At 38.3% G+C, this 72,089-nt stretch overlaps 1 pseudogene; it reads left to right on the top strand.

Moving 5' to 3' along the window:
* Positions 1-37,757: 37,757 nt before the first annotated feature.
* Positions 37,758-51,165, top strand: LOC113618588 (transcription factor IIIA-like; annotated as a pseudogene).
* Positions 51,166-72,089: the final 20,924 nt, after the last annotated feature.

Here is a 72,089-nt window from a genome sequence, read left to right as displayed (position 1 = left end):
GAAAAGGAAAAGGGTGTAGAAAATATGCTTGTCTCTGCTTTAAATAGTTGCACGATCTTCATTACCTTGCAGTAGACCTGCCTTAGCAAGTGTAACACAGGATTTCAATCTGGAACTCCCTCTTGTTTCTCTGAATCTCCAGTTCATATCTAATATCCTCTAACTTCTAACTGATTTGTTTTTTTAATGTTTTTTCCCAATCTGTGATACTTTCTGTATTTCTGGGCTTAGTCTCTGAAAGTGGATTTTGTACACTCTTAATAATAGTCCTCACTTTTTCTCCACCTACCACAGGTTTATTATTTTACCAAACTTTCACCGGTCTTTTCACTGTCAACTGTACTTTCCAGTCTTTTCACTGTCAACTGTACTTTAAAATTGTCCGTCTTACGTGTTTCTGCTGCATCCTCTCTGGATGAATTTATTGTCTTTACTAATCTCTCCAGTTATTGTGTCCTATGACTTTGTGAGGAGTTGAAGTAGGTCTGGTTTATATACAGAGCACAATAAATGCTCCCCACAGAAAACAATGGCATTTGTGTAAAGGGTGGTACTTTCAGTAAAGTACAGCTGGAAAAAGCATTTGTGATACCAAATTACATATGGGTTATTCATATCCAGCAAAGTCAATGGTGCACTTGTCCTTAATGGATCACTCTGAAACTGGCTTCTAATTCACAGTACAGCCCAGGCTTCTCAAATTAACATTTGGAGATCTGCTATACATCATTGCCCAAAGTCTTCATATCGTGACCTGGAAGAAAAACCTGAAGTGACCTTTGGTTATCGGTATGTCATGGACTTACCCAGGACATGCTGCTTTACTAGTGAAATCATTGTTGCTGCTAGAATATTTATTTTATTTTATTCATTCATTCATTCATTCAATTACTTGCTTACTTAGCTACTTATAGTAGACATAGAAGTGCATCAAGATCCCTCTTCAAGCAAGGACTCGTTGTCTAGCCGCAAGGACTTTGGAGAGCCTTCTAGCTTTAACTCCGTCAGGCCCACCTCAGCTTTTGAACTGAAGACATGCTTTCTACAGGAAGGCCCCAGCCAATGACTGAGCAAGACTGTGACGTCAGGACATAGTCATTTCTGCTCAGAACTTTTCCAGTTCATTTCATGTTTTGCAGACTCTTTGAGCTACACCATGGTTTGATGACTACCCCGTTCCAATCCTGCTCCTTCCACTTTCCTTTCTCAGGTGTGTCTTCCCAATATAACTGTTGTACATCTAACAACATTTTGGTATCTGACTCTTAGCGGACTCGATGCCAGAACTGGAGTTTTAGAACTGGATCACTTCCTGCCCAGCTGGAAATGATAACCATATGTCAGGAGGACTGTGGGGCATGGATAGTCCCCAGCTCAAGCTGGTAGCTGGTTACTAAAATTTCACCATGTCACTGGTGCAAATACAGAGAAAATAATGCATACAAGGTCAGTTGAATCCGTTGATTGAAATTAAATTTCATTGATACCCTAACTGAAAGATGTTGAAAGGTTAAAAGCTTTTAACAAATAATTGAAAACTAAGTGTGAGAGCCAGAGGGCTTTATCTCCTGCAGAGGGAGAGAAGAGAAAATAAACTAAGGATTTAATAGAGTTTTTAAGTTTCAGTGACATTTTAATATTCAGCTGAGCAGGTCTATTGTGCCAAGGTCATGACCCTGGTTGGGAGAACCTGGGACCCTGATGCATGGAATCTTGGTGAACCTCAGAGTCTGCATACGTGGCCAGTTCTCCCTTTTAAGAGCTTGCGATCTCCCTGTGATGGAAGGCACTGCAGAAACCTCTCCCAACCAAAACAACAGGGGTTAACTTGAGGACCTAGCCTTACCTCCTCTCCTGTCTTCAAGCCACTAACAAGGAACAAGTAGCAGCATATCTTAGGAATAGGTCACATATCTTAAGGGAGAAAAAGGGCTATATGTCAAAAGAGCTGTAATGGTTAGCTGCCAAGTATTGTCAGGAACTGGGAGAGTACAAGTAGGACTCAATTTTGAGGGTGCTTGATCAAGACGGTCATATAAGACTGGATAAGAGTGCCTTTATTGCCTTGGGACCTCTTTTGAGATATAGGATTTAACACCACAGGAAGAACTCTAAAATTTACTGCTGAGATGGTACTAGAAACCTCCAGAAAGTGATGGCTTTGCTGCACCAAGTTGAAATGCCAGAAATGCTTTGGCAGACAGTTGATACATGAATTAAAAAGCTCAGGGCAGTGGGCATGAATGAGTATTCTGGATAAAGCATGCTGATCTACCAAAGATTCCATTTCTGGGAAGACCTGAAAGACACCACTGTGAAAGGGATCGTATTTTATCCACATTCATATCATCCTTCTAAGTGTTCCCTCACAAAGGCAAGGGCACTCAAATTCTGGATAAGGGCTCCCCAGATGTGTATGGATAAGTGGACTCATGTGGCACACGGGGAGGACAGTGGCAGATTTGGAGATGGGCCACTCAGCTCTTCTTCAAGAAAGGACTCATTGAGCAGTCGCAAGGACTGTGGTTGTGCCATCAGCCTCAGGTGCTAACTCCTTCAGGCCAGCCTCCACTTCTGAGCTAAGATCACACTCTTCTGGTGGTGGCCCCAGTCACTGACTGCAAAACACTGTGGTACAGAGGCCCAGTCATTTCCATCCAAAGCAGGACTTCTCTGAGGGCTATTCCCTCCTCCGTATTGAGCTGTCAGAATTCATCATTTCTGCATTAGGGCCTGATGGCTCCCCATTCCCAATCCTGCTTCTACCTCTTTCCTTTCACTAGTATAACTCGCCAACAAATCTGTTGTACTCCTAACTCTCCTAACTCAGCATCTCCTTCTCAGAGGACCCAATGCACATAGTTTTTTGGGTTTTTTTTACAAAGGAACCAAAATGTCAGAGAAGGAAAATCAAAATTTGGTGTCCTCCTGAGTTTAGGTTGGTTCCACAGCCAACACCTAGAAAAAGTTTCTACTGAGACTTCAAAAATAATTACATTTGGAATTTTTACTTAAAACTTTATGTATTCAGAGAAATTTCCACTTCTGGACTATGATGTAGTAACTAGTAGCAGACTAGCCCTTTTGCACTAAACAACTGAAACCTTGGACCAAATATACTAAAAGAAAAAACTTTTCAATATTGTACAATAGGCAGAACAGGGATATTTAATAGAGGGGAAACAGATATATTATGCCCATAATCACCTGGGTTTCTGCTTGGGAGCACTTCTGGACCATGGAGCATTAAGTGTGTACTGGTTTGAATAGCATCTCCCCCAAAGAACTGTATGCAGAAAACTTTAAGACACTGATGAAAGAAATTAAAGACGATACAAGAAGATGGAGAGATATACTACGTTCTTGGATTGGAAGAATCAACATTGTGAAAATGAATATACTACCCAAAGCAATCTACAGATTCAATGCAATACCTATCAGACTACCAATGGCATTTTTCACAGAACTAGAACAAAAAATTCCACAATTTATACGGAAACACAAAAGACCCTGAATAGCCAAAACGATCTTGAGAAAGAAAAACGGAGCTGGAGGAATCCGGCTCCCAGACTTCAGAGTATACTACAAAGCTACAGTAATCAAGACAGTCTGGTACTGGCACAAAAACAGAAATATAGACCAATGGAACAAGATAGTAAGCCCAGAGATAAACCCATGCACATATGGTCATCTAAGCTATGACAAAGGAGGCAAGAACTTACAATGTAGAAAAGACAGCCTCTTCAGTAAGTGATGCTGAGAAAACTGGGCAGCTACATGTAAAAGAATGAAATTAGAACACTGCCTAACACCATACACAAAAATAAACTCAAAATGGATTAAAAACCTAAATGTAAGGCCAGACACTATAAAACTCTTAGAGGAAAACATAGGCAGAATACTCTGTGGCATAAATCACAGCAAGATCCTTTTGGACCCACCTCCTAGAGAAATGGAAATAAAAACAAAAATAAACAAATGGGAGCTAATGAAACTTAAAAGCTTTTGCACAGCAAAGGAAACCATAAAAAATACAAAAAGACAACCTTCAGAATAGGAGACAATATTTGCAAATGAATCAACTGACAAAGGATTAATCTCCAAAATATACAAGCAGCTCATGCAGCTCCATATCAAAAAAAACAGACAACCCAATCCAAAAATGGGCAGAAGACCTAAACAGACATTTCTTCGAAGAAGATATACAGATTGCCAACAAACACATGAAAAGATTCTCAACATCACTAAACTTTAGAGAAATACAAATCAAAAGTACAATGAGGGGCTTCCCTGGTGGCGCAGTGGTTGAGAGTCCGCCTGCCGATGCAGGGGAGGAGGGTTCGTGCCCCGGTCCGGGAGGATCCCACATGCCGCGGAGCGGCTGGGCCCGTGAGCCATGGCCGCTGAGCCTGCGCGTCCGGAGCCTGTGCTCCGCAGCAGGAGAGGCCACAACAGTGAGAGGCCTGCGTACCGCAAAAAAAAAAAAAAAAGTACAATGAGGTATCACCTCACTCTGGTCAGAACGGCCACCATCAAAAAAATCTATAAATGATAAATGCTGGAGAGTGTGGAGAAAAGGGAGCCCTCTTGCACTGTTGGTGGGAATGTAAATTGATACAGCCACTATGGAGAACAGTATGGAGGTTCCTTAAAAATCTAAAAATAGAACTACCATACGACCCATCAATCCCACTACTGGGCATATACCCTGAGAAAACCATAATTCAAAAAGAGTCATGTACCACAGTGTTCATTGCAGCTCTATTTACAATAGCCAGGACATGGAAGCAACCTAAGTGTCCATCAACAGATGAATGGATACAGAAGACGTGGCACATATATACAATGGAATATTACTCAGCCATAAAAAGAAACAAAATTGAGTTATCTGTGGTGAGGTGGCTGGACCTAGAGACTGTCATACAGAGTGAAGTAAGTCAGAAAAAGGAAAACAAATACTGTATGCTAACACATATATATGGAATCCAAAAAGAAAAAGAAAAAGATTCTAAAGAGCCTAGGGGCAGGACGTAGAGAATGGACTTGAGGACACGGGGTGGGGGGGAAGGGTAAGCAGGGGTGAACTGCGAGAGTGGCATAGACGTATATACACTACCAAATGTAAAGTATATAGCCAGTGGGAAGCACCCACATAGGACAGGGAGATCAGATCAGTGCTTTGTGATGACCTAGTTGGGTGGGATAGGGAGGGGGGAAGGAGACACAAAGGAAGGAAATACGAGGATATATGTATATGTATAGCTGATTCAATTTATTATACAGCAGAAAGTAACACACCATAGTAAAGCAATTATGTTCCAATAAAGATATTAAAGAAAAAATCTCCAAAATATTACCCAGGAGAATAGAAATATGAGTACAGATTTTCCAAGAACACATATATTGGGAGTGAAGTTAAGTTAGAGCTAAAAGTAATGCCATTTCCTTGCAGTTAGTTAACCTGATTTACCATCCATTGGATAGAAGGCACACGCTGTTTCCTTCCTGTTGGCTGTCCCTCTGCTTCTGTGCTTCTCACAATCGGATTACCTCTTGATTTCCTCAGATATATCCTTTGCTCTCTACTCCATCCTGTGGACTGTTGTTTAGTTGGTTTGTCTTTCCAATCAATTTTAGATGACATCCAGTGCTGTATTTCTAAAACTGCTTGCAGTAACACTTGACCTCAGTTCTGTCCTTTGAACAATGAGTGGTCAGTAAAGACTGATGTAGTTAAAGAAAAAAAGAAACTTTTAAAGTAATTTAAAAACAATCAGTGATTTTTTTTAAAAGGCAGTGAGAATAATTTTACTGAGTCATTAACTATAGATAGATTGAGAATGAGTTTTTTAAATTTCCTCATTTTTCAAATGTCCTATAATATTCTAATTTTGCACTTATTTTTTATCAGTTTTTCCTTAGCAAGTTGAATTGTCTCTAATGTGCTTAGAATTTAATACTTAAATTTAACATTCCATCATACAAAGGAAGAAAAATGATAGAGCATCTTCTTTATGGGATATTTATTTTTTATACAATTTTTAAAGGTTATTTTCCATTTACAGTTATTATAAAACATTGGCTATATTCCCTGTGTTGTACAACACATCCTTGAGCCTGTCTTACACCAAGTAGTTTGTACCTCCCAGTCCCCAATTCCTCTGTTGCCCCACCACCACCACTGGTAACCACTAGTTTGTTCTCTGTATCTGTAACTCTGCTTCATTTTTGCTATATTCACTAGTTTGCTGTATTTTTTTTAGATTCCACATGGAAGTGATATCACAGAGTGTTTTTTTCCTCTGTCTGACTTATTTCACTTAGTGTAATGCCCTCCAAGTCCATCTATGTTGCTGCACATAGCAATGTTTCATCTTTTTATGACTGAGTAGTATTCCATTGTATGTATGTGTATACACACACACACCATCTTCTTTATCCATTCATCTGTTGTTGGACACTTAGGTTGTTTCCGTATCTTGGCAATTGTAAATAATTCTGCTATGAACATTGGGGGGCATATATCTTTTCAAATTCTTGTTTTTGTTTTTTTCAGATATATACCCAGGAGTGGAATTGATGGGTCATATGGTAGTTCTGTTTTTAGTTTTTTGAAAAACCTCCATACGTTTTCCCCAGTGGCTGCACCAATTTACATTTCCATCAACAGTGCACAAGGGTTCCCTTTTCTCCACATCCTTGCCAACATTTGTTATTTGTGTTTTTGTTGTTGTTGTTGATAGCCATTCTGACAAGTGTGAGGTAATACCTCATTATGGTTTTGATTTACATGTCTCTGATGACTGACTATGTTGAGCATCTTTTCATGTGTCTGCATATGAAATTTTTTCTTTGGAAAATGTCTGCTCAGTTCTTCTGCCCATTTTTAAATCAGGTTGTTTGTTTGTTTTGATGTTGAGTTGTATGAGTTGTTTGTATATGTTGGATATTAATCCCTTATTAGTCATATCATTTGAAAATATTTTCTCCCATTTGGTAGGTTGTCTTTTCATTTTGTTGATGGTTTCCTTTGTTGTGCAAAACCTTTTTAAGTTTAAGTAAGTCCCATTTGTTTATTTTTGCTTTATTTTCTTTACCTTAGGAGGTGGATCCAAAAAATATCGCTGAGATTTATGTCAAACAGTGTTCTGCTTATGTTTTCCTCAAGGTGTTTTATAGTATCTAGTCTTTCATTTAGGACTTTAACCCATTTTGACTTTATTTTTGTATATGGTGTCAGAGAATGTTCTAATTTCATTATTTTACATGTAGCTGTCCAGTTTCCTCAGCACCACATATTGAAGTGATTGTCTTTTCTCCATGGAATATTCTTGCTTCCTTTGTCATAGATTAATTGATCACAGTGCATGGTTTTATTTCTGGGCTGTATTCTGTTCTGTTGATCTATGTGTCTGTTTTTGTGCCAGCACCATACTGTTTTGATTACTGTAGCTTTGTAGTATAGTCTGAAGTCAGTGAATATGATTCCCCCAGCTCTATTCTTCTTTCTCAAGATTGTTTTGGCTATTTGGGGTCTTTTGTGTTTCCATAAAAAGTTTAAGATTTTTTTGTTGCAGTTCTGTGGAAAATGCCATTGGTATTTTGGTAGGGATTGCATTGAATCTGTAGATTGCCTTGGGTAGTGTGGTCATTTTAACAATATTGATTCTTCCAATCCAAGAACATGGTATTTCTTTCCATGTGTATGTGTCATCTTCAATTTCTTTCATCATTTTCATATAGTTTTCAGAGTACAGGTCTTTTTCTTCCCTATGTAGGTTTATTCCTATGTTTTTTATTCTTTTTGATACAGTGGTAAATGGGATTATTTCCTTAATTTCTCTTTCTGATAGTTCTTTTTTAGTGTATAGTTTGGAATTTAATAGTTAAAATTAACATTCAGTCATACATAGGAAGAAAAATGATAGAGCAGTCTTTTGAGTGCTAGCTGGATAAATGGCAGTTTTATCATTTATTGGTTAAATTCTTTTAAAGAAAGAGAAACCTCAGTGACTTAGAAGGTAGAATTTCAGAAACTGATGAGAAAGTTTTGAAGACATCAGAAATGTATGAGATGAAGATTGAAAAAAGTTGATATAAAGGAAAGAAGGATGGGAGTAAAAAATTACATGATTTAGTCTTGATTCTCTTAAAAATTGGGAAGGAAAAAGGTTTATCGTAATTTTTGCATATATTTATCAATTTTACCTATCAGTTCTAGAATACTCCAATGTAATCTCATTTTATATCTTCAAACTATCCTTGTGTCAGACTCAGTCCTCCTTTTAGTTTTCTTTTGTTCTCTATTCTTCCTAATAGTGCTCTCACATTTTGCCTTTTAACCACATATTTTACATTCTCATCTCCATTTATTCTAGTCACTATGGATTTTCCTCTAAGGCTTAATTTAGTTTCCCTCATCAGCACATGCAAAAGCAGTCCACTACATTACAAAGAATTACTGAAATATGTGGATATGTAAATCTTTCTTAACTTTCAACTGTGGATATTCTGTTTTTCTCTTAGCTTGTATTATTGAACATCATATAATACTCTGTAAGATCTAAATTCTTTTGTCATTATGCATTTGTTTATTGATATGATTCCTTGGCTATATCATTCATAAGTGCAAATAATCAAGGGATAGACTCTTTCCCTGTTATGTAGACAGTAACTCTCTGGTACTCACTAGGATTTTTAATTATGAGGATGGCACATACATACTCTAATTTAACTCTCTCAGTGATACTTACATTCCAATATCATTTAGGACCGTGTAATGACTGAAATGGGAATGGACAGTAAACAGGACATTTCCAAACTCACTGCTGAATAATTCATTTCAAAATTCATTGCTTTGGTAATATGCCATTTATTTAAAAGATGTGATAGAAACTAAAAAAAGTGGAATACATTTTTTTAAACAGCGTTTAGAGAGACCTTTGAAAGTACCTTGAAATTCCATCTCTTCTTTGTTGTCCTAGAGCTGTTTGGCAGTGAGAGATTTAATATAGATTTCAAAACTGTTTATAAAAATTCTGAGGCCTACTCATGAAAAAATGCATAAAGATAAAAGTAATTATCTCCTAGTGAGCATTGAAAATGAAAGTGAGGAACTATTTTGTAATTTAACAGTTGAACTTTCAGGAAATTGAGATTATTCACATATCATTTATGATTAATTTCTTATTTTAAGTAGATGGTTGTATGACTACTCCATTTAAAACTTTAAAGCACACAAAAACCTTGAGTTTAGCTGTCCAAAGAGACGTATCAATTTCCTGAGCATATAGTTTTTAGAATTATCACATTTAAATTTTTGCAAGCTTTTATGTATTTTAATGCACAGTATGAACATTGACTTAGTTATTATATCAGTATTTAATTCTTCCAAATATGTTGATACTGGAAGCAAATTTAATAATAATATGAGTATGATATTTTTCCTCTTCCATGTTTTTCTGTTTCATTTCACCAAATCAGCCACTTTTGCTAACAATTACCCAGTTATCTCTCTCCTCCATGGTCTCCCCCTCAGTCACTCTTTTCCTTCTCCCTTCTTTTTTACTATTTTTTCCCAGCCTCTACTGGCACTTAGATTCCCTGCTCATTTAAGAATGATACAGAATTTTTAGATCAGCAGTCACATTCTGCTGGTTAATTATCACAGTGTTTTCGTTTGTTTGTCTTCACGTCTTCTATTATCAGTGAAAGGTGAAAGTTCTCCTGGAGGTTCAACCCTTGAACTCTTAACATGGGACCTCAAGCACATTGAGAGTTAGGGGGGGAAAAAAAAAAAAACTCTTGCAATCCTAGGCATTTAATACAGTAGTTCCACATCAAAAATACCTACAGGGCCAGTTGTTAACCTTTGCCATCACGTCACTGAGTGGGCTCACATTACCCTCCAGCTGTAGCTGTATATCTTCCAAATGTTGCCTCACATGTGCCCTAAATCCATTGATCCATCCTTGAGATCCATCATTCATCTACTCTCTCTACCCCACAAACTGTTCAAAATGGGACAGGGGAGGAATAGGGACAAAGTGGGTTTCTCCTCAATGCCAGCAGAAATTGAACTTCAGTTAAACTAGATATAGGTTTTAGTTTAGTCTATTTCCCATTGGACTACAAACTCCTGTAAGAGAGCAAACTAGGAAACCTGATATATCACAATGAATAGCAGAGCTCTGTGCCCCTGTTATTCTTTTAAAATGGTTTTGGATATTACTGACAAAAAATTAAATCAACAAGTACATATAAAGAAGTCTTTAGAAAAGTAAATCCAGGTTTTCCATCTGGAGATGAAAGTTTTGGTTGTTATACACACTTCCAAAGAATAATTCAAACATATAGTTAATTTTTAGGAAATGCTTTCACCTGTATATAAGTTATATCAATCAATAGATTGTTTTCATCCAACAAAGGAGAAAGAGCAGAATGATTTACATAAAAGATGAGAGAGAAAAGAAAACAAATACAGATGATTTGGTAAAAGTAATTTTTTTTTAGATTGGCTAGTAGCAGCTAGCATCAAAGAGGACGTTCAGAGTGTTCCGCCCTTGGACGGCTTGATGAGTCTTGAAAGAAAACCATTTTAATTGTTTACGGGTTCTCCTGACAATCTCTGGGACGTATCTAACAGGCTGTCTCTGTAAAATATCTGAGTCCTTTCTTAACCCCTCCTTCTCAGGACTACAAGTGCTTCTCTTATCAGAATTTCCCAAACTGGAGCTGAGAATCACATGACACGGCTATACTTGTTAATGAACACTGTACCATCTTTAGAAATGACATAACTCCCATTTACTTATTCTTGAACTGTATTTTATAAAATCAGGATGAGAGTTCCATGTCCATCAGTATACAGATATGGTGTCACTCTGAAGGAATAGGTATTCCAAACTCCTGATTTCAAACCCAAACTTCTAAATGAAACATTCCCTGCTAACAATAATCTTCTCCTTTCTCAGTCTTTTCCATGCAGTTTATTTTTTTTTTTAATTGTCTGAGTAAAGAAAATTAAGAATTGTTAAATTTCTGAGCCTAATGGCATGTTTACTGAACAGCCAGGAGGTCAGGGTGGCTGGGCCTTACCTTAGCAGAAGAGCAGCAGACAAAGCATCAGATGAAGTCCCATGGCCTGTAGAGGCCCTGCTCTTGGAGGGTTTGTAGACCATTGCAAAAACTCTTGCTTTTACTTGGGTGGATTTGATGTGGTTTACATTTTAACAGGATCCCTCTAATGGGTATTGAGAATAGAATGCAGGCTTGAAAGGACAGAGTAGATGGACTCTATTAATGTGATTCATTGTAATAACCCAGGCAGGAGTTGATTATAGTACTAAAGCGTAGCTACAGAGGTGATGAGAAGAGTTTGGATGCTGGATAAAGGATCTGTTGATGGAAAGGATGTGGGGTGTGAGAGAAAGAGGGAAATTAAGATGGACTCTAATCTTGTCATTTTATGTGCCTTGAACACGCTATTGAAGCAGCTTTAATAGGATTGTGTGTTTGAACCTGTTATAAAAATAGCCTAAATATTAGATCAGCTGCATTCATTCAGATTATTTCAGCCGTCTAGATATGGGATATCTAGTCATCTAGATGTGTTCTAAACAATGGAAAGGATGCTTAGTCCCACTCACATTTAAATAAATGCAGTTAAAACAACAAAGAGATGTTTTTATCCTATTACTTTGGCAAAAGCACATTTTGATAGTACACAGATAAGGGTGTGGGAAGGCAGGAATTTTCATACACCGTACGAATGTGGGAGAGCAGCTTGGTAGGACCGTAGAGGGGTGATATGGCAATAGCCATAAAAATTAGAAATTCATATCTAACTTTTAACTAGAAAATTTAGTGTTCAAAATTTAGGCCACCGATAGATTTTCAGATATGTTTCATGCAAATATATTGGGGCTTTTTTTTTTTTCAATAACAAAACACCAAAAGTGACTTAACTTCCCATAGGTCATTGGTTGAATAAAGCATTCATCCATTTAATAAATTACTGTGCAATAACGTTTAAAAGGTATACAGTTTATCTCTAAGATATATTCTTAAGTAAAAGGTAGAGAAATGTTTATACTGTACTTTTTAGTGTAAAAAGGTCTATATATGTATTAATATACAATTACTATGTATGTATGCTTTTATACGCATTGAAAATTTTTTAAAGAATACACAGATGTTTAACAGGCATAGCCATTGTGAGGAGAATTTATTACCTCAGGAGAGATCCTTATGTTTGAACTTTTTTGCAGTGCTGGATTTTTTTTCAGGTGCATGTATTATACATTTAGTTAATTTAGTTAAAAATACAAACATTTGACCATCATATAGAGGTGGTATGACGTAATATAGAGCACAATAATCTATAAATGTCCTTCTGTTAACTTTTGAATTGTTTTAATTATAATTTATTCTGAAATATCTGCAATGTCTAAGGTGTGTGGTCAAAATTACCTGAGTAATTATTTTTATTAAATATATCAAGTTCTATTTTGTGCTCAAAATGAGCATTGAGTTCCTCTTGTGTAGCTAGTAGAGACTGGAGCATTGGAACACCAATCACTTCTTATTTATTAAACTTGTTTGCTTTTCAAACTTGATTTGATCTCCTTCAAGCATTGCATTGCATTGGCCACCACCTACTGGTAGTTACTGTGTTCTATCTTGACTTCAAGATGACCACTCTCTCTTGATTTTCTTTTTCCCCTCCCAACTCCTTTTCTTAAGTTCTTTAACTGGCAGCTGCTTCTTCTATGTGTCCCCCTTAAGGATCAGTTCTCCCCAGGGTTCTGTCAGTCCAAGTCAGGTATTCTTAACTTGAAGTTCACAGACCTAAAAGCCATTCTTACAATTCACGGGGACCTATGGATTTGGATAAGATTTAAAAGCATTGCAAGGCTTCCCTCGTGGCGCAGTATTTAAGAATCCACTTGCCAGTGCAGGGGACACGGGTTCGAGCCCTAGTCCAGGAAGATCCCACACGCTGCAGGGCAACTAAGCCCATGCACCACAACTACTGAGCCTGCGCTCTAGAGCCCGCAAGCCACAACTACTGAAGCCCATGAGCCTAGAGCCCATGCTCCGCAACAAGAGAAGCCACCGCAATGAGAAGCGCAGGCTCAGCAACGAAGACCCAATGCAGCCAAAAATAATAAATAAATAAAGTTATAAAAAAAGAAAAACATTACAACTGTATTCATTAACCTTTAGTTTAAAATTTGAAGGTAGGCAAAAACCACAGTAGTGGTAACAGTACCTGTATCTTTGTGACTAATAGAAATTGAATATTTTTATATCACATGACAGTTACTGTAGATACCCAATATATCATTTATACCCACCACTAGTTTGAAATTACAGTAGCTATTAGGTTTTCCACAGGAGTTTGTTACTGATTTGTTAGTAAAGAGGCAGATCTGTGATCATAACTCAAATGTGTTTTGTAAATATTTTGATAATTGTATTTTAATAAGTGGTTTTCTTTGTGACCCTATTTATTTAATTCTATACATTTCAATGATTTACTTAAGGCTTTCATAGACTTTACCAATCTGTCAAAGGAGTGAATAACACTGAAAAGGTAAAGAAAATTAAGTCTTTCTATGGGTGAGCACATCACTTCCAAGACTTCAGTAATCATCAAGGTTCTAGTGATCTTGAATCTGTATCTTTAATAAAGACTTCTTTCCTGAATTAGACCATCTAGAAGTCTCACGGGAATGTTAAATTCAACTTGTCCCAGTCTGAACTCACTGTCTGTCTACCACTCCTCCCTCTCCTTATCTCAGCCTTCAGATCTGAATAGTCCTGTATCCCCTTGATTTAGTCATATTGCCCACATTCATCTAGTTTCACAAACCAGATCATGTAGTCATTCTTTATTTGAATGGCTTAACAAAAATTAAAAAAAATATGATTCCATCTGGCAGTTTTTGTGCCAGGAGCTATTTGGGATTTGCATCTCAATTTCATTGTATCTTCACACAGTCCTACACAAAAAAGAAGGTTATTGGCCCCTTGGTAGACTGAGAAACACTAGCTTAGAGAAACTAGGTATTATTCAATGAGAAAATCAAGATTCAAGTCCAGGTTTGTCTGATTCAAAACCCATGTTTTGTCTCGATCACATAGGAAGTCAGTAGAGTACATTACGGCTCTTTTCATCCTAGTAGGAATGCAAGAAAGCAAGAGCCATGCTTCTCCCATTCATTCTTCAAACATTTATTGAGCCCCTGCCGTGCTTTAGAGGGTCTCACCTCTCCGTTAGGAGAAAAGATAAAGTTGAATGAGGCATGATACCCACTCTTAAGTACCTTATAGTTTAATCTTTTTTGCAATTTAAACCTCTTCAAGCAGAGTGAATTACAAAAATTGGAAAAACATTGTTTTAGCAATTGGATAGGGTAATGATAATAATACCAATTTTTTAATGCCAACTGAAATAATGAAAAAAAAGTATAGCTTCAAAGCAGCAGTTACAGGATTTCTTCTGCTGTCTTGAATTTGTTACTCAATCATGTTCTTATTTGTGAACATATTTCAAAGTTTCCAGCACTGTCTCAGGTAATAAATTTGCATACAAATATATAGACTACCATGACAGAGACCATATATTATTGTCAGTGATAAAATCTGAGTTTCTACATTATTCTTACTGTGATTAAAACAAACAAAACTACCACACATTAGTAGGTCCTTGAGAATTCCCACTATAACAGTTATGCCTATATTTAAATATTTGAATAATGTTTTCAAAATGGATTTATTATTTTCTAAAAATAATGCATGTTTGCTATTTTTAAAAATGCATCAAATCCAAATGAAAAAAGTAAAAGATTATCTGGTATTTATATGCAAGTAAATACTGTTAAAAATTAGATTAGGGCTTCCCTGGTGGCGCAGTGGTTGAGAGTCCACCTGCCGATGCAGGGGACACGGGTTCGTGCCTCGGGTCGGGAGGGTCCCACATGCCGCGAAGCGGCTGGGTCCGTGAGCCATGGCCGCTGAGCCTGCGCGTCCGGAGCCTGTGCTCCGCAACGGGAGAGGCCACGGCAGTGAGAGGCCCGCGTACCACTAAAAAAAAAAAAAAAAAAAAAATTAGATTAACACAATTCCATGCATTTCTCTCATATGTGCTAAGAGAAGAACACATGGATAGATAGCTAGAAATACATAGATGGAAAATTTTTAATAAAAATTGGGTTATACATGCCATTTTAATACAAAGTATAAATAATTAAGTAAAAAATTTATTTTTCCTCTCAAAGAAGTTTAATTTCTTAGTGTTTTTCAAACAAAAGGAGAAAAAACCTAGTTCAGTCCAAGAATGTGTTTAGTTTCCCAGTTGAGTGAAGAAAATCTGTTATAATTGCTTCTTTGACGGCATCAAATATTGTTTACAAGCCATCCAGTAACACTAATTAAAGAAGAAATAATTAGCTCAGTAATTGGGAGGAAGGAAAATCTTGTCCTTGGAAAAAACCCTAAGAGCTGATGCATTTCAATAGCTATCCTCATGCTCTCCACAGAATCGCTTTTGCCATGAGCCTGACCTTGTTGGTGGGTCATTCTGATTCTGTCTACTACTATGTTTACCCTTGGACAACAGGGGCATCATCATCATTCCTGCATCTATTTTCTCTTTGTGAAGCCAGACGCTACCATTTGACAAGCATTTATCACCTCCCTTAACTTCCTCCTCCATTTACAGCCATAATTACCTTTTGGTTAAGAGTGTCTATCTTTCCAGAGACTGATAACTCACACATGAAGGAATTAATAATGCATCTTTGTACCCATGTAAGTTGCTTTCACAAACTGTATGTCCACACTGTACCAAAAAGAAGTCGTTGCTGAGCATACTTAGTTTTACAAATATTTAAGGTGCTTTGTAAAGCCCTTTGTCTCATCAGAGTGTACTAGTCTCACAAAAGTCTTCAGAAAGAAATAAGGTATATTGCTCCCTTTTAAAAGATGGAGAAATTTAAAGGGTAGTAATTTCATAATTTACTGCAATTCATAGAATATATTATAACACAAGCAGAATCAGGAACCAAATGTCCTTGTTTCTAAAGCAGGACGTTCTCCAGTACATCCAAGACTAATCCTTGGATCGCTACTACTAGTGAGGATGCAAGTAGTAGGAAATTCATAGGAAAGTACAGGGAGAATACTGCTTATTGCATTTCAGTATATATGAACTATTCATGCTATCACAACTTTATTAAGACTCCAACAGATTAGCGTTAATTTCATTCAGGAAAGGCATTTCACTTGATTTCTTTTGTTTTTGCTTTTGTTTTGCGGTACGCGGGCCTCTCACTGTGTGGCCTCTCCCACTGTGGAGCACAGGTTCCGGACGCGCAGGCTCAGCGGCCATGGCTCACGGGCCCAGCTGCTCCGCGGCATGTGGGATCTTCCCGGACCGGGGCACCAACCCGTGTCCCCTGCATCGGCAGGCGGACTCTCAACCACTGCACCATCAGGGAAGCCCTACTTGATTTCTTTTAATGCACTGCAGTCATCTCCTTTGAGAAAGCTCATTAACTGAACCAAAAATAGAAGAATCAGTTATTCCATGCCATATAGAACATTTGTAACTAGGTGCAAAAATTTTTTTCACAGTTGATTCTTAATGGAACCAAATATTATTATGCCTGCTAGGAAAAGAATTTGGGGATAGGTAAAATTAAGTATATTAAGTTTGATTAATGACTTTTTAATATAAGGTTATATTTTTCTTCCTGAGATAAGACACTTAATTTCAGAACCTTATAATTTGGTCAAACACTGAACATTTTAAGTGTCCATAACCTGGCAAATCAGAGATCCTTAGTCCTAACGCAGAATGATGAATGATTTGTCTTTCCAGAATATAAAAGTAGGCTTAGAAAAATTGTTAATGTAGGGAAATCATTTTAATGGAACCCCGGTCTTTCTTTTCCTGGTTCCTTTGCCCAGCTCTCCACACAGTCCAGGACTTGTATATTTGTAGTCTGGCTGTCCTTCAGAATCCATTCAGGCCCAGTCATTATCCTCAACTATGATGATGACTTATCTGAAAGTAGGGTCTATTGATTGAAGGACTTCATTTTCTTCTTGAGCTGTGTTCATTGTGATTGCTCTGTTGAACCTATATATGAGGTGAGAGCTGTTCCTCAGGGCTGCCTAACCTTTGACACCTCCATACCTGCTTGAAACAGACTGCCAGCTGAAATCTAGACTTGGGTTTCATGGCTTAATAGGCTCCAAAGGATTATCTTTGCACCATGGTTTTGTTTTAAGTTTATAATCCTTACAAGACTATAGACCATTCACTATAGCAGCTGTGGGACAAACCACCAAGTTTTATGTATTGAATCCTAGAATGTCAAAGTGTGTGACCTTGGCAATAATTGTTTTCCTTTTTTTAAAAAAAATAATGGAATGAGGATGCTTCAGTAGATCTAGCCCTGAATTATCTGGGAAGTTTTTTTTCACTATACAGAAGGTCGGATCTCACCTCCAGAGTTTCTGACTTGACTTGTCTAGGTTGGGCCTCAGTCACTGGTAAATGTTAAAGGATCCTTAGGTGACTGTCATTTCCAGCCAAGGTTAACGCCCACTGATATAGTCTCAGTGATGATAGATACTCATCAGCTGAGTAGGAGACAAGACGTCAAGAAATGGTCTAAGCTAGGACCTACTTGCTTTCTCTTTCAAACAAGATCCCAGAAAAGTACACACAAGATATCAATCTCATAACCATACAAATATTAGAAAAATAACTGGCACAAGTTATTTGACTTGGAATTACTTCTCTTTTGTTATGTTTAAACTCCAAATACAATAGGTGTTCACTTTATTTATATAACTGGGATTTGGCTGGTTTTTCTGTAGATAAGTAGTAGGTTGGGTTTAGTGGCTTTGGTCTCTTAGTATTCCACTATGCCAAGAATAGGAATAGGAATATAAATATAATGATTTCAACTATCCTTGTCCTCATTTGCTTTAAGGATAGTGTTGCTACCAAGTATTGTGAGCGTGAGTACTTTGGGCACGAGAAACTTAGTTTGGTTTTATATATATGTATGTGTGTGTGTGTGTGTGTGTGTATATATATATATATATATATTACATAAGAACAAAAAGGATGACTTCCACATAGGTTATTTTTTTAAAAGGACCTATACTTATGTTGGAATTCTAGAGAATGAGCTCACAACTGAGCAAACAAATCTGAGGTTTTGAGATTTAAAGAATATTAGAAACTGGAAGAATGGAAAAAGACACCAAAGAAAGGCTAGGAAAGCAATTGCAAAGCCAGTGTGTGGTAAAATATCTCAGTTCCCATTTGGGATGTGCATGTGTGTGGGCTGGAAAGGGGGAGGAGGCCGTGGATAAAAAAAGCTTTCCCAGAAAAGGAAAATATTTTGTTAAAAAGGTAATATATTTTTTGAAAGGATTGGGTGAAATGTAATAATTTAGAGGGCAACATATGAGTTGTATTAGCCCTATTTAATACAGTGAGGTTGTAAAATGTATGATTTTGTTTGGTTAAATACAATGATCAAGTAACTATCATTCATGTATCCTTAGAACAAAGTGTTGCAATCTTTTCAAACTGAGATTATTTTTAGAGAATCCACTAATGCTAAATCTCTCCTCCCTCCATCTCCGTTCCCTAATTGCATGATACTTCATGCCAAGGAGACACGAAGTTTCCTTTCGGTACTCGAAAGGAGTAATACCTACATAAAGATGCGTTTTAAAAAAAAAAAACGCTCATGATCATTTACGATATCTGTCCTATCTTGAAATATAATTTGGGGGAAATTTGACCAGTAGTTTTTATGCATGAACTAGAAAGCTTCATATATATTACATAAATATGTATATATATTTCTGCATGATTCTTTCTTGGTGCCCTGCCCCACCCACCAGGAACAAGAGTATGTTCACTGGTGAAGGGTATGGTTTATACCAGATTTGGTACTGCTGTCAGCTAGCATCTGGGGGGAAGGGTGTGAAAACTAGAGGAAAGCTGTGAAGTGGCTGCTGTTATTCAGTAATGATGACATCACACAAGTCATGACTTGTAAATCAATAGGAGATGAAAGTCAAGCAAATCCTAGGAGATGCCACTGCTGAGTATGCACTTGAGTGTCTCGGGGTGAAGAGCCTCGTAGGGGACTGTCTTTGCCCACCTCCATGTTATTTAAATCTCCAATGATGGCTAAGCAAGCTTTTCAAGAGGTTTTAGAATCAGACTGAAATGAAATAAATACATAATGTGAAAAAGCGTAGTTTGTTATTGAAAACCTTAAGTGAATACAGATATGTATGTGAATGTATACATGTTTACACATCCATTTTCTGTTACTATAATTTAGGCATGATTGGTCCTAATTGGAAACTTGACTTGGTTTAAATCATATTTCTTATAACACAAAGTACTTTACTGAAAAGAAGAAATTGTCCTTGATTCACCTTCTGTTTATCATGGAAATAAATGCTAGCTCGGGGCTTCATGGATTAATCATAGGGATGATACTCAGAAATCCTTTCCCTACAATGTAAAATCAGATACTGTGCAAAAGGGAAGAGAGATGATTAGCTGCTTTTCTCCTAGTGTAGACAGTCCCATAGTCTAATCAATGCCTAAAAGAAAATTATTTTTTTCTAGAGGACAGCTGTGGATGGGCATCTGGCTTAGAATTAGAAGACCAGGTGGTGTTTCTGTCACAGCTATGTGATATCTTAGGCCCATGATTTATCTTCTCTGACTCTCTAAACTCTCACTGATAAAGTGAAACTGGTAATTTTACCTCATAGAGAAATTTTAAGGATTAAATTTATATCCTTTTTCAACTGTAATGAACTATGCAAATAATTGTTTTCTACTATGGTTATTAGAATTTATTAAGGGCGTATGAGGTATCAAATATGTAGCACTTCACATAATTTTGTGCATCAGGAATTTGGAAAGTCTCGGCTGGGAAGTGTGTCTCTGACCCTCTTGGTATCAGATGGAGCAGCTGGAACCAGAGGATCCATTTCCAGGGTGGCTTCTTCACTCACAGGTGTGGTGTCTAGGTGCCCCTTGGCTTCCCTCTCTCTACCTGGCATTGCATCTGTTAGGGCCTCTCCATGTGGCTCTGACATCTCACAACATGGTGATCTCAGGGTAGTCACTCTTTTTATGTAGTGGCTGGCTTCCAAGAGAGAGCAGCTGGGCTTCCCTGGTGGCGCAGTGGTTGAGAGTCCGCCTGCTGATGCAGGGGACGTGGGTTCGTGCCCCGGTCCGGGAAGATCGCACATGCCGCGGAGCGGCTGGGCCCGTGAGCCATGGCCGCTGAGCCTGCGCGTCCGGAGCCTGTGCTCTGCAACGGGAGAGGACACAACAGTGAGAGGCCCGCGTACCGCCAAAAAAAAAAAAAAAAAGAGAGCAGCTGTCAACACCAGTTCAAGGCTGCACCCAGAACTGGCACAGCATCCTCTCCACTGTATGCTCCTGGTCAAAGCCATCTTCAGGACTGCACAGGTGCAGTGGGGAGAAGGAACAGATGCTGTCTCTTGATAGGGTGGTGGCCAGGCCAGCTGGGCTTTGAATCAGATCTGACCCATTATCTTCTACTGCTTACATTTGTTTTTTCTGATATGCATTTAATAAAAGAACACTTATAGCTTCTTACATAATACACAAAATGTGCATGCACACAAAACAGTATACGCAGAGGCAGCTGTTGCCTGCTATTTTATCTTCTGGCAACATCCAGTCCCTTCACATTTGCACGTGCCTTTGTTACCATGACAGTTGATAGTTGTATGATGTTGAAAGTGTGTGGAATGTCAAGGTCGAATATCTGTACTTTATTTTGGCTAGGCTAGTCTAAGTCTAAGGAATAATAGAAGTTTGATGCTTAAGACAGCTTGGTGATGGAAATATTTTAAGATGTGGATACTATGGAGGCAGCTACATCCTCTGCATAAGACTAGTCATCCTTTTCATAAATTTGTGGAAATACATTTGTGGTGTATATGGTATATCAACCTGGGTGATAGGGCCACTTTATTCCTTAGGGTAGGTGACTATCCAGAACACCAAATTCCTTCATTATGTCAGAAAGGAGAGGATTTATTTTTCTAAAACTGTCTTTTTAGTGCTCAAAGCCATAATAGCATGAGCTCTACAATGAGCTTAGTAACCATGACAAAATCTTACTGTGGCCCTCCTTCAGTAATCTCAAGTAGGCATTGAGGGACCATTTGCTGTGTGTGTGTGTGTGTGTGTGTGTGTGTGTGTCTGTGTGTGTGTGTGTCTGTGTGTGTTACTTCATCCTTTCCATTCATTCTGGGGAAATTTCAATACCAGTCTTCCTCTGCTATTCTTTGCCTTGCCTTCTTGATGTCCGTTTTCTTTTGCTTTCTCTTCTCATCTTCTGCTACCTCCCTTCCTGATAGGATCTGAAGGAAGATTCACATCATTGGAAAGTGGCAAGACCTTGAACCCTGTGACAGGGCCCTCTTTTGCCCTGTGTCTACATTCCCATTCTCTTCTATGCTGTGAAATCTGATTTCACTACCTGTAAGTGTCTCACAGGAAACAGATGAATAAGAAGAATCATGCAGGCTGGATACAAATAAAACAGGGTCTTCAGGATTACCTATTTTCTCCCTGTTTGGTTCAGACATGAGTAAATGGAAATATTTTTCTACTAGAAAAAAATTCTCAGTGACAATTGACACTCAGACTAATTGTAGAAGAGACAGTGGGGAGTGGTGGAGAGTGTGGCAGATGGAAGGGCAAAAGCCCTTCAGGAGAGGCACAGGCATTACTCAGCTCCAGGTCCCTAGAATCTTGTGAGAATGCAGAGCTATTATTACCAGATCCCATTTTTTGTGAATTCTCCCAATTTTTAAATGTTGATGACTATTTTAAAACAAAATAAAATTCTATATAAATCAATAAAATATATCTTTAGAGCAAATTTTGCCCATGGACCCCAGTCTATAAAGTTGACTTGACTCTTGACTGTTTTCTTCCTCTTGAGCTTTAGATTAATGTCCAGCCTCTCCTACGACATCTTCATCAAATATCTAAAATTCATCATGCTTAACACGTCCAAATCAGAGCTCTTACTATTTCCCCCTAAGTTTTCTTATCTCTGGAAATGGCACCATGATCAGTTTAGGAATCTACCTTCATCATCTTTCTACTCCTCCCCATAACCCAGTTTATCAACAAGTTATACCATTTCTAATCTCCAAAATTTAGCTAGAACACGTCTACTTCTCCCCATCTTCACCACCACTCTTAATATTTGCTCCATTTCACTTTCCTGGACCAATGCAATAGCCTTTAGGTTGGTCTCTCTGCTTCCATTCTTTTCCCTTTTCATCCATACTATATCAGCGCTGGAGAAATATTAGACGACTGCAACAAAAACAAGAGCATTATCCTTCCACTGGAATCTTTCAATGACTTCCCATTCCCATTGGAATAAAAGCCGTAATCTTTTCCACGGCCTGCTTTTTATAATACCACTCTCTCGCTCACTATTTCTGAGCCACGTTAGTCTTCCCTGTGTCATCGAAGAGGACAAGCTCTTGTCCATCTCAGGATCATAGTGGTTGCTTTTCTCCTGGAGCTTTGAATAGTTGGCTTCCTCTCATATCATGTCTCAGCCCAAGTGTCTCCTCAAAGAGGAGTTTCCTGACCATCTTATCTAAAGTAGCCCCTTCTACTCAGTTTTTCTCTATCACATCATGATTTATTTTCTCCATTAATAAACTACTGTTAATTTGATTTTTATGAATTTTTTACCTGTTATAACTTCCCCCCCTTGAATGTAAACTCTGTTAAAGGAGAAATCTCATCTGTCTTGTTTGCTCAGAATTCCTGGAAATTCTCAAATCATAAACTATTCTATGTCTTCTTTCAAAAAATTGAAATATAAATTGATATATAACGTTGTATTAGTTTTAGGTGTACCATATATTAAAAAGAATTTTTTTAATTTTTAAAAGTTTATTTCAAAGTATAGTTGATTTACAGTGTTGTGTTAGTTAGTATGTTTTTTTTACAACACTTTATTCTCACATTTTAAAAATAATGTGAGTACATAGTAAACAGTGATTCATTTTTCCGTGATAGGGTCTAGTGTGGATCCAGCCATAGGATCTAGCCTGGCATATGGTATTTGAGAATAAATATTTGAGGGAATAAATGGTTTGAGCACTTATACATATTCAGCATGAAGACATCACTACTTTACAAAAAACCTCTAATTCTTAACATGCCCTGTGTTAACCTGGACCTGCCGACATTAATCACTGCAGTCAGCACCAACTTTCCTCACTCTCTGTGGACCAGCCACATAATTCCCTCACTTGGCATCATCACAGCTATTGTTTCTTCTGCTCAAAGTGATCCTTCAACTCAGACTCCTTTCAGCTAGCCGACTTTTATTCTGTTCTTCCTTCAAATCCCAACTGAATGTTGCTTACAGTGAAGATTCCCTGGCCTGCCTCACATCCCATCACCTGAGGCTTGCATTGGTTTTCCCCAAATATATACTTTCATGTACTTTTTATTTGTATCCCTTATCCCAATTATAATTACCCTACTTTCTTGTTATAATTTGTTTACCATCTATAAGGACCAAGTCTGTCTTGTTTACTGGAACATTACAGACTTCCTAGAGCAGAGTCAAAACTGAATACATATTCATTCACAAACATTTGTCAATTTACAGTTGAAAATACAGAACTCACTTTTCTGCCATTTCTGTTCTCCCAGAGTACAGATTAATTACCATTAATAGAAATTAATTAACATGTCATCCTCAATTACTAATACAGGACCTTCATTTCCTAAAAAAGTCCTCCTCCATTACTTTTGGGAGATCTTAAGGGATTTGCATGTGGGCTCATGAACCATTCCTGTCAGCCACCATAAAGTCTGCTGTTTCCTTTCCTCCTCTCTGACCCTCTCCTCTATTAATATTTGCCACTAGAGGACCCGTGTGAAGGGACTCTGCCACTGTCCCCCAAGCTCTCAGCAAGTTGAATTCCATTTGTTCCTTTAGGGCACCATTGGAATACCATTGAGGATCCTCATACCACCACCACCCCCTCCACGTTTTGTGTCAGTAAGAAAACAACCATGGCAGCCAGGCAGATTCAGACCTGTGTTGAAATCTAATGGAAAATGCTTTGCAATTGAAGGGTAGGAAAAATAATTTTCCCTCTACCCGTCTCAGTTCTTGGCTGGAACTACCACCCACCCCTCCCTGCACCCCCTCCCGCCCCACAGTAATAAAAGACAGATTTAACAGGAGAAAAACAAACAGAAGTTTAATAACATATATACCTCCTGTATACATGGGAGATAACCAGGAAAGCTGAGTAACTCTTCAGAATGATGGAAGTCAGCACCTTAAATGCTTCCTCCAGCTAAAGACAAAGGAAAGATGTTGGGGGCAGGGAGGCAGGTTATGGGAAGTGACCAGGAGACACCCAGCTAGCAAGGCTATGAAGGGAATGGTGGTTAAGCAGGTTTTAAGTTCTTGCCTTCTCCACTGATAAGAGTTGCTAGAGATTTAGAAATTTTCCCTTATAAATGTAAATTTCTCTTACAAAAGAGTCATTTCTACTCGTTTTTCAGAGGTTTTCTTCTGTCTGCTGTTTCTTAAAAATCATCAGCCTAAAATAGCCCTTAAGCCAAGGGAGGCATATTTTGAGGTGGCAAATTCTGCTCACCTTCCCAATTCCAGCATGATGAACCACCCCGTATTGATAAATACTGTGACAGTATACAAAGACAAAGTAATGAACACAGTTTCAGGATCACAGAGCCTGTAATGGGCCTAGGTTTCAGATATATTTATAGCAAATCCATCAAAATGATCAGGGATCCCAGCCAAAGCCGCCTCCTTTCTCCCTTTCCCCATACCATCACTGATGATTGCAAGGAATTTCATAGGCTTATAAAAGTGAAAAACACTGATGTGAGACCAAAGACTAGGAATGGTGTGGAATCTGCTCTTTGGCAGGCAATGTTTTTCCAATATGTACAGTGACTAAACTTTTCCATAGAAAAAATTTTCCACTCAGATAAATCTGCCATGCTTTATGACCAAATGCAAAACAGGATGATAGACACTGAGCAGCCTAGAGACGGCCTGACCTGCCTTTTACAGCCTTGCGGGAGCCAATTTGATTTCTGAGCAGTGAAATGCGTCAGTGCCTGAGAAATACAGAAACACCAGGTGAGAATTCAGAAGAGGTCTGTTGTTAAAATGCAGGAGTTGGAACAAAATAGAAATCTTATTCTTAGAAAATTAGTAGAGATGGAACAACCTGGGAGAGCAAATGTTTAAATCAAAGGAGATAAAAATAATTAAGGGAAACAAAAATAGACTGAAGAGGTGGCCAGTTCTTAGGCTCTGCTTGTAAATAAAGATCAGAGGGAAAAGTGAATATGTCTAGAAATGAAAAGCATTACTGTGAGCAACTTACTTCAGCATGGATCTCACACGTATTACTTTTGAGATATTTAAATATATTGTGTGACTTTTGAATGTGTCCACACAGCAGTTGCAGCTGCATGCTTTGTAATGTCTTTGTTGACTTTTACCACCTGCGAAGTGATGGAAGCTAATACTTCAGTTCAGTGATGAGGGAGTATAAGAAAGCATTATTCACAGTAGGTACTGTTGTATTCAGATGTGCTTAGCCTCTCAGATTCTTGCTGTCATTAAATGAAAGCCCCACCAGGGGGAGTGAGGGAACAAATCTCCAAGCCCTGTCCAGGCACCTTTCCAGCTGAAGGTACACTGGATTCCAGAGTGAACTGCTCAATATTCCCTCCACCCTCCACCACTTCCCCACCACCCCCACCACCCCGGCGAATTATTTGCAGCCTGCATTTCCCTGTGGGCAGTTTCTTTCAGATTTACTTTCTCTAGTTTTTCAGCTGCTTTTTTTAGTTGTAAATCCATGCTGTGGTTGAGCACCAAGCAATATTCCAGCAAACTCCAGCAGGGAGATATTTTCCTACAGGAGCTCTAAAACCTTGCATAGTCACCAGAGCCTTCCCCAGTGCCTTGGCAAAGGTAGCATTCTGGTAACTGAGCCTGGGGACTGGGAGAGGCGACAAAAGTAGATGGGAAGGCGATAACACTGCTTAGGGAAGTTCTGGGAACGGCTTAATGACTCAGAATGAAGAACTGGGGAAGCAGGCAGGTCAGCACAATAGATGCAATTAGCAAATGCAATTATCATCACCATATAAATCCCTCCCTCTTGACTTTCTTCTTTGTATTGCCAAGGCAACCCAGGCAGCCTCCTCCTTTCCCACCCCCTCCATTGCAACAACCCCAGTCCCCTGCCCCTCTCACTTGCTGCCTCTGCCCTTGGAGTTGATTTTAAACAGGTTGCACCTGGATTAGCACGTGTCTGGGGTGGAGGAAGGGCAAAATGGGCGGGGAGAGCGAGGACCTAGGCTTTGCAGCTGAGATTTTTTGCTGTTGGTTCACACTCTTTCAGGAGTGCCAGTTTAGGAATATTTTATTCCTTTTTGGAATCCTCGCCGGGCATGAAAAACACCTTTCTTTTCATCCTAACATGGGAGTTTGCAGATGGAGAGAAGTGCACCCAGGTGCTTCACTGTATGCTCCAGGTGCACCTTTTGCACGTTTAAATCTGTCGTTAGAGCTAGTTTGTTGTAAGATGGGCAGTGTTTCGAGTTCATTTTCATGGTCACTGATAGCCAGAAATTGTGAAGAGCAAAGTCACAACTCAGGAAAAGAAATGGAAATGACTAAAAAAAATTGTGTATATATTTATATATGCGTATAAACAATAGTAACATCTGAGTGAGAAGTGGTATTGAGGAAAAACGTAAGCACTTTAATTTTCAGTTTTGCCTTTTATTAAACAAATATGTAATACTTTTAAAAATACAAAACTAACCCCAAAATTAAAGTAAAATTCCCTTAAAAATAAAGACATTCTCCCAGCAATCCCACTACTGGGCATATACCCTGAGAAAACCATAATTCAAAAAGAGTCATGTACCAAAATGTTCACTGCAGCTCTATTTACAATAACCAGGACACAGAAGCAACCTAAGTGTCTATCAACAGATGAATGGATAAAGAAGATGTGGCACATATATACAATGGAATATTACTCAGCCATAAAAAGAAACGAAATTGAGTTATTTGTAGTGAGGTGGATGGACCTAGAGTCTGTCATACAGAGTGAAGTAAGTCAGAAAGAGAAAAAGAAATACTGTATGCTAACACATATATATGGAATCTAAGGGAAAAGAAAAGGTCATGAAGAACCTAGGGGTAAGACAGGAATAAAGACACAGACCTACTAGAGAATGGACTTGAGGATATGGGGAGGGGGAAGGGTAAGCTGTGACAAAGTGAGAGAGTGGCATGGACATATATACACTACCAAACGTAAAATACCTAGTGGGAAGCAGACGCATAGCACAGGGAGATCAGCTCGGTGCTCTGTGACCACCTTGAGGGGTGGGATAGGGAGGGTGGGAGGGAGGCAGACGCAAGAGGGAAGAGATATGGGAACGTATGTATATGTATAACTGATTCACTTTGTTATAAAGCAGAAACTAACACACCGTTGTAAAGCAATTATACTCCAATAAAGATGTTAAAAATAAATAAATAAGTAAAAATAAAAATAATAAAGACATTCTGATCAGTTGGGGAAAAAGTAAGATGTAGAATCGAAGTGAAGCCAATAACTCCAATAATAGCAAAGCCTTCCCTGGATGGTTTCTGTGTGCCAGGCAGTATTCTAAGCCCTCATTTGATTCACAACCACCCTGGGATGTAAGTATTTTTATCTCATTTTTGTCAGATGAAAAATGAGGAACAGAGACAACTAGCCCAAGATTACTTAATGCTCTGAACTACCAAGTGATACTGCCTTTCATTTTCAAAATTATCTGCTGTGATTTGTTTATAACATTGTATTTGTCCATTATTCCTTTAGGAGAGCAAGAGCAAAGGAAAGGTAGGCAGCTTGATAACATTAAACATAATTAACCCTCAGGTCAACTTGACTTTGGTCTAGCAAATAATTGTATGGATTTTCGGAGTCAGCTATAGGTAGGTGCATACCTAGGCTTCACCACTTAGTAGCCTGGCAGGCTAGCTTCTCAGCCTTAGTATCCAGATGTGTACAATGGATTGAATAATAGTTACCCGCCTTCTAGACTACCCACTTTCCTTTAGGTTCTCATCCCACCCACCCTGTACCTGCCTACACCTGCCCCCATATTTTGGTTACTTTCTTCCCTCTTGATGGAGAAGAAAGGGCTGGATAAACTCATTCAGATAACATTTTAGTTGCACGGTGCCTTTCTGAGGGGTATTGACACTCTAAAATAGAACCCAACTAGAAACAAAAATGCTTACACCAAAGGCACCGTTGATTATGAAATATTGTGGGAATGAGATCCTTACAGCAACCACACCCTGATTTGCACCTCTCTTTGTCATTTGCATTTTCTACCTAAGGCTTAACTGTAGTTTTTCCACGTTAGTCACAGATATAACACATTACAGAGACGTAGAAATGAGAGGAGAAAAGTGAGAGACTTTGTAGAACATTCCTCATACCTGCATGGCCTCCCCATAAGCGTGCTGAGTCTTGGCTCAAAAGGGTGATACGGCCCAAATAAGGTCTCTTTTTTCAACTGGTTTTTCCCTTCAGTGGCTGTTTTATGGGAAAAAATAAAAGGCTACCCATTTATGTTTTCCCAGCTTTATTGAGATATACTTGACATAGTACTATTACACTGATACATCGCAAAATGATCGCCACCATAGTGTTAGCTAACACCTGCATCACATCACCTAATTACTATTTCTTTTTTATGGTGAGAACATTTAAGGTCTACTCTCTTAGCAACTTTCAAGTATATAGTACAGTATTATTAACTATAACCGCCGAGTTGTACCTTTTAGATCCCTAGAACCGATTCATCTTGTAACTGGATGTTTGCACTCTTTAACCAACATCTCCCCTTTCCCTCCACCCCCAGCCTCTGGTACCATTCTAGTCTCTATGAGTTCATCTGTTTCAGATTCCATATATAAGTGATATCGTACAGTATTTGTCTTTCTGTGTGTGACTTATTTCACTTAATGCCCTCAAGTTCCACCCATATTGTCACAAATGTTAGGATGTCTTTTCTCATGGCTGAATAATATTCCACTATATATATAAAATCTCACATATTCTTTATTCATTCATCCATTGACAGACACTTAGCACTTAGGTTGTTTTCATATCTTGGCTATTGTAAATAATGCTGCAATGAACATAGGAGTACAGATATCTCTTCAAGATTCTGTTTTCATTTCCTTAGGATATATACCCAGAAGTGGGATTGCTGGATCATATGGTAGTCCTATTTTTAATTTTTGAGATACCTCTGTAGTGTTTTCCATAGTGACTGCACTAACTTACATTTCCACCTACAGTGCACAAGGGTTCCTTTTTTCCACATCCTTGCCAACAATTATTTCTTGTCTTTTAGATGATAGTGATTCTAACAGGTGTAAAGCAATATCTCACTGTGGTTTTAATTTGCATTTTTCTGATGATTAGTGATATTGAGTACCTTTTCATATACCTGTTGGCCATTTGTATCTCTTCTTTGGAAAATGTCTGTTCAGTTCCTCTGCCCAGTTTTTAATCATTTTTTGTTTCTTTTTTTGCTATTGAGTTGTGTGAGTTCTTTTTATATTTTGACTATTAACGCCTTATCTGGTATTTGATTTGCAAATACTTTCTCCCATTTCGTAGGTTGCTTTTGCCCTTAATTTTAGAGACCATCCTTGAATGGGATGTTAAATGGTTTAATCTCATAGAAAAACCTGCTGCCCTCGTGGCAGACTTTGGGTTGAGAGGTAAACAACTATTAGTTCAGAACAGACCCACATCAGTTCACTGGCTCAAATACCTGCTTCTAGCCACCAAGGATCTGAAACTTCCCTTGAGCTATATTCAGGCTACAACTTGATAAACACTGGGAAAAAAATACTACATAGTGTTTCTTGTGTAGATAGTGAATTTGGTTGTATGTCCCAGCAGTTCTGTTGAGGCCATAGGGTTTGGCAACTCCCTGAGAACGGTGGGATTTTGGAAGTGGAAAATATGAATTTGGAGGAGAGCCGTCCACTCCCAATAAACACACACACACACACACACACACACACACACACACACACACGTCTCTATCTCTTTGACTTGAATTTTCAGGGAATATTAACATGGAACCTGGAGGTTACAGTAGGGACTTTGGTTTAGATTCAGAGACAGATGAGGAATCATAGAAAGATTTTCAGCCTTATACAAACCTCTTGACTTACCTTGTTTTAGAGAACAGACACAGGAAGGTAGGAGAAGAAGCAGGGAGACCAGACAGAGGAGGACTGCTGCAATAAACAGATGAATGACGGCTGCAGTTTGGATCAAGGTCGGTGAATCTTGAAAGAGAATGGATTCTGGATAGACATATATAAGTAGCCTCAAAGGAGGCAGTGACAGGATGAATATAGTACTTGAAAGAAAGAGGAGCCAGAGATAACTGCAGAGTATGGGGTACTCTTTTCTTTGAGAAAACGGGGTTTCATTGCTTTCTTATCATTAGACAGCACTTAGTGGCACAGTGCTACCTGTAAATTGTCAAAATGGGTTAAATCAAGAGAAAAACTATTCCATAGTTTTTTAAGGACCCTGCTTCTGTACCGATTGAGTCCCCTGCTGCTAAATGGGCTGGGGTTCTGCATTTCAATCCTGGCTCTGATAGTATCTCACTCTGTTACCTTGGGCAAGTCACGTCAGCTTTCTGGATCTCATTCCGTTTCATTTGCAAAAGTAAAATGGCTTTACCAGGTTATCTGAGGTCCATTTCAGTTCAACAACATTCTATTAATCTTTGTGCCTATTACCTGATGAGGCAAACAGCTCACTCTTCATATGTAATTGAGACTAATTGTAAAAATGTCACACAGAAGATTGTCAAATGACTTTCTGTCAAAATGAGTTTGGGAAGTATTTTATTTCAGAAATAAAAACAGAATTATTTTAAAGCATTACCAGTCCGTAAATTGTAGACATTTCTAAAGGTCAGAATATTGAGCCTCAGAAATAAGTGTTTACCAATAAGATAATTGTTGGAATAAATTGCAGTTTTTGCTTCCCCCCAAGAAAGACTTTCCTGTTGGTCTTTTTAGCTTAATTGTAAACCATCAAGAAGAAATGTTAATTAAAACCAGAGGCATTAGTTTTTTCCTCAGTGTTTAAGAGTTTAAAAAAAATCACTCCAAATTCATTGAAAGATTCCCCAGTTTGCATTCTTCATTAACTTAGCTCTATGATATTTATTTATTAGACATCAATCAAGGATTTACACTTTCTGAGCACAAAGGTTGTATTTTATGATCAAAGTCCGCCTTCAATGAGTAATTTCAAAATAGTAGAATTTTTATTTTTTCCTCCTGCCCAAGGATCTAATCTCATATTTGCCAAGGAACTATTTTTTTTAATAAATTATTCCATAGGTTGGCTGTTTAAAAGGTATTAATTCTTTCATTCACTCAATATATTATACTATGTGCCAGGTACTGTTTTATGTAGTAGGGATAGAACTGCAAACAAAGTCCCTAGGCCTCTGGAACTTTGCTATAGTCTAGTTCATGTTCACCTTCTACGTGTCAAATGAACAAACTTAGGAGAACCTAGGGTATGTTATTGTCTCTAGGTGTTTAGAATTATAATTCTTAAACAGATGTTGCTGCCTCATATGTTTAAATCCATGTATTGACTACTATTTGTCATTCTTCCTTCTTTAACTTTCAGTACGCTTAACTCTGAGTACTCTTACCTACCACTGCTAGGTAAGCTGAAATTTTTAGTTAGTTTTTCATAGACAATGGATCTTTCAACTAGGCCAATGGACCTTGTGCATTTCAATAAATAAAGGTACCATGGTTAAGAGTAAAGAAATTGGATTGAGAATCAAAAGTTTAAGCTCTGGACCTGTCGTGTACTGTGGACTCAAGCAGTTTACTTATTAACTTGTCTGAGCTGAGGCCTCATTTATAAAATGGGTACCTCTTGAAGTTTTCTTAAGGTTCTAGTGAAATGATATATCCTATTATTCTAAACTCTAAAAGGGCATTCTGTCATGCTAATGTCTAAAACACTGATTCTTAGTTTTAAAAGTAGCAACCAAATTTGTTGTAGACCTATAACATAATACATACACATTAAAGAGAATAAAAATGAATAGGTTTTAATAAACTTGAAAATTTTAATCATCACATTATTTTGTTCATCAAGTATATCGGGTCAGAGAACTTTCCAAGACATATCAATTTATTTCCATTTTCTTTAACTTGGAATGGGCAAATCAGAACAGCACACTCAAAACAGAGCGTGACAGAAAAGACACATCCTCTGTTTATCTAAAAGAGAATGAACAAGGATAATTTGTTTTAAAATGAGAGTTTTATGCATTTCAAATAGTACACATGGCTTGTGGACACATTTTTCTCATTTCTAGGGTGATATTACCCTTCAGAGGTTTACTGAAAGTGACATAGGTGTTCCACAGGTACAATTGATTCCTCATCAGGATGTATTAGGCTCAATGAGATCATAAAATAAGGTACTCATTGAGAGATTTTAGCGTCTCAATAGAGAATGGAAAATGAACGGCACTATCCCTGCGGATAAGTTAAAATGGTCTTTGAGCTTTCCACAGTAGATGTGAAGACTCCAATGGGCAGAACAAAAGAATGGCAATGCCCGGGGTGGAATGAAGCACAGGTTACATGCTAAGACCATGTCAGTCATCTCAAGCAGGACAAGCCATCATTTTCAGCTGAACGTTAGCCTCATATTTTACTCTCTTTGTCTCCAAGAATGTCGCAGTTCTACTGTCTTACTAGGGAAAGTGTTTTATTTCAGAATATATACTTTAAATATTTGCAGGGAAGCATTTTATCTTTACCTATTTAACATTCCTCATAAATGGTACAAGGCTTCAAGGAGATATCACGGACACTGGTGAAAAAAAAAAATCAAATGGATGGAGCACATTATTAAATAGTGTTTCTTCTTATAAAAGAAGTTGGTACCTAGTCATGTGATTCACACGTGAAAATAATTTATTAAATGTTCATGTTTGCTTGATGAAGTACTAGACATAGCCTTTATGGATCAGGAAATAGGAATATGCAGCAGGAAACAGACTAGCATAGATCACCACTGAGGTGACGTTCAGAAACTGAATGAAGGAAAGACAAAACCAATGCAAATATCCTACATGGTTGTTTTACATTATATCACCAGGTAAATAAATTAATCAAATGGTAACAGTCTCATGTAGAAACCAAATAAATGTATTTGGGGAAAGTTTCAGCTCATAAATTGGTATGTGATGTATGTCTCACACAAGCACCTCTGAAGCTGTTCCTTTCTTCCATGCACTAGCAGTTGAATGCTCAGTGGCTGCACTTGGCAAATTGCTTGTCTCAGGCAGCCTTCTACCAATTTTGAATAAGAAGAAGAGCAAAATTAGAAATCAACTGTTATGCTATTGACAAAATAATAAATAGGAACCCACCAAAAATGTGATTAAAGAACAAAGGCATGAGCAACCCAGTTCTGAAGATGTTCATCCTCACCACGCGTAAATCTACTTTAATATTTCAAAGAATAAATACAGACAGGAGAGCGAGGTGAAAATAGTTGTCAAACCGCAGCACAACAATCTACATGCAGAAAGGAGAAGGGGTAGTTATTTTAAGAATGTCTTATTATTGCATTTGATAATATAGACTCATTCAAACTTCTTTCCTCAATAAGTCTTAAATTAATATTTACTTTATTTCCTCAAAGGGCAAATAGAAGACATTTGAAGACAGATAATATGTCCTAAAACACAGGAGTAGATAAATTTGTAAATTTACTGTAGTGGATGTTAAGGTCCACTCAATAGACCCCCCTTTAGAAACAATGCACTAGTTCCCTCCACAGCTGAGGGTGTTCCTGGCTCACAACCCTCCCCAAGAATTGCCTTCTGCCAAAGGGAGCTTTGTCTCCACAACAGGTGGAGGAGTAAAAGGGAACAAAAGCTGTGAGCACCCTTGCCTCAATTTGGGAAATCTCTTAAGGGGAACGCCAACTCCGGAGCCCCCCAGGGAACCAGGTCAGTCCTCTGTGGTCACCCTTTCACAGTCTGTCTATTTCCTCTGACCAGTCCTGCTTGCTTACCTCTCTTTTGGTTGTTGTTCTGAAGAGCGCTGCTCAATACATCACATGCAAGCAAGTGTCAGTCTCAGTGTCTGCCTCCTAGGGCATTGACCTTGGCACTGGCCTCCTCCCTAATTAATTATAATTTGAAACTGCATACACTCTAACAGGAAATTGGAAAATCTCTGCATTTTCTCATTACCTTACCGTCATTTTATTAAATTACTTTGCTCGTTTGTCTCAAAACATACTGCTTCCCTTTTATTCATCTTTCACAATCTTGATCAAATTCTGATCACATCAAGAATGCAGGATGCTGACTTTTTCTTTTCTGGATGCATGATTTAATAAGGACAGAAAATTTTGAAAGGTCATTGAGTCCAGTTTTAGTTCTAGTTTTCAAAAGCCAATAGACTATGAACATTCTATTCAGTCCTCCAAATTAGCATTAGTTGTCCCTATTCAAGATGTCCCTGTCTGACAGTTCATTCAGATTTATATTCCCAGACATGGGCTACTACGAAAATTGAATTTAAAAGAAATAAACCAGAAGTTATATCAGGAGCACTGCCAATTCTATTAGGTACAACTTGTATTTTTAAAAACAACTTAAATATACCAATAAAATGATTACCCACTATCTACTAATGTTTACTATCTAGTATATATCACACTAGGTACTTTTTCCATATTGTCTCTAAACCTCACTACATACTATGGGATAAATATTATCAGTATTATACAAGGAAAGAGAAATAAGGTTCATGAGTATTAAGTAAATAGGCCAAGATTGCATGTTTCATTAGTGGTAGTTTTGAAGCCCATTGGCCAAAGGCTACCAAGGATACATCTGTAGTAATACAATGCCAAGTTTATTTAGCTTGATGTAGCAAGGGAGGACACTCCACAGGCAAACCTTGGGAGTTTCTCAATCTGAGGAAATAATGACAAGCTTTTACGGGGTATTGGGGCTTGGTTTGAGTGGTTTTAAAATGAGCTGTATACACAATGTTCATTGCTTGCAGCTCTATTTCCAATAGTCAGGACATGGAAGCAACCTAAGTGTCCATCAACAGATAAATGGATAATGAAGATGTGGCACTTATATACAATGGAATATTACTCAGCCATAGAAAGAAACGAAATTGAGTTATTTGCAGCAAGGTGGATGGACCTAGAGTCTGTCATAGAGAGTGAAGTAAGTCAGAAAAACAAATACCGTATGCTAACACATCTATGGAATCTAAAAAAAAAAAAAGGGTTCTGAAGAAACTAGGGGCAGGACAGGAATAAAGATGCAGACGTAGAGAATGGACTGAAGGACACGGGGAGGGGGAAGGGTAAGCTGGGACGAAGTGAGAGAGTGGCATGGACATATATACACTACCAAACGTAAAATAAATAGCTAGTGGGAAGCAGCCGCATAACACAGGGAGATCAGCTCCGTGCTTTGTGTCCACCTAGAGGGGTGGGAAAGGGAGGGTGGGAGGGAGACGCAAGAGGGAGGAGATATGGGGATGTATGTATATGTATAGCTGATTCACTTTGTTATACAGCAGAAACTAACACACCATTGTAAAGCAATTATACTCCAATAAAGATGTTAAAAAAAAAAAAAGTAGCCTGAAGCCAACCAAAGAAAACATCTTTTCCTGGGTTCCATGCCAGACTTACTTAATCAGAATCTTTGGGAATGGGCTCTAGAACCAGCATTTTAAATATGTATATCAGATCATCCCAATGCACTCCAAAGTTTAAAAACCACTACTCTACAATATGACAGCAAGGAAACAGCCAAGAGGAAAACATTTTAAAGCTATAGACATATAATTGATATAAAAATATTGAAAATAGATTTTTGATTTTTTCCTACATATTTTTTATTTCCTAGGAGTGTACAAAGGATTTTAGACTGTTTGTTTCCCCTTTCATTTGAGTCTTAAACATTTTGAAATTAAAAATTAAATGTTAAAGATGTTAAGCATATGAATGTCTATCAATTGAAAAGTTTCCCAAAGTTGCCAAATAATAAATGATCTCTATAATAGTAAAGCGAAAAAAAAAAAAAAAAGTTGAGCTGTACAAAACAGAGTATCAGTTGAGACTGGTAGGTTGAGAGAAGCAGGAGGTATTTACTGATTGGTTGAAGGCTCTTAGTAGAGATATTTTAACCACGGGGAAATGTTTCCTGTAGTTTTCCTTGGTCCATAAGTCTGTCATTGTGATATATGAGCTAATACCCATTAGATGGCCCATCAAGCAGTTTCTCAATTGACTTAAAACCCATGGCAGTGATCTGAAAGCAACCAATGGACATGAGCCCGTTTTACCTCTTCAACTCTATCATGCTACCTTCAACCTGGGCAGATATAAGAATGTAACTTTTACCTCTTCAGGATTGGATCTTATTTACCACAGTTAAATATTACTGACCAGCAGTTTATTTATTTATTTTTATTATTTATTTGTGTATTTGGCTGCTTTGGGTTTTAGTTGTGGCCTGCGGGATCTTTGTTAGAGCATGCGGGATCTTTTGTTGCGGCATGCAGGCTCTTCGTTGCAGTGCGTGGGCTCCAGAGCTCACGGTCTCAGGAGTTGCAGCACATGGGCTCTCTAGTTGTGGTGCATGGGCTCCAGAGCACGCAGGCTCAGTAGCTGCAGTGTGCAGGCTTAAGTTGCCCTGCGGCATGTGGGATCTTAGTTCCCTGACCAGGGATTGAACCCACGTCCCCTATATTGGAAGGCAGATTCTTAACCCCTGGACCACCAGGGAAGTCTCTGACCAGCAGTTTAAAAAAAAGTAAATTTTGGAGTAGACAGGAGAAAATACTATAGAACTGTGGAAGGACATGAAAACAAGGATAAGAAGTTGATTTTTAATATCATACATAATTAGGAATTATTGAAAGGTTTTAAGGTAGAAAACGATATCATGAAAGTATTAGTGGAATGAATTTGGGGAACTATGAAAAAGGTAGTGAAGATATCAAACCCATAAATGAGGATTAGGCAAAGATTTTACAATAGATTTTTTAAATGGTAGATGTTACAGAGTTCTGATATTAATTTTACTTGAGCAATACAGTAGTTGAAAATGGTTCTAAGGTCTTGAATCTAACTGACTGAACAGTCAGTGTTAGCTCTTTTCTAAAGAGGAAAGTCCAGTTGATCTGCTTTAGAGCCCCTGATTTTGAAGGACATATACACTGACACATCTGCCCTTCTCAGTTTCTCCTAGACCTTGTAAAGCAGAACATGAGTGATTTTGCATGCTCATTGTAACATTACATAGTTTAGATTTACTGTGCAAGTGGTGAGACATTCATTTCCACAGTTCATCACTGTGGCCACTGCAAACAGACAGTGTGTCCCGTTCTGGAGTTAAATCTGGTGACATGGCTTGACAAAGATGATTTTCAAACATATAAGGTAATTATGCTAAAGTCAGGATGACTTACTTAGGAGATGTTATGGTTACCTATTGTCCTAATAAACTGCCCTACAGGTTAGTGGGTGAGAAAAACAACTACTTTAATATATCTTCTGCTTTGGGGGTCAGGAATTCAGGTAGGGCTCATCTGGACAGTTCTTCTGCTCCCTGTGGAAATGATTTGGATCACTGGGTGGTATTCAGCTGTTGGTTGAGCTGAACTGGGGAGTCTGAGACTGTTTCACTTATATGCCTTACATCTTGGTGGGGATTGCTGGGGGGCTGGGCTCAGCTGGGCTTCTCTTCCTTTCTTTTGTCATGCAATGTTAGGGCCTCACCATACGATATCTCTAGCAAGGTAGTTGGACTACTTATGTGGACGTTTGGGGCTCCCAGAGACCACGGTGGAAGCTGCCCACATTCTTAAAAGCTAAGCCCAGAACTGGAATAGTTTCACTGTGCCAAACTCTATTGGTCAGTTGTCGTCGGCCAGCCCATATTAAGGGGCAGGGTTGCAAGACCCCAATTCTTAATGGGAAGAGGGCCAAAGCATTTGTGGTCTTTAGTTGGCCATGGCAGAGTGAGAAGTTGGGCGAGGCCTCCACCCACTGCTGCTTCCAACCTGGCAGGTCCTCTCCCTGCACAAGCAGAGTCCACCTGCTTATCACCTTCTGACACATCAACCCTAAAGGAACCAGTGATGCTAGAAAGGCCATCCTTAATGAGCGGTACCCATCCTGAAGCCTTTAGTATTTTCGGTGAAAATATATCATTTGACCTTATCATGGAAAAATGTAGCTTGTAAACAATGTAGAGTGCTCATATTTACCAACTCTCAAAACAACTGAATTGACTTACAGTGTAGACAGTTGGAACTAGTGGAAATGTCTGGGATAGCAGTATGTATTTAAATAGTATGTGAACTCTGCTTTTAATTTTTGTAGATCAGATAACCAATATATATTTCAATTTTATTTAGATAACTTTTACCAACCTCAATTTTAAAAAGAAATTGAATCCTTGAATGAGGTTTTTTTAAAACAGGTAACAACAATTTTGAATATTTTTGCTTAAAGATATCTCTAAATCTAGAATCCTATATTGGGCACTGTGCTCATTTAAACAAAATTGTATATATATATATTATATATATATATATAATATATATATATATAATATATATACATGGTGACTAATTGAAATAACAGGTAAATACCACGTGTTCTTATTTTCAATCAACAATTCGTTAACAAGGACATTAGTTTAAATGACAGACATCTTAAAAACAATAAATTTAGAGTTGCTGGTTTGTAAACATGTCACCAAGTTAAATTGTTCATTCTAACCTGTATAATTGAAAGTGAATCATAGTTAGAATACTGTTGTTATTTAAAGGCTGTCATTGCTTTCATTTTAAGAAACATGTGTTTTTATGAATTTATCTATATTCATTGAACATAAAAATACCACAGATTAAAATATGAAGTCCAACTGGAATTGAAATATTTTCCTATTTTCATAATTATTAGAGATCTGCATGCATGTTTGTAGTACTGTATACTTCTTCCCTGTGTATGAGAAAATAATCTCTCTCCTGCATACATCCTCTAGTTACTCAATTTTCAGAAAATGATTATGAGAGAAACATTTTCAACAACTTTTTTCAAGTTAAGTGGTAAAAAGATAAGTTATATATATGTGGTCTTTAAAATAAATGTTATATACAGATTATCATTTATCCTTTGGCATAGATGTTATAAAGAAAAAAATAGAAGTTTCTGATAAACAGTCACAGAAATTCACCATTTTTACTACAATCTTTGGGTAGATGATACACATATTCAAAAATGTATTTGTTTATCTTACAAATACAGTTAGATATGAAACAACTGTGTATCTACCACTGTTTCTCAAACTAATTAAGTAGAATTAGTGTTAGTATTTAATGAGATTTATACATCCCCTTAATTCACTTGATAAACGTTAATTGAGCTCCTACTCTTATCAGTCTCTTCTAGGAGTATAATGATGAACAAGACAGAATTAACCCCCATTGTCCCGAAGCTCATATTGTTCTAGAGGGAGCAGACAATAAAATAATAAATAAAATAAATACATATAATTTGAGAGAGTAATTAGTGCCATAAAATTTAATTCAGGCAAAAAGAGAGAGAAAGCTAGGTAGGGGAGCAGTGACCCTGTGTAGATCATGTGGTCAATCAAGTCCTTTATGGAGGTGACATTTGACAGTGCTGTATACATGGAGAGCGTGGACTGTCCATGAGCCTGCCCTCCCCCAGTATTCTATCTCTCCTTCCCTGCCTGAGTTCTTTAATGGCACTAATTAATATCATACATCTATAAATATATATCATAATATTGTATATAAAATGATTTTATTGTCTGCTCCCTTGAAGAGAATGTGAACTTCTAAACTTAAGGATGGCAGATGCCAAGTCAGTCTTATCCATCATTATATTTCTAGAGGGAGTGTTATAAATATATCTGATTTCTACAGATGAGGCAGCAGGGACTCTTTAGTGATCGGGTGTCTTAACCAAAATCATACAACCTACTAAATAGGATGAGGAGGTAGAAGGAAGAAAGTGAACACATGAGATTTATACATCCCCTTAATTCACTTGATAAACGTTAATTGAGCTCCTACATTGAGCTGGGTGTTAATATGTACCAGACATCACGGTGGGTACTTTATGTATATTATCTAATTTAATCCTTACAGCAACTGTCGTAGGCTGAACGTTGGCCTCCTAAATATCCACATCCTAATCCTCAGAACTTGTAAATGATACCTGGTAACAAAAAGAGACCTTATACATGTGATTTAGCTAAGGATCTTGAGATGAGGAGACTAAGTTGGATCATCCAGGTGGGCTGTAGTCCATCTTTTAAGGGGTCTTAAAAGACGGAAGCAGGAGATCAGAGAGGAGGCAGATACTACTTCGGAAACAAGAGGTTGCAGTGATGTGAGGCCAATGAATGCAGCTGACCTCTAGAAGCTAGAAAAGGCAAACAAATGAATACTCCCCTAGAGCCTCTAGAAGGAACAAGCCCTGTCAACACCATGACGTTAGCCCAGGGAAACTGATTTGAGACTTCTGGCATCCAAAGCTGTAAGAGAATAACTTTGCATGGTTTTAAGCCACCGAATTTGTGGTAGTTTCTTATAGCGCTCCTAGGACATTAATATAGCAGCCCAGCTGGGGAACTCAGGTAAAGGTTAGGTAACTTGTCCAATATCACAACACCTCGGTAACAGGAAGTTCAGTGTTCTATTTCTGTGCTCTCAGATGGTGCTCCAGAGTTTATCATTGTAGGCAGAAATTGCTCCCCTGTTTTAGAGTGTCAAGTAGTTAGAAGTAATTCTTACAGTACTTAAAAAAAGATGGCACGGTAAGTGTGTGGTTTTGTTTTGCTGGGGTTTTTTGATGGGAAAATATTTATTCGTTGTAGGTTTTCACAAACTCAGCATCAAATACACTTCTTCCGTAGCAGAGACCACCTGCTCCAGCGGACCAGCAGCCCTTCACGAATTAGACCTCCGATAGCACTCATCAACCCAGAAGTGCTCTGCTTCCTTCTCTGCAGAACGGACCTAACACTGTCAACAAGGTAATTCTAACAAGATTGTGCAGCAATGACAGTGCTTACTGGGGTATGAGATCATTCCAAAGTCTAGTGCTGTAGGCTTAGAATGATTGAGTATCAGTATTAGTGGGGTGAAATAGCTGAAAATTCTGTGACAATAATTCTTTTTTTTTTAACATCTTTACTGGAGTATAATTTCTTTACAATGGTGTGTTAGTTTCTGCTTTATAACAAAGTGAATCAGCTATACATATACATATATCCCCATATCTCCTCCCTCTTGCGTCTCCCTCCCACCCTCCCTATCCCAACCCTCTAGGTGGTCACAAAGCACCGAGCTGATCTCCCTTGCTATGTGGCTGCTTCCCACTAGCTATCGGTTTTACATTTGGTAGTATACATAACGTGATGATAATTCTTTAGAGGAGGCCATCAAGCAGATGCACAGCACCCAGTCCTCTTTTCTGGAGGTAAGTGAGGGCAGTGATCGTAGTCCATGTGGCTTATTTTTGGTGTGTCATCCTCAAATCAGATGCCTTGTCTTAAATGGACTTGCCTCCCCTCTGACCCTTGTTGCTTTGATAAGATAGAAGGTGCCGTGCCATAGGCTTCTTCATATTCGCTTAACGTGGTTCTGTTGACCTTCACGCTCACATCCCATTCAGACTAAATAAGGTCTAGAAGAGTTTATGGAGACAGGGAATTCATCTGGGTTGTTGAGCCGGGAGCTCAGAAGAGAATACTGGGACATGGAGACTCTTTCCCTCCCAAGGTAAGGTGACCTAAGAAAAGCGTACAGAGACTGGCAGTGTCTCTAAGAAAAGCAGACTGCAGCACACCATGGTTGAATGCTTTAAGAGGCATAAAACCTCAGCCTCATCTTGCAACTTCCCTTGTAGTTGAACGTGAGACATTGCTTAATTGAATCCGGGCAGAGGGGAAGCATTCACGTACATGAAGACTTAGGCCTGTTTATTGCCTGGAGTCTTCTGTGGGTAGGAGAAAGGGTAGAACAGTCCACCATTGCAGAGAGATCTGAAGGGGTGAAGTGGCTTGCATTCCTGCTGTTGGAAATGACAAGGGTTCATAGGCCAATGGATGCAGAATAGAGTAGCCCAGCTGAAGTCGTCTTAAATGTGCCCCGTGAAAGAGGGAAGCTGCCAACAAGAGTCCCCAGAGCCTAGCTTCCACACTACAATCCTATGCATTGTGGAAATCCCCCCCTGGCCCTCTGAAAAATCCACACATATGCCCTAAGAGAGCAAACATATAGGAATGCTGTCATGAAAGACAACAAAGGCCTGACTACAAAAATATAAGGAAAGACTGTTGCCCCTCTTCCTCCAATTCCCCCTTTCTCACCTCAGTACAAGAGGAAGCAGAAATGGAACGAGGAGAAGGATAAAGGAAAGCGAAATATAAGTAAAAATGCCTTTTCTCACAGGAAGACTTTGAGCCATGGGCCAGTCTTGAGTGGTGGAGGAGAAACAAGCTTTGAATGGAATTAGAGATTGAAGCTCTGATTTAGACTGGATTGATCTTTTGAATAAAGTTGACTGAGAGTGAGTCATCATGATTGAAGAGGAAATAGAAGTGACTTGGAAGTTATGAGATTTGTATAATGTTCCATCAGGGAGCAGGGAAGGATCAAAAAGGAATGACAAGTGGAATAGTTGCTTAAAAATAAAGAGACTTCCAGAACACATTTCCATCAAATTTAGTTCACTCCGTAAACCAGTCAATCTCGTAAGATGTGGGATAGAACAGTTAGGGCTTGAGATCAGACCTCCCATATTACTTTCAGGTTTTCTGGGCTCTGATGTCCTTAGAAATCACCCTAACATGAGAATTTAGTCTCTCGTGTCTTTTATTTCCATTGAATGTGCTTCTATAATACATTGTACAGTGCCGTGACTTTAGTGGTCATCTGTCAGTTCTCTTCCTGCTTTACAAAATCAGATTAACTTTAGATTTCCTTGGTAGGTGTTTTCTCATTTTATTGTTTCAATTTCTGGTTTGCCTAACTTGCCACACTTTGTTCTTGCTTGAAAATTTTTCCATTTTCTCATGTAATAGTCAAACGGGAGAGAGACATGGGATGATGAGAAGTTATAAGGTATACTTTTAGGAGCAAAATTTAGAGTATCTTTGATAACACAAAGACAATATTTGGGACTTCCCTAGCGGCACAGTGGTTAAGAATCTGCCTGCCAGTGCAGGGGACATGGGTTTGTTCCCTGGTCCGGGAAGATCCCACATGCCACAGAGCAACTAAACCCATGAGCCACAACTACTGAGCCTGTGCTCTAGAGCCTGCAAGCCACAACTACTGAGTCCACATGCCCCAACTATTGCAACTCACTGTAGTTGCAGTGAGCCCACGCACTGCGACTACTGAAGTCCGCATGCTCTAGGGCCCACGTGCCGCAACTACTCAACCCAAGTGCAGCAACTCCCGAAGCCCACGCACCTAGAGCCCGTGCTCCGCAACAAGAGAAGCCACCGCAATGAGAAGCCTGCACACCACAAGGAAGAGTAGCCCCCGCTAGCCACAACTAGAGAAAGCCCACACACAGCAACAAAGACTCAGTGCAGCCCAAAAAATAAATACTAAATAAAATTTTAAAAAATGAAATAGTAAAAAAAAACCCAGTATTTTTGTTTCTTTAGGGTTTATGCTTTTAACCTGAGGAGAGAAGGAGTAAAGGAGTCATTACTTTGTCTGAATGGTTTCTTGAAAAATTTAAGGTGTCTTGAATGTCATCCAATAAAGAGACTGTCGATTTAAATAACTCAATCATGGTTATATGAAATAGATGGAGAATCACAATGGGAAAGGGAAAACCTATGTTCAGGCATTAAGTGGCCTCAGGACATTTAGAGGATAATTAAATAAAAGCATCTCCTAAACCCGAGGCAAATTTAAACACTAAATATTAGTAAAGCTGTCATACAAACTGTCTTTAAAGACGGAAAGCTCTCTTCCCTTTCCTGTACTACTTGGAAATTATAAGAATCAGCATGTCTCAACTTTCCGTTTCAAGTTTCAAATTTTATTCCCCCACCAAAAAAGAAAAAAAAATCCAAGGCGTTTAAACTGAAATATGTCAGGTTTAAGGATGGAATTCTCTCGCTATTCTAGTTAAATGTCATGAAAAACATATCTGTCCATCAAAAATGCTTTCAGCCTACTATATATGTGTCATTGCAGGATGGTAAAGATCTATTCTTTTCCCTGTTATAAAATAAGCAGTTCAGCAACAGAGTCAGATTGTCAAATCTGGTTGGGATCTTAGGGCTTGTCTAGATCACTCCCCGTGTGGTTGAACTCAGTAGTCCAAGGTTTCTCATCTGCTCAGTTGCAGGATTTGAATCACTGACCATTTCTGCTGACTCCTCTCCAGTATACCCATTCTCTCTGGAGAGCATTTGTAATTTGTATCCTGGTTCCAAATAGCATACACATTCTTCCCCCCACCCCAGATACTCCCACCCAAAAATACCAAATAAATTTTGGAATGAATTTTATTTTTCTAAATATTTTTTAGTTTCAAAATTCACAATCATGTTGCTTTGTGAAGTACCTTTTCCCCTCCATTTTTTGTCTCCCTATTTCTTCTGCTCTAAGCCTTAATTCCTTAATTATTTACACATTTGAGCATCTTTGGACAGTATTGTGGCCTAGAAGCTGGAGATCAGTTTTAGGGGAAATAGGACAATCTGTAGGAAGATGACAAAACAGAGAACTTGGACAATTTGACCCATTTCCCAGTCACTCAATGTGCTTACAAGGTTGTTGTATTTTGTGTCAATTTGGCTACTTGTACCAGCATGAAAATAAGATAATTTTGATAATGTTTCCATAATCATTTCTGAATTAGATAGGGGAAGCTTAAGTCCTTTAGCAATAGACTCCGAATTTAATGGCTGAAAAAAGAGACATAAAAGACTTTGTTTCTTTTTGCGTAGTAGTCTAGGACAGCACTTCTCAAAGTATAAGAAAGAAAATTGTCAGGAAAGTAGATTCTCGAGCCCCACTCTAGATCTGCTGAATCAGAAACTCTGGTGTGGAGGGCCAGCAATGTGTGTTAAACTTTCCAGGTGTTTCTGATGTACATTAAAGTCTGTGGGAACATTTTCCAGCCCAAGGAGATGTATGTTTATGACAGTGAAAGGGGGTTATCTCTGCTTCACTTAGTCATTCAGAGATCCGAGCTGACTATATCTTTGCCATGTTCGACTTGCCCCCATGAAACAGGTAAGAGCACAGAGCAGGATATGTGGGAAGTTTCATAGGACCATTGTAGTGCTTCTTACCTAACTTTGGAGGGAATTTCAGCAGATGGCCACAGCGAACTGCAAGAGAAGCTGAAAAATGTAATATAACTGGGCATATTATGTCCAGTTACTACTAAAGAAAGGAGAAGGGACTTTGATGGATAGTCTATGCAACAATCACATGATTATCTTTGGACAATCAGGTTTGCTGGTGATGTGTTTCATCTCTTTTCTTCTTAAATTCCTACTGATGTTGCTTTCGCTCAGGTACTTTAATTCTGGCATTGTACAAGAGTATTGCATCATGGGAGCTAAAGTAAGAGGGTAATAGAAGAAAGAGTAAACAGCAGTGCCAGATGCTGCCGAGAAATCAATGAAATGAGCACTAAAAAGTCCCCTAGATTTGGCATGGGGCCAAAAAATGGAGGTCATTGATGACCTTAGGAAGGATTGTTCCATAAATAAATGGTACAAAAGCTGTGTTGGCATAAACTATGTTAGTAAATGCATAGGAGATGAATAAACAAAGACAGCAAAACATAATTTTTTTAAAAGAGATTAACAGTGGAATGGCAGAGAGATAGGGCTGTAAGTAAGGATGATATAGGATAGAGGCGTAGGAATAATTCCATATAGATGGAAAAGATCTAGTTGAGAAGGTTTGGTTGAATATTCAGGAAAGGGAAGTTGGATAATACTCCTGAAAAATTATAATGGGGTCCAAACACACAGATGGGAGGAGTTACCCTAGATAGGAAAAGAAAAACTGCCTCTAATGTAACAGGAAAGAAAGAGGAAGGACGGAAAGAGAAAAAAAAATTAAAGTAATAATTGGGGAAATTGAGAGATGAAGTTTCTAGATTAACACAGATGGATTGCTGAGCAGTATGAAATATGTAATTGAAGTTACTTTACACAACTCTACATAATATCATTATAGTAGCCTGTTAATGTTATATTGGGTTGCTATATTAATTTGGCTGCTATAAACCCTAAAAATTACATTTATTGGAGTGTGTCTGTTAATTTTTTAAAAACATTTAAAAACTGACCAAGAGTAGGGAAACTATGATATTTTATTTTTGCCTAACCCTGCTGAATTAATCTGTGGTAAGATTTCCTTAGTCAGCAGGTTTATTACAAATATAGCACTTTGTGAAATTCAGTAACTCTCTTAAGGCTTCAAAATGAACACTCATATGGGAGGTTTTTAAGAGCTGACATCATTTCTCCGTATTTTATTGGAATTTTAGAAAATTCTGGAAAGAATCTCATCAAATGAACCAGTATTTCATGTTTATAAAAAAAGTAATTAAGAAAATTGTGCCTAATGTAAACATGCAGTTTATGTGCCAAGAAATGGAAAAAAAAAAAACAGGCCTTTGTCAATCATTAAACAAATTTTTAAAATTAGATCTCTAGGTGCCTATAAATTGTGAAGGGACCTGGATATTTATCCAGTGCCAGGCTTTCAGCCTTTCAGTGCGGCTGCTGTCGGCCTCTGAGTGTAGGATGCGCTTTGCTAGAGCCCACCATGTGCTATGAAAAGTTAACTTCGCTGACCAGGCGCTCATACTCTGGGCCACGTGGCATCACCCCAATCACTGCAAGTACCAGGCTAGGGATAAGCCCTACACTAAATGATTCAAATCAGCCAGTCCTCAGGGAGCCTGCAAAACCTAACTAACCCCACACTGCTTGCCAAAGCTGCCTACCTAGCTGCACCCCACAACTCTAGTTTGCTGTGACCCCCTCCCTGGGTGTCATTCCCTGTGTGGCCCTGCCCAGCGGCCATCTCTCTCAGTAGCGTTAAGTAACAAAACATTCAGCCTTTCATCTGCATGAATCAGTGTGTTGTATCCCGCCATCAAAAGAATTCTTAAAGTCCTATAATACAGTTGGCACTATGGCCACAACCACTGACTCTTGGATAACTTCTTTCGAGCTGCTCTTGGCTCACTAATTGGCTCCAGACCACAGGGAGAGCAGTTTGGGATGGAATTTGAGCTTGGGCTTTAGTCTTGCAGCCTGAGGCTACTTGAGCTGTGCTTTCCAGGCTGGAAGATTTGGTGGTTCTGCTTCTAGTCACAGTCTGTGTTTGGCAGAGACCTATTCCAGGGGACTCTCCTTGGTGGTGGTGGTGTTTCTTCATCATTATTTGGGGCAGAACTCTGGTTGGTCTGTGTGTTTCAGGGGACTCCCGTGCAGGAAGTTGTTGGCTGGGCTCCCCCCATGGGAGAGAAACGGCAGCTGGGTGTCATTTTGATGTTGCTCAGGTGTGGGTAGCAGCTACCTCTCTTTGTTGCTGCGTATCTCCTTGCTGTCCACAGAGAGCTTTATGCTCCCTAGACTGTCAGGAATATCACAGGCTGCACCTTCTAAGACCAGCCACCCAACAGGTAATCCGGAGGGGCCCTCTGGCTCAAGGAAACAAAGATTTCATCCCAGCAACCCCCTTCAGAACACCTGCCAGGTATCCAATTACTTAAATAATACAAGACCGCTAACCATTGTGCTTGGGCCTTAGTAAGCGCCCCAACATAACATGCGAAGGGACTGATACTTCTGACAGTGGGTCTTACTGCACTGTCCCAAGGAGAGGCTGCAAACCCTAGTCCTCTAGTGGTGGACTGGGAAGGCCTGGAGTAAGAGCCGGCTGCCTAAAGGCAGGCCATGAGCCCCTACCCCTCGTTTCCTATAACCACCTACATGCTTCACACTGAGTTATCAGACAGAGACAAACTGAAAACACAGGCATAGGTGCCTAGAAGCCCAAAACAGAGGGAAAATAATGGAATGAAAGGAAAAAAACCTAGATACAGAGGGAGAAAATAAAAAATGAATTATATATGTGTGTGTGTATAATATTTTTTAAACAAAGGTCCATAACTTAAAAACAATTGAAAATCCAAAATTTACCAAAATAATTTCTATGACAAAAAGATAAAAAGGGTGCTGATTGCCTTTTCTGCCTCTACAGCACAGATGCTAAATTAACTTTAACAACTGCTAAAATGCACCAGTTGACAAAGCTTCATGGATTTAATCATACTGGATCCCATATTACAGTTTTATCAGAAGATCCTACTAAATTTAAACATGGAACTCCCTATAACCCTAGGAGAGTAACTAAACATAAAATACAGGAAAAAAGGGTATTCCTTATTTTATGTTATAGTCCTGCCTAAGTTTCCCATAGTCATAATATCTATTGCCCTAAAATATTCTATATTGGAAATAGACACTCTGAAATAATGAGTAATAAATTGAAGCTAAGTAAAGTCTTTGGCACTTAGAAACTGGCTTGACAAAAAAAAGACCCAGTTAAAATATTAAAGTGGTCCAATTTAAGTTAAAACAGGGCCTTCAAGAACTCAAACTTCATATAAGACCTAATTAATAAAGGGGTGATTATGTCCACCGCCTCTCCATTTAATAGGCAAATTCGCCTGTTCTTAAACCTTCAAAAATTGAAGAAAAAAAAAAAAGAATAATGCCTCACAGTGGATTACTGCAACTTTAATACTATGGTCCCATCCATTAAGGTCCCCATTCCCAATACCCGATATTATTAAAATTACTGATGTCATCCAATTAACAACCAGTAAATATTTTGATAGTAAAAGGTTTGGCTAATATGTTCTCTTCAGTGCCTATTTTAACAGCTTCTCAGCGTCAGTTTGCCTTCACCCCCAAGGGAAGCAATGCACCTTTTCCAGCCACCTTCTAGAGTAAGGACCTCTTTGCAATTGCACACAATCTCTGCAGACAACATCTAACTGCATCCACCGTTCTCCATCAGCACGGATATGATATTCCAGCGATGACATCCTCCTTTAAGGACGTTTGTTAACACACTCATTAAGGACATAAAACTCCAGCATCGTTTAGTCACTGTTGCATTCTGGAGGCAATATAGTCCTCGTGTAGAGATTCTACTTACTCTCTCTGATACTGTTACTTACTAATCAGCCCCCCCTCCAACAAAAGGCTATAAAACTGGTCCAAATTAACATCGATAGGCCCCACGGGGAAACATTCCAGAATGTACACCTGGGTAGTATGTGGGGTTGGTCCAGAGTAGTTCACTCTGGCCAGAGTCTTGGCTGCCTGAACATGGTGACCACAGGGGGCCACACGTGTGATTGTCTTCTTGGCCCTGCACAGTGCTTGCTGGGGTGCCTGGCTCTGATTTCGGGGGCAGCGTCCTTCCTGCCTGTCTTTGACGTGTTCTATGCAGATGCTGTTCACTGGGATAGGCAGTAGCCAAGCCCCACCCCACCCCTGCCCTTGCTCCCTCCCCCACTCCCTGTGGTCCCCAGGAGGTTCTTTTGCTCCTTACCAGACTCCAGAGCCAATCGCAGTAGGCCTGAGAGCTAGATATGCACCTGTGCAAGCACATGGGGAGAGGACATGGGTTTGTGATAATGAAGAGTGTAGCCAAGCCATCACCAGGAACTACCCTGGGAGATGCCACATCCTGATCCACATGGGAGAACAGCTATTTATTCTTCAGAGAGTGGTTGTGATTAAAAATTCAACACAAGGGAATTCCCTGGTGCTCCAGTGGTTAGGTCTCTGTGCTCTCACTGCCGAGGGCCTAGTTTCAGTCCATGGTTAGGGAACTAGGATCCCACAAGCTGCGCCGTGAGGCCAAAAACATTTTTAAAAATAAAAATTCAGGGCTTCCCTGGTGGCGCAATGGTTGAGAGTCCACCTGCTGATGCAGGGCACGCGGGTTCGTGCCCTGGTCCGGGAAGATGCCGTGGAGCGGCTGGGCCCATGAGCCATGGCCGCTGGGCCTGGGCGTCCGGACCCTGTGCTCCGCAACGGGAGAGGCCACAACAGTGGGAGGCCCGCGTACTGCAAAAAAAATAATAATAAAAAAATAAAAATTCAACAAAATCAAGCTTGAAGAAACATTTTGCGTGCAAACATGAAAATCAGCAAAAACAATACGTATGCCAATTTGAAGGTTGTAAGAAGACCTTTAAGAACATCAGCAGCTAGAAATCCATCAGTGCCAGCAGAAAAACGAATCACTGTTCAAGTGAAACCCTGAAAGAAATGGCAAGCACTTCGTTTCACCCGGCAGTCTGAAAGGATGAGAAGAAAAGTCTACGAGAGCCACGGTATGTCAAAAGGGATGTTCATTGTGCCAAAAACATTTGAGAGAAACCCGCTAAAAAGAAAATAACATGTGAAGTATGCCAGAAAACATTCAAGCAGAGAGGTGAGGGTAAGCAACACGTGAAAACTCGTGTCCCAGAAAGGAATGTGTGTCAGTGTCCAAGAGAAGACCATGGTGGAAGCTATGCAACATGCTTGGTCTCAAGAGCCATATTTTCTCCCTGCCTGAGGAAAAGCACCCATTTATGTGTGAATATGCTGGCTGGTGCAAAAGGTTTGCAATAAAACACAGTCTCACAAGGCATGCCGACATGAAGAAAATGAAAATCAAAGTACAAGCATCTCATGAAAAATCGAGTTGGGCCTTTCATCTCAGTGGATGTATCTCTTCTAAAAGGAAACACCAGTGAGGCTTCTCTTTGCCTAAATACAGAAAGTCACTGAATGGTATTGATCTCAGTAATTACTCTCAGCTAAATAATCAGGTTGTATTGTTGAAAGGACTACAAACCAACAAGCTCAGTTACTTTCTCTCAGAAGCACATTTCCCTTTATTAAAAACACTGATTTAGAAAAAAAAAATGACAGGCACTTGCGTTACTCTCCTCAGAGGCTCCTTCACCACAGAAGGTTTAGTGACCTCTTCTCACACCTCCAGGAGTCTCAGGACTCTTATGAAGGCCATAGGTTGCCTTTGGGCTTCTGATGATAGAAACCGACCTTGGCTCTGTGCTGTACACCATTAGAGCAAAAATCACTGGCCACATACTGGTCTTTCCTAGAAATTGTGGTTCTGATGGATCCTTGAGCCTGTGACTTTCTATACCCAGTTGCCCATTATGCCTTGGGTCATAAATGCAGCACCCCTCAATCTGAGCACCTCTACTTAGACCTCCTTGATAAAGAATGGAACCAGACCTGGGCCTTCTGGAATATTCCACCTGGAGGAGGGGTGTGTCTCTCCTCTCCTCAGTTTCTTGCCAGATGCCAGGCTGCTGGATGAGGTTGCCCTTCTCCCAGTTACCTTAGCTACCTGGGGAGTCCCTTGGGATCAACTGATGGAACAGCAGTGAAACTTCATAGACTATATGGGTGGCATTGCCACCATCATAACTGATGCTCAGTGGTACGGTGCTGCTTTCCATCTCCTAACTGGTATGTCCATGATAAAGGACAGGACCCAAGAGTCAGAAAATTTGCCATTCCCCCCCCCATAGCGCTGGAGGCCAGATGTAGGGTACATACTCTTCTGGGACCCATTAACCATAGACTGTCCCATGGACCAGGAACCTGCCCATCTGACATGTGACTCATTTGAGCCTAAACTTCTACCACTCAAAAAATCTTCATCAGTATTCAGGTTATGAGGGGTAGATAATTAATCCTGGCTCTCCATCTGATTCCCTCCAGAAAATTAAAATTATTTTTCCAGGACTACTCCCTCAGACAGTGTGGGCTGCTAGGGAGCTAGGAAACTGGACTTGGTAAATAAAAATGGAGATAACATTAGGAGATAATAATGAAATCAACACCATATCCCATAATGATGAAGCCAGACAAGCCTTCATTGGTAATAATACAAGCCAGAGAAGAATTGACATCAAACAGCAAAGGTCTATCAAGTGCAGCCACACACTATTTTGTTGGTCTCATTGCTATTGGTCTGGATGCGTTCATTGGTTTGAAGTCCAGAGGCTCCAACACTCCAAGTAAACCATCGTTTTAACCAAACTTAGCAGATGCTGGAGCCCACACCCCTACAACCTGAAGTCTTCACTGGCTTGTCCATTACTAACCAAGCCAACAGCTGAGGCAGAGAGCCCATGGTTAATTGCCTAAATTGGAGGGCCTGCCTATAGGCTATGCTGGAGCTCAAAGCTCAGCCACAGATATTTTAATTGACAAACATGCCATCCTATTAACAAGATGCACCCCAAACAGGCCATGTGATTTAAAAACTATCTGCAGTAGAATCCCTCTCATCACCCATCTGGACAGAATCTTGGACAGTTGGGAGCTTTTAGATTTGGCCACCCTTAATCAGGGATTTAATTATGTCCGTTGGGTTCTGGTGCTTCGGTTCAATGATAGCAACTTCGTTGAGGCAAGCGTCATCTTTGCTAGTTGTGCACCCACGAAGCCTTTGTTTTAAAGATATTTATAAGTCGAGCTCCCAGGACCAAAATCACCTTGATATTTTACAAGAAGCTCAGTCTTGTTATAATACCACAGAGCCACAAAAACAAAACCCATGTTAACTTGAGTGGGTATCCACTTATAAAGGATACCCCCAGTGCCATATCCCAAACCGCATTGCCCTGGACCAGGAGCTTGTTCTCGAGAAGGTATCACCCTTGATGACACTACTTGGGCCAAAGACGACTCCACTGGAAATGACTTTGCACCCTGTGACAGAGACAACTACTCCCTGGACACTGAGACCACCATACCAGCCACACCCACCAGTTGCCTCTCCTAAGATGCTGACATGAAACAGTTATTGTTGTTTTTTTTCGTTGGATGTTAGGGATTCTGTGTTTCCTGCGTTTGCTGTTTACTTAGCTTGTGGTATGCTCCTTGTTCTATAGCTATACTTGCATACGTAAAGGGAAATCTTACAAAGGTTACTGCTCTCTGGGCTATTAAAAAATTAATGGAAATTAGTTCTTCTCCAGGTAGGTAACTTCCTCACATTGGTCCACCCTTCAGTTGGACCTCCCACTCCCCAGGGCCTACTCCTACTTCCCTTCTCGCTCTACCTTGCCCCCCACAAGTGCCCATCCTGTGTCTACGGCCACCAAAACCACCCCTTCCGCACGGCTACAAACAAGTACGACTCACCTATACCTTGCTGAACTAGCAGTTCACACTCTCCATCAACAAAACTGCTGTACCTACCACCTTGACTCAAGGGATACACCAAGATATTATTATCAAAAACTACATAATTCATACTGTCACACACCTTACAAGTCCACCATGATCTTGTTAGAGACCCCCAAACTTCAGATCTGTTTTTGCCATATAAACAGTAAACTTGGATACGGTTGACCTATTTATACTTCTACTTGTCTCCCTCCTTCTGACTGCCATAATAAAATGTTTTCCTAGGCAGTTTAGGGGCATTTATATGCCACTCTGTAAAAGTCTCCTCTGCTACTTGGGCTACTGGAATTCTTCAGATAATTGAACTCGAAACGGATGCCAAGACAACAAGAGGTCAACTGTAAGAGAGGTTTGTTTTTGCGCTGTCTTGACCCAGTTTTCAGGACCTGACTAAAAGCTGGTCAGTTCTGCTTCTTGAGTGGCTGATTAAGTCCACAATCCAACCACCTCCCTTATCAGGCTCTCACATTCAGGATCACGGTGCATGCATGCTAACTGCTTCAGGGTCAGGAACCAGACAAAACTGAGGACCACCCCTATGCCCTGAGCCTGAAAAATCATCCAAATTAGCCAACCCACAGGGATCCCTCCGAGCCTCGCTGACTCTCTCCCCTTTATCCCCTACAGCTATAGCTTGCTGATACCTGCTGGGGTGGTAGAGAGGGCAGTTCTTCTGTGTCCCTGTCTGGCAGCCATCTCTCTTCTGGAGTGCTAAATAGCAGACTTCTCCCTTTCATCTATCCAAATGTCCATGTGTTCTGTTCCTCTATCAAAAAGATCTTTAAATCTCATAAAACATGTAGTTCGTTTTCTTTTACTATAAATCAATGACAGGAATGTTTCACCCAAATCTGAAGTTTCTAAATTCTTAGAATTGCCCCAAAGCAAAAATAAGTCACATCAAGTTGCTGAAAAATTAGATAAGACATTTCTACCTCCAATAAAGCCGTGTAACATAAATGTCAAAGAAACCTAAACGTCAAAAGAAGATTAAACTCATATAGGCATTGATTCATCATAATCATTTTCCTTTTTTGTCTTAGTATTTCTTCTGTCCTTCTGTTCAAACCGGTTTTATCTGTTCCCTGTAACCTCAATTTCTTTGAGTCATCGGTATTCTAGAATTGCACTCTTCGATACACTAGCTCCTAGTCAAAGTTAAATAAAATAAAATTGAACAATTTTTTCCTTAGGTACACTGACCACATTTCTAGGTCTCAGTAGGCACGTGCTACTGGTTGTGACTCTGTTGGTGGGTGCAGAAGAGAATTCCCTGCAGAGCAGAGAGTCCTATTGGACAGTTCTCTTCTGCAATACCAGTGCCTAGTAATTCCCTCAACTACTTCCAATATTATTTGTAGGAATAATTTTATGGAGTATATCAGGTATTTTAGGTGAATGCTTGCTAATTGAAGGATAAGATAGGACAATCTGGGAGAAAAAGTGATGAGAAGTAAGAAAACATGCAGTTAGGGAAAATAATCATTTTTAAGCTAAAGAAGACAGATATACCAATTATGATAAAACATTCTGTGCAATCTTGATATCTCAAATCTTTTTGAATTAATCTTTCTTTTTCTTTTCCTTTTTCTTTTTTTTTTTTTTCCTACCAGAGAGAGTGTGTTATCTTGGATTTGATCTCTTCTGGGTGGTAAATGTTTTCCTGGGCACATGTTTAGTAATACAAAACAAAAACAAAGCGAGCCTATGCTCTTGTGCAGCATCCAGAAGACTTTACTGAATGGGTCTGAAAATATGCTCTGGACAATATGGTTAGCCATCCAGACAGAGCATGTGCACAATGTAAACAGGCTATCATGCATCGTTTAGGGTTGTACTGTCTAGCAAGTCTTGCTGAGTGGAAGTATGGTGACTTTCCCAAATAGGTATGTATTGCAGCAAGATACATTCATCTCAGTTGAGCAAACCACATGTCTAATGACAACATATAAGAAACAGTGTCCAGCACTGGTACTGGTTTTGAGGTAGCCTGAGCATGTGTCTGAAAATTGGGATGCTTCACCACATACCATGCTTAAGATTAAACCTTGATACATTAACATTTTATAAGATGCAACTTATTTGATCTACTTTTCTGAGCAACAGTATGTGGCCATGATGATCAGCTTGTTTTGTGTATCCTGTGTGTGTGTGTGCGTGCGTGTGTGTGTGTGTGTGTGTGTGAGAATAGCAGTGTTTCTACCCCATGACACTATTGACATTTGAGACCATGTCAGTCTCTGTTGTGAGGGCCTGTTCTATGCATTGCAGAATGTTTAGCACCATCCATGTCCTCTACCTAATAGATGCCAGTAGCACCCTCTCTTACCCAGTTGTGACAAACAAAAATATCTCCAGATATTGGCACATGCCTCCTGGGTGGCAAAATAGCCTCCATTTGGGAAGCTCTGATCTATGATAATTTCTCAAGAGTATGAATATATTCGTATGTATGTTTCTATAGATGTAAATATAGTGAGCAAACAGGCTACTGACAGCAAACATTCAGTATTGCTTTTGGCCTCCAGTCCCTCCACACTAAACCGGTCTGAGATGGTATGCCATAAAGTAAATGCTCAAAACTGCAAATATCAATTCTGTGACTTGTGAAATTGCCTACATGGAAATAAAACCCTTGATTAATAATACTGAATCAAAATCAGCTCTATGAAATCTATCTTTATTAACAGAGCACTGAGTAAACACATCCTTTTTTTTTTTTTTTGCGGTACACGGGCCTCTCACTGTTGTGGCCTCTCCCGTTGCGGAGCACAGGTTCCGGACGTGCAGGCTCAGCGGCCATGGCTCACGGGCCCAGCCGCTCCGCGGCATGTGGGATCTTCCCAGACCGGGGCAGGAACCCGTGTCCCCTGCATCGGCAGGTGGACTCTCAACCACTGCGCCACCAGGGAAGCCCAACACATCCTTTTTTTTAATCAACTAAAAGATATTCCTGTCAGTGCAGAGAGATTATTGTGTTTGGCCATGTGTAAGTCACCGTTTTTGAAGTGAAATTACAAGGCTGGCAAAGAAGCAATGGTACTTTTTAGAGTCCAACCAATGAGAATGATTAATGAAGCAAATAGCTAACTGAAAGTAATCCAGTTACGGTTTTCATAGTTTATCCTCCAAAAATTGATAGATTTTATTTTAACATCTTTATTGGAGTATAATTGCTTTACAGTGGTGTGTTAGTTTCTGCTTTATAACAAAGTGAATCAGCTATTCATATACATATGTCCCCATATCTCCTCCCTCTTGTGTCTCCCTCCCACCCTCCCTATCCCTCCCCTGTAGGTGGTCACAAAGCACTGAGCTGATCTTCCTGTGCTATGTGGCTGCTTCCCACTAGCTATCGGTTTTACATTTGGTAGTGTATATATGTCCATGCCACTCTCTCACTTTGTCCCAGCTTACCCTTCCCCCTCCCCGTGTTTAGATTTTACACAGACCAGAAAGTATAAATTTAAAAAACAACAAATAAAACTTCTGAGTCTGGAATTTTGGTATGGTAAGGTCTACTTTGCCCTGAGTGCCTCTGATATCCCTTTATTTAAATTAGGATTAATTACTCATAGATAAAGCATTATGACTGGCCATATTCACACATGCATGAAGGCATTAAGGTCTAAGAATGAGGCTGCACAATCAGTTACAGAGACTCGCTGCCTGGATTGGAAAAGAGAGTAATGTTCTTCCAAATTTCAGCATGGGATCCCTTACTGGTTATTATCCACAGTTCATTATGAATTATTATTTTTAAAATAACTCCTATAATTTTGTGTGAAAAGCTTAATTATTGTATCACAGTTTGATGTTAAAATAGTTTATAAAAAGAAACCATTTTAAATACACAAAATTATAACCCTTTTTGTTTATATATGTTGTTTTCATTTTTAATGTGCTGGTGACCTAAAAACGGGTGATTCCTCTCCATCTCAGAGAGGTTCTGCCAATGTTCTTCTCGTTGCTTATTGTGACATTAGTCTGCAAGGCATTGGAGTAAGAGGTAATTGAACTACCAAGTATAACATCTGAAGTTTCAGTAACAACCCTTTGGCATGAAAGGTGAGGACTGAAAGTGTTTTGCCAAGATTGTGAGGGATGGAATCCAGAATTCAGGACTGTCACCACCATATCACTTTCGGAGTCCAAAGAAATTAAAAAGGATTTAACAAAATAATTAAACCGAGCCCATGACTTGAGGAGCTTTTGTGTTTGGCAAAGGCACTTGAGAGCAGGATCTTCCTTAGCAACCGGTTAATCATGATCTCCTGGCTTGTTCATCAATATCCCCTTTACCCATTCAGATGCTTTTTTTTAATGTACATTTTGCAGATACATGGATCAATCAATCTGTCTAGAGTTTTGGTCTGCTTTACTTAAGTAAAGCCCATTTACCTGTAATATATTAAATAGTATATTTTTCAGCATTCTAAAATGTAAAACACATCAGGAATCAGCACTAATATTTTCTCAGATAAATCGCTGCACTGATTACCATGAAGTACATTGATGTCACTATCACTATGACAACATTATGGCAAGAACTAGTCACTCTAAGCTACCTAGTAAGAGGAATTGTCATCTATATTTCCGAATAAAATGCAACACATGGGCTTCCCTGGTGGCACAGTGGTTGGGAGTCTGCCTGCCAATGCAGGGGACATGCAGGGGAACCCTGGTCTGGGAAGATCCCACATGGCGTGGAGCAACTGGGCCCGTTCGCCACCACTACTGAGCCTGCACTCTAGAGCCCGTGAGCCACAGCTACTGAGCCCACATGCTGCAACTGCTGAAGCCTGTATGCCTAGAGCCTGTGCTCCGCAACAAGAGAAGCCACTGCAGTGAGAAGCCTGTGCATTGCAACGAAGAGTAGCCCCCGCTCACCACAAGTAAAGAAAGCCTGCGCACAGCAACAAAGACCCAACACAGCCAAAAATAAATAAATAAATAAAATTAAATTAAAAAAAAAAATGTAACACATATTAGGACCCCTACTTTCTTGCATAAATTAGTACCTTAATGATTAGGGAATGTTGAATCACAGTTGGATGAGGAAACCATTCACATTTATGTTTCTCTAAAGGTAAGATTTGAATATTTGAGGACTGTATCCTGTAACTTTTCAGTCGGTTAGAAAGGAAGCAATTCTTTTACCATTATAAGGAGCTATTTGAGGCAATAAATACCCTTCTCTTTACCTGCTTTTTTGTTTTGTTTGTTTTGCATTTAAGAAAGGACAGTGTTGTGATATCAACAAGTAGTCTAAATAAATAAGTGAGCTTTGAGATCTATATGAAGGTTTTTATGTGAAGTAGTATTTGAATCAGTCTTTTAGGATATTGCACATATACTTTTAGGATATTGCTTAATTTTTAATTTTCAGCTGCTTATGATAGAAATGAGTCACCCTCTTGTACTGTTCCATTTTTAATTAAGCAAGGATTCAAAATCTTTTTTTCATTGTTAACTTTAAAAATAACTTGACTCTCAAGTGTTCTCTGTTCCCCTCCCACTAAGGATGTCCTATAGAAAATATATAAAGGTGTACCAGAGCCTTCGGAAGAAAATATTAGTCATCACTAACTCCAATCATCTAGAAATGTACTGCTGCCAATATTTTTAGATTATTTATGCTCAATTTTGTACTTTAGTTTGTACAGTAGAGTGTTAGCATTCTGACATTTGTTGTGTAGAGAACTGTATCACCACACGATATGACATGCAACAGTTGACAAATGGCAATTTTCCCAGTGATGTTTGCCTTTTTTATTTGATCTGATCCAAATAGAAACTCTGTAGAGGAATTCCTTCCTTGTAAGATATGGTTGATTATACAAAGAAAAACAAAGGTATAACCTATCTTGATTTTAAAAGTCTACTTTTCATATTCAGCCATTAGAGAATATGACAGGCAGGTAAGTGATAGGAGCTGTAATCATGGAGATGGACACTGTGTTACCTTAATTACAAAATTCTTAATGAACATTATCGAAACACTGTTTCTTTTATTGTAAATTTATGTTGTATCGTTAGGTGCTAGAAATGCTGAAAGAAAAACAAACATTCTCGGCAAAGGGTGTGCTATTCTGAGTATATTATTTGATGCAAAAACTCAAGTATGTTTTTTGTATTACTCAACTATCTATCTGGAACAATTGGGAAAAATAATTGCAAAAATTTGAACATGGATAATATTTATCTATAAACAGCCTGAAGTTTCTCTGAGAAGTGATATGATTAATTCAACATTCAATATATATATATATTTGTGTGTGTAAATCTCTGTATTAGATCACAAATGTACATAATCTGATTATAACATTTCCCCCCAGTTATACTATTTTTAGTAGAAAACTAAACAACTTTTGTTTTCTAAATTCTACTTATATAGCTGTATTATACACCATCTAGACAAAGAAGAAAATAAATATCATTTCAATAGAAGACATTTTAAATATGCTTCAATTAGCATTTAAATAAATTAAACATAGATAAGCATAGATACAGAGAAGAAAAAGAATCAGAGTCTATTGGATATGCAAAAGCTTCAAGAGGAGAGAATTTCAGAGTTGTATTTTTAGTGAAAAAAAAGTCAAATTGATTGCTTTAAGAGATTTGTTTCCATGAGTCATAATTTCCTTGCAAATTATGGTTTCTATTTTAAAGTAAGCCTTTAGCAGAGCATATTGTATATCACTAAAAAATCTGTTCAATACATTCATCTAACCTATTTTTATCATATAATAACACAAGCATTAGATTTCCTATATCCTATATAAAGTTAACCTAATTTCTACAGTCTTCCCCGCACACACATACAGAAACATACACTTACATGCTTTTGTGTTTATTCTTCTCTGTAATCCAAGTGATATATTTTACAATAATTTTATTTTTATGTCTCTCCTTAGAAATTCTTATAGACGTAAACAAACTTAAAACTCAGTACCCTGAGAACAGTTTTTTTATTTGAAGATTTAAGCAACAGTAGATTTTTTGGTAATCTCTGAGAAAGCTAGGGCATCAAAATCATAAAGCAGTTCAAATCTTAAGAAATATATAGTTCAGATCTCATAGGATATTAGTCCTATATTTTATTAATCATTTTAATGTGATGATTACTCCCTCACCTAGTGTTTTAAATTTATTTAAGTTCTGTGATTTTGTAGCAAGTCAGAAATAGAAGGCAGCAAAGTACTGTCTTCTTTTTTCTTTCTTTAGGCTTTAAAAAGCAAGTGTTTTAGTTAATTGTTCTGGAAATAAATAAAATCTGCTTATACATTTAGGGCAAAAGGACAGCAAAATCTTTGTTATACACGGACTCTGATTTATTACATTTTGCCTGCTTAAGCTACATCAAATAGCTTTTATAGTACACAAGGAATCCTAACGTTTAAAAAAATATTAAATTTAAAATGGAAACTTTTTTCTAGTATGTATGTTAGAGTATATATCAAGCCTTAGTTTATTTGCAGTGCATGGTAAAAGTGGCATTTGTGACTAGAATGACAAGCATTCCAGACACTGATTTTTGTCACATCCAGTTCCTAAGGCAAAGTAGTCTGTCATTATTTTACTAAGGCAATATCATCTTGATTTACCTTAAAGTTACATTCAGTGTTCTTTTACAAGCAGGTTTGGGCATGACTGTGACTTAAAGAAAAAATAAAAGGCCTTCATGAATCCAGGAATGTTTCCACATGCAGTATTGCATTTCATAAGCTTAATGTTAATATGCTTAATTATTTTTCCTTTCTTTTTTCTTGAATAAACCTAATTGTTTTCACAAGTGTTTGTTTTAAATTCAGTTCTTTTTTATAGATTTTTTTTTTTTTTTAATAAATTTATTTATTTATTTATTTTTGGCTGCGTTGGGTCTTCGTTGCTGTGTGCAGGCTTTCTCTACTTGTGGTGAGCTGGGGCTACTCTTTGTTGCAGTGTGCGGGCTTATCATTGCTGTGGCTTCTTTTGTTGCGGAGCACGGGCTCTAGGCACATGGGCTTCAGTAGTTGTAGCATGTGGGCTCAGTAGTTGTGGCTCGCGGGCTCTAGAGCGCAGGCTCAATAGCTGTGGCACACAGGCTTAGTTGCTCTGCAGCATGTGGTATTTTTCCGGACCAGGGCTTGAACCCGTGACCCCTGCATCGGCAGGTGGATTCTTAACCACTGCGCCACCAGGGAAGCCCTAAATTCAGTTGATTCTGTCTTGTAGTTAGGAAATGGAAAATTGACTAGATATTTTTGCTCACCTACAAATTTTAAACCAAATAACCATTTAAAAAGTACTATATTTAGTGTCCACAAAGCAGATATCTTGTGGCCAGAATTTTCTGCCAGGAATACACCATAAGTCTTTTGTTAGTATTGTGAGGAAGTAAGAAAGGACGTAGGAAATTTTATTTTCTGCAATATAAATGAGATTTTTTTCCTCTACGATCTCAGAGCTCAGTAAACATAGGGACACCTTAAAATATATTTATTTATGATATTTATTTCATGAGCCCAGGCACTTTCCGGCCTCTGAAGTACACAGGCCTTATTTATTGCTATATCACCATCTGTCAGAAAATATTTTGAGTTGAACAGAAACAGCAAAAGAACAATCCAACTTGCAGATGTTGTTCAACTGAGAAATTAATTCCAACGACTGAAATTGTCATTTAGGGAGCATGGGTTTATTTGTTTTTTTCATTTTGATACAAATAGTTTACATGATCTGACTCCTTGGGATAAGGAAAGAAAATGCTAATTATTTTTCATTTAGATTTGCATTTGAAATTGCACTTTAGGGCTTTACACAAAAATGTTTCAAGAGCCCTGTGACACCTCCTGTTGCCCTGTGTTCTCTGTTAGCCTACTATAAACAGCTGATCTGCACTCCAGAGAGAGATCTATAAATACTCTCCGTGGCAGGAGGAGTTCAGGGCCATCTTTTGGAAGAGAGTCTAGGAATAATACACAGTGTGTTCTCAACAAAATTTGTTTCCCTGTTGAAACAAGAATAGCCCTTCCAGGGGAAAAGTCACAAAAAGGCAACTTTGGGGAATGGACAGGAAATTCTGAGGGGCAGTTTTATCTGCATTCTCTTTGAGATTGATGGGTGGGCATTTTGAGAATGATTTCTGTCCTATTTGTCTTTTTCTCCTCCAAATCATTCATTCATTCATTTCCTTTTTCCTTTGTAGCGTTCATTTTTTAATTTATTCATTCAACTAACATTTATTAAGCAATTCAGCATTATAAGCCACTTTTTAATTTTATTTAACAAATTTGTTCTAACTACAAGACTTTACATTTTCCTATTACTATATTTTATTTCTTCAAAGCATTCGTCACGGCTTGATACCATCCAAACAAATGTTGCTACGTTGTCTGTTTCCCTCTCACAAATTGTACTTTGTCAGAAAAAGAAATTCTCTGTGTTGTTCAGTGCTGAAGTTCCCAGATCTGGGGGGCATCTAGTGATAGTAGTGTTGATAGTAAATGATAGTAATAATAATAATTATTATTAATAGCAGCTACCTTTTGCTAAAATTTTTTAATGTTCAGAAATGAATGAATGAAGTCATACTAGAGGAATCACTGGCATTAATTAGGTCCAAATCATGTTAATGCACTTAATGACCAATTGATCCCATAAATTTTCACTTTCAAATAACCCAGAGTTTCCTATAGGCAGAGGGTTTCTGCAGTCACTCCTTTTTACCATTCCTCCAGCATATTTGTATTCAACAGGAATTAGAATTACTTTTTTTGTGTGAGATCTTAACAGTGTATTAAATGAATGATCACTTGAGGCTGGGGCCCTAATTGTCTTTACATTGTATATGATTCAAGAATCCTTAAAGAGGACTGATGGTAACACCAAGAGCCTACCCTTGCTTTGATTCCGGCATCATCTGTTCCTTGCACAGTTGTTGTTATCAGAGTTTTTGTTAATTCTTTTACAAATGGCAGAATGCAGGACAGGACAGTGAAAGTTCAGGTGAGGAATGAACAATCAAAATAATTTTGACACATGGAAAACAAGTCAAAATAAAGAGCTAGTGTTTTACAAAAATTAATGGAAATTCTTGTATTTAAGTTAAAAAAATAGTTGACAATACATAATAAGAAAATGCCCAGAATAATGGTATTATTGTGAGAACAAAATACATCACATTCTTTGAATGATGAAAATGTATGGTGAATATGCTAAAAGCATGAAATTTTATGTTCTTTGATAAAAATGTATGCTCAAATAAAGGATACCATACATTGCAATTATAAGATGGATACTAAAAATTTACTTCAATTTCAGCAGGGTCAATTTAATTTAGTCCATGCTTTCCCAAAGAAAGGGGCCTGACTCTCACCACAAAGAAATCTTTGGGTAAAGAATAAATAACTGTCTCTCAGTCAGGTTATAGGTAGAATTCAGGCAATGGATAGTAGAAAGGAGTGGATGATACTCAAGTCACTTCCACGTCTGAGATTTGATTATTGGCTAAATAATTCAAGACTAAAAACCAAAAAAAAAACCCAAATAGTAACAACAACAAAAACCCCTGAAGGTAAATGGGAAAAGACAGAATCTTTTATTTCCAGCCATCAAAGGTAGAGGATATATTAGTTTTTTTAATCAAAAGAGCTCTCTTGAGAACCTATGATTTTAGTTTCATCTTCTATATTAAAAAGAGCTACGTGTAAAAAAAAAAAAAAAAAAAAAGAGCTACGAATGGGTAATTATCACAGATATTTTACTTCTCACTGTGAAAAGAGCACTATTACATGTAGCTTGAATCAGTTAGCCACACATACAAACACAATAAGTCAAAGATCTTTCAAATAAAATTTTCTGAAGCCTCAAGTTAGGAGCTCATTTTTTTTTACTTGTTCACATTCTAATTGTTGCTTATCATCTAAGAGCAGGCTTGTTATATTGTGTTTCTTGACCATGATAAGAGTAAGTCAACGGAAGCTTGTTTTTATTATCTTTTTGTTTTTTGTTGTTTTTTGTTTTTATTATCTTAATATGTATTTCAGTATCTGGTGGGGGAAAATGGAAGGGAGAAAAGAGATCAAACTTGTCTGAGATAAAAAGATATGAGAATAATAGAAACATTTGTGAATTCTCTGCTGTCAGTACCATTAAGCAGAAGGTGGGCACAGATATTTCAGTTCTGAATTTCTCTAATATGTGGGATATGGCTGAGCGGGGTGCCACACTTTCCTCTCCATGCCTTTGTCAGAAAGAAGAATATTCCATTCACAGATCCCCAGCAACTATTAGAGTACGTTCCTACCTTGGACTAACCTTACACCTGTCTGTCTGTCTGTCTGTCTTTCTCCCTCTCAGTTTCTCAAATACCTTTTGCTCTAATTATTTTTCTGGCTAATATTCTCCAGTGGAATTCATTAGTTTTATATACTTCACTGATTTTTACATTTTAAACAAGATGGTTCACCAGCAAAGATAATTCAAGTCTTTTTAAGCTCTACAGTTACATTTTGCCCCCAAATCCTCTGAAATTGTCAAATAATTTTTATAGTAGTTTTTAAAAATTATGAAAAACATCCACCTTAAATGAGTCCGATCACATTTTCTAAAGTTAGAAAGCACTTCTTGTTTAGGGTGTGATGTGGGTAAAAATAGTTTGTATACATTCTGTGGGAGTTTTTCAATCCTCTTAGATTTTTCCCTAGCATATTTAGAGTAAATTTTTCATTTAAAATTGTCTCCATCTTTCATGTAAAAAAAAAAATTCTGTAGATAACCAGCTGAAGTTTCTGTCTAAAACTTAAAGTTAGTATTCATTCAGTAGTTCAACTGAACCAATAACTACTATGAGGCATATCACTAAAATTCATTCATTTCAGATAACTGGCTCCTGCAAAAATTTGCATTATGTGTAGAATGAATGAAATGTGTCAGAATCTGTTGTAAAAAGTACAATTTATGCATATTATGTCCTTAAGATGAAATTCTAAAGGGCTTTAGCTATTAAGAATCTTTTATCATTTTATTTTTATATAATGTTCTGTAACATAGATTTTATATGGTATATTTTAACAAAATTGTGTTAGCAATCAAACGGAAGTATTTCCTTCTCTAATTCTCAGTTATTTGTCTTTACAACATCCCTGTACTTGAGGTGACCAAGAAAGAAAATTAAAAATTAATTAGACTGCCTGAGGTTATCGTGGAATGGGGTCAAGGAAAAAAATCCAGCTCGATCTCTCATCTGGTCATTCTCTTCTAATAGAAGTAGCACAAACTCAGGGAGTATGCGACATTGATTGAACATCCTCTTAAAAACTTCTACCATTGCTGTTTAATTAGGATTTTTCCTTGAACAAGCAAAATGATGCCAAGCCATTCTGATATCACCAGCATGAATCACTGAAAAGTTATTTAGCAAAATTTTGCTATGCCTTTAGTACTGTGCTATGTGAAATATAAAAAAGCCTTTTAAGACAGTCCTTCCATCAAGGTGCTGTGTCTAACAAGGGAGATAAATTTAAAAGCTAAATTGTATCTTGCTCCTTCACTCCTAGGAAATAAGAGAAGGAAATGATTAGCATGGGCTGTTACAGTAAATCACCGTGGAAGAAAAAACCTCGAGCCAGGCCTTGAGAATTTGGGAGGATATAGTTGTGTTGATAGAAGAATGAAAGGCATGTCAGGATGGGATAAAATACAATTAAATGTATGGAGTCAGGAAGAAAATAGAGCATTTAAGCGGGAGAAGGGAGTGGCTGTTTTCGAGTGTGGCTGCGGAGTGTGAGTTGGAAACGGTTTTTAATATATGGGAGTGCTGCCAAATCGTGGAGAGCATTGAGAAGTCAAATACATGACTTTAGAACTGATCAGAAGGTTTTCTCATAATGTTTTCTATTCTTTTGATGCTAGGCCTATAATAATTTAATGACATGGATAGTGGTGTTAATATATGTTACTATCACTCAGTTCTATTTTCTTTTTCTGTGTTTTGAATCAAATTATATATTTACTTATGACAACTAGGTGGTATGTATATGTGATGAATACAAACCATCACTAAACCACAACTAAGAGACAAGTGTTTCGGTTTTGTTTTGTTTGTTTGAGTTAAGGTCTGTTCTAAAGTGTTTTTCTTAGAAATCATGCTGTAAACGATGCTCAGGTTTCTATCATTAGTCTTCAATCTTGGGTGTCACTGATTTGGTTAAAGAAATTATACCTCTTGCCCCAGATCTCATTTAATGGCCAACAGTTAGTTACTCATGAATCTTTTCTACATACTCTTGCCAGCAAGATCTCTTTAAAATTAAAAAAAAAATTTTCACTGCCCCTAGCTCACCCAACTCCTGTTTAAAATTTTTTAATTATGTTGGAATAAATCCCAATATTCTTTTCATAACCTATAAGATCTTTCTTTTTCTGGCTTTGGCTATCCATGTAACTCTATCTATTAAGCTTACTCATGTGCTTCTTTCTCCATTTATCTGAAATAGTTACAATTATTCAAAGTGCTGTGTTATTCTGTGACTCTATGCCTTAGCACTTTATGTTCTTATTTATAAAATTCAACTGTTAAACACATCAATTCTTCCAAATGTTCATCAGGCATCATCTCAATGTAGAATCTCTCCTTACTCCCAAATTTCTACCCTTTTTTCCTAAAGATAATCAAGTTTACTAATGTAAAGTTTTACATATAAATTTCTTGTAGCAAATATCATATATATTTTCATTATTTTATTTTTACATTTTTTCTTCCTTTGTATTATATACTACCTCAGGGAAATGTCTATACTATATTTATCCACATATTTCCAGTGCTTAATGCAGTGTCTGCAGTATGGTAGATTGTTATTAATATTGGTTGAATTAGAATAAATCTTCCACCTACTGAAAGGAAGAATAAAAAATTTTTGATACATGTTAGCTGTGGAATGGGTATAGAGCACGTGTTAACACCAGGAGCTCTAGAGCATGCTTATTTGCCAATCAAATCTTGCTCCATCACTCCGTAGCGTATCAAACAGTTGTCAAACAATTGCCTTTGGATTTTCGTAAGGTAACTGATTCTCAACGACAAATATACCACCCACCCCCAATCCAATGTGAATTTATGAAAAAAGCAAGTAGGCCAAGAGAGGCAAAGATGAGCAATGGAGAGAGAGAGAGACAGAAAGAGGGGCAGAGAGCACAACTGGTTCACAAGTTCTTGGTTCTGGAGGCTGTAGTCCACATCTGACCTAAGATCATTTTACCTGCATTTCTATCACTTGAAACCAATAGAATCCTAAATAATAAAATAGAGTATACATCAGCATCTGTGAGATTTTGTATATTTGTTGAAAATAAGATGGAAAATGAAAACCACCACTTGAAATAATTGTAGGAGCATTTATTAGCCTTGCTATTAGTACTGTCTTATTTTGTATGTATACACACACACACACACACACACACACACACACACACACCCCTACATGCACACCTACACCTACATCTACTTACAAGGAATTCCATAAACATTAATGTGTTCTAAAGAGACACAGGGAGATGTTTCATTATATTTTGAGTGAGTTACATCAAAATCTGGATTTGCTAGGATCATGATGAAAAGCTTGTGCTTTTTAATGTAAACATGTACTCTCTACCCCAGAATAAATCATTTTATTCAAAACATAAAATGTTAAAGTAATTTTGATCTTTGAAAAAAGCAATGCTGTGCTTTTGCTGTTGTTGCTGCTGTTGTTTTAAGGTAAAATAGGATGTCCTCTACACTTCTGCAGCTGAAGTGCAGAATGACATTGAAAACAGCTCTTTTCGAACTGGAAAGTACCATATTCATTTCTGAAATTGTAGAAATAGGGGAAATTATAATATGGATGTATAATTTATTTCTCATGTTTGAGGGTCTGAAGTTCCTCATAAAAATATGTAAACCATTACACACTTAATATAATAAACCAAATTGATGATTATCGATGATTATAGACTTTGTCACACACTATTCATATTGACAAGTATATTTTTACAATTCTAGACAAATGGTTGTACGTTTGGTGAGACTGTGATTATAAAGGACTCATAAATATATCATCCCACATGATATCAAGGCTAGAGCAGGAGTGTTTTTACCCAGTGGATAAATGTCATAATTCAGTAGCCTGCACTAATGTGTTTTCATGTTATGCAATTTGGATCCTCTGAGAAGTAGATGCTGAGGATCTACTCAGAAGGGCTACAGAGGTTTATTGTGGAGTAACACCTGTAAAATAAAGAGGGGGAGAAGAAGCAGGATTCTGCAGGAGAAACTTCCAGGCCAGATTTTGGATTTATTAAATTTTGCCAATCCAACAGAGAGGTCTGAATGAAAGGTTGCCTGTTAGAAGAGTCCTTTGTTAAGCAGAAGTGACACAACCTTTGTACCACAGTTTACTCAACTATCCGCTGCATCCAAAGAGTGGCCTTGGCTCAAAATTTGTGGTGAATGAGAAAGACTTCACAAGTGGAAGCTGTCATCTGAACCACACTCTGCAGAGCTGGACAGGGAGTCTATCCTTGCATCATCATGGCACATCTCCGTGACTGCCACATTGGAGATATATAGGTTAATAAGAAAGGTATATTTTCATCAAGTTAGTGAGTACAACTCTTTGAGAGACAGGACCATTGCCTAGAATTCCAAATGGTGTGTTTTTAAATTAGAAAGGTTTTGCTTACTGAACTACAGCAGGAAGTGCTTGAGTGGAAAATGGAAGGAGAGATATGGAAATAAAGTCAATATGCTGTTCAATAAAACTTTATTATGTAAAAAACAAGCAGTTGGGACTTCCCTGGTGGTCCACTGGTTAAGAATCTGCCTTCCAATGCAGGGGACGTGGGTTCGATCCCTGGTTGGGGAACTAAGATCTCACATGCCGCAACTACTGAGCCCGTGAGCTCTAGATCCTGTGTGCCACAACTAGAGAGCCCGTGTGCTGCAACTACTGAGCCCGTGCACTCTGGAGCCTGTGCACCACAACTAGAGAGAAGCCCGTGAGCCGCAACGAAGATCCCACGTGCCGCAACTAAGACCCGACACAACGAAACAAATAAATATTTAAAATAGAAAACAAATACAAACAAGCAGTTAACCTGCATGCACAGTAATCTACAAAACAAGTGAAACACAAGCCATTTTCAAAATAGGATAAAAATTCAAGAATAAAAGGAAAGACAAAACGAATATAAGTAGAGTTATGCCAAAGAAAAATGCAATAAAGAAAGAACCTAAAAAAATAATTTCTAAACTGGAACACACATTAAATAAACCATACAACCCCTAAAATAACTATCACTTCCAAGAATGGGATTGTCAGGTGTGAAAGTGAGTGTGTGGAATTAAAACATATAATAAATCTTTAAGTTGGGATGTCGTGTTGTCTTGCCCTGAGCCCTTCTGCCTGAGATCCTGGGTAATGAAAAATTTATCAATGCCTTATATTTGATTTGATTTGACAGCAAAAGAAGTATTTGTTATTATAACTTTCAAAATCTGGGTAGAGAAGATAAGTGGATTCACAGTACTAAGCACACAGTATTCACATCAACTTTAGAATGAATAAAAAGACAATGCTATGTGACAGTGACAATAATATCACACTAGTCAGTATCAATTGAAGTTTTGGAGGAAAATCACAATTGTCATTGTCATTTTCACTCCTTGGCTAGATTTGCTCTATTAAATTAAGTAATATTTATAGATTAAATTTTCTCAAATTACAATATAAACAAGTTTATATTTGCATTCTTTTCTACTTGCAGTGATAAAATCTAACTTTGGAGCTTTTCATTTCTTTTGACAGCAAGGATTGTGGAAGAATAGACCTAAAATGTTTAAATTACTGAGATTTCCAGTGACCTCTTTCAGGTGGGCATGTTGGAGCAGTTACTTAGTCAGCTAGCACCACAATGTGTAATTTAGTAACAAAAATGGTTACTAGGTTACAAATGAGTTATGTTGTCCTTAATGGATTGTAGGGCTGTGAATACCCAAATTAGTTTCCTCCCCCAAATTTAAAAATATTATTCAGGAAACTGGATCATGATGGCAGATTGAGTGAATAAAGGCATATAACTCTCATTTTCTTAAAATATCCCAAAAGGATGAAAAACATATTTTTTAAAAAATCTCTCTACTACACTGGCAAACAAGAGAGTCATGACCCAGGTGTAAAATCATTCTGTCAGAATCAGCAGTTTTCATATAAACCAGCTATAGGCAATTAGATAATGTAACTGAAAAAAAACAAACTATAAAATACCTAGAAATAGACCTGTCAGTAAAGATGCGCGGATTTTATGACGAAATTTACAGTATTTGACTAAATTATATAAAAGATCTGAGCAAGTGGAAACGTATTCACTATTCCTAAATGTGAAGACACATTTGTAAAGATGTCAGGTTTCATCCAGCTTCCCTTCCTGTTGATCTATAACTCAGTGGAATCCCAAACAAAATAACCAAAAAAATACTGAATCAACATCAGTGATTTTTCCCCAAAAAGAAATTAATCCCAGAAACAATGTCCACATTGAAACTTTGGCATTATGTAGTTAGGTTCTTTCTTGGCTTTTGATGTAAGAATAAAGATTATTTATTGAGATATGAACTGGGACATTTCCTTATGCCTAGAATTTTAGCCCACCTAAATGTTCCTTCTCAAGAGAAGCTCCTTGTTAAGGATGAGGAGACCACGGTACAATATGCGGCAACAACATCCAGCTGTGCGCCCAGCAGGTGGCAGGAATCATCATGAAAAGAGCTCTATTCACATATGAGGAGATGGATGATAAAAATTGTCTAAGGATGTGCACGGTACTCATGTGGAGATGATCTACAAAGAGGCTGGAGTTGAAAACCCTGAAGTAATGAAAATGCAGGTTACTTTAAGAAAATGGAAATGGCATCTTTGGGACATTTGGTCATAAAACCAGTCATTAAAGAAGAAAATCAGGTAGTTTTGGCTTAAAATAGTGAAACAAATTTCCTGAGGGTTTGACTTTCCCTCCCTCTCTCTGTCTCTCTCCACACCCCCCCTCCACCTTCCCCCTCTCTCTCTTTGCTATTTTAGTAACATCTTCTGGAAGGGGTGTGCATGTGTGTAGAGGTATTGGTGGAGAGGGGTGTTAATGTAATTAAACAGGAAGGCCATTAGACTGAGGTGGCTCTAATGCCTCGGTAGCCTATGTAAGCAAACCAAAATCTAAGTCAGAGTCAATGCAGTCAGCTCTGAGGAGATGAAACCCAAGAACAACCCCTCACAAATAGCCAACTAGGCTTTCCCATTTAAGGCAGCTGTCTAAGATTTAGCCATTCAATGTCCTTGCTTCCCTTCCTCATCTTCTCTCTAAAAAGGTCTCCCCTGATTCCTCTCGGTAGAGCACTCTTAACTACATTGGGTTTCATGCTGCTCAGTTCAAA

The sequence above is a fragment of the Aethalodelphis obliquidens genome, unplaced genomic scaffold (assembly GCF_003676395.1).
Source record: "Aethalodelphis obliquidens isolate GAN/ISIS:26980383/991018 unplaced genomic scaffold, ASM367639v1 scaffold5, whole genome shotgun sequence".
In the NCBI taxonomy this organism is placed as follows: domain Eukaryota; kingdom Metazoa; phylum Chordata; class Mammalia; order Artiodactyla; family Delphinidae; genus Aethalodelphis; species Aethalodelphis obliquidens.
This window is presented reverse-complemented; position numbering and strand designations above follow the sequence as displayed.